Below are 72,089 nucleotides of genomic sequence, written 5' to 3' on the forward strand. Positions count from 1 at the left end.
CAATTTTAGGCACAGCACAAGAACGAACCTATGGATGCTCAAATGTAAGTCGCACATCTCAGTTTTCACATGTAAGTCACGTGTATCAGTTTTCACCTCTGAGACACATTCAAATCCAGCCCACAAGAATAATCGCATAGGCAGCTTTTAAGGTTGTCAAATGTATAGAACACGGCGATGATCATGAGACCCCACATCAGTATTTTCCTTCCTTTTCAATTTCATCTAAAGGCTCAACATGTCATTAGAAATAATATATTAGTAAACAATTTCAAATTAAGCAAGATAAAGATGGAAGTAAATGTACATAGTAAGTGAACAAACCTGTTCAATAATGTTAAATGGCTTATACCATGTTGAAAAGATATGGGAACATTCTGGACGATAAGAACTATTAGCTCTAACATAACCCCTTCATCCAAGTTTTAACAAGTTGATGATGTAATAACATAACATAACCCCTTCATCCCCTTCATCCTTAGTGAAGGAATGCCAGTCGCCAATATCAATTACTTTGAGTGTTCAATAGCTTAACCCTCAACCACTTGAAATCAATAAATAAAATAAATAAAAAATGGCTTTCATAAGAAGCAAGTATTGATGACAGGCTTTGGAAGGTTTTAACTTTGAATGGTTTAAATATTAGCATCTAATTAATATTAACTTTGAATGGTTTTAACTTTGAATGGTTTAAATATTAGACTAAATTAACATTATCAGACATTATGTGTTAAAAACAAACTGTTGCACATAAAATCCTATTAACACAGTTCATTTTCAGGCTTCATAGCATCTTACATGAAAATGTTTGTTGTTTTCAAGGAACACCAGATTTACATTTTTTTTTTTTGCTTTCTAAAATTCCAAAAATTGCACAACCAAAAGTATAGAGGGATACTAAAATAAAGAAAGAGAACCACAATATTTGTTTAAAAAAAATCGAAATATTTTTTTTAATAGAGAGTGAAGAAACAAATTTTTATTTTTTAAAAATACCAAAAAATGGAACAAAATAAATAAATGGAAACATGACAAAAATAAAAAATCATGTGGTCATCTATAGTACGCAACTTCACATGAAAATCTTAGAAAAAACGTATTTCTTCATATGGTACCTGTCAGATCTTACTCCTCTCATAATCTCAACGTGTTGGTTCAATAGTCAACACATTCCTTTGGAGTTCTCAGGTGTTTTCATTTATCCTCTCTCCCTGCATAATATAGTAAAAAAAAAAGGAGGGGGATTATTATAAAAGCTATTACAAGAGAAAAAATTTGATTGAAGAGACAACAAATGTGAAGGAATAAGAGGGATTGTTCGCTACTACCATCACACTACTTAACCTCTTCATTCTTTAATTTTCCCATATGCAAAGGTATTCATCAAATTTCTGCTATACATCATTTTATGATTTTCATTTAATTATACATGAAGCTGGATTTTTTTTCACTAAATGATACAAAACTTATAGTACTGAAGTTCAAACTCAGGAAATAAAGTTTAAAGCTAGATTTTTTCTATATATCACTAAATCATACAAACTCGCGAAATTTTCATGCAAAGCTGGATTTTTTTCGCTAAATCATACAAAAAAAGTATTAAGATTTAAGACACAAATATAAACAACCAAAATTAAATTTTGCCAAGATCTGGCTTCCTAAAATGTTGTCGAATATACGCTAATTACTCCAAACTGGAACACGACGAACACACATAAAATAGTCTATGAGTATGATTGGGTTGGCCAGCACTGCAATATAATATAACTTATAGAAGAAAATAATAGAACTTTTGCAAGCAAAAAATAGAAGAAAATAATTTTCAGAGCTTTAGTATGATTGGGTCATGTAGGATCTTGAAGAAATTTATAGAACTTTTGCTAGAAAAATTCCCAACAGAATTAGAGACAAAAATAATATCGCTTTCTCAATGGTGAATTTTGAACTAAAGTGGAAAATAGGGAGGAAAACAATGTTAAGTACCCCTTTATATTGGAGTAGCAATTTCAAAGAAGAGAAAACACTGAATAAATATTAGCAAACTGATCAAACTAATCATCATTAACAGCTTTCTAAATGTAAAGGTATTTTATTAATTTTAGAGTCAACAGAGAAATTTGTTTGATATTGGTACTAAATAATGATGACAGTGTTCAAATTCAAATAAAAAACAGACAAAAGTTAGCATTTTTAAGTTACCCTATACTCAAACAAGTTTAGATCCAATCTGAAGAGAGTGTACAAAAGAAACTCTGTGTGTGTTTGTGTGGATATATATATATATACACACACACACACACACACACACATAGAGAGAGGGAGAGAGAGAGCTTACAAATCCAATCACCTTTATAGAAATTCTTACCCTTAGCTCAGGTAGTGTAGTTGAAATTTGTGTTCAAGCTCATTCTGCCACCAACCATAAACCTTGGTAACTTTAGAAGAACAACAAAACCAAGAAACAGATACACCATTGTTGGTGAAATTGTTGAAGCAAACACTCTTCTTTGTTCCTTCCATTGTTTCTTCAAAATGCACAATTCACCGTTGGATTACTCTTTGTTAACCGTTTGTCTTCTTTTTTGGATATTTGAAAGGTAGTTTCTTTGTTACTTATTAGATCTACCGTTGAATGTTTATTGAAGGCAGTCCTTATATTTTTAACGAATAGCCAATAATGGAAGTCCTTATATTAGTGTTTATTCACTCTTTTTTTAAATACTACAAGAAAAAATTGAAGATACATGTTTAGGACCTTTTTTAGACCCAAATTAGAGCATCATCATACCATTATTTCCATCAGAATTATGTAAAAATGTATTTTTTTTTTCACTGAATCATAAAAGTTAAAATTCCCAAGATATTATTAACATGCAAAGTTGGTTTTTTTTCTTTCAAATAATCACTTATCACCCGTTCATAGTTAAGTAATCCATATTCAAGAAGTTAATAAATTACCATTCAAATCAGTCAGAAATAGAGCATGTAATTCTTTAGAATTCGACAAACATTAGTGTAAAGTTTAGTTCTTTGTGACCTAAAAATAGTGAGTGGAACAAACATTAGTGTAAAGTTCAATAATTTATTCTTATATTATTATGACTTATTCGATTGTTGCAACCTATATTATGAAGTTTGATATTAAGTGAAAGGAAAATATGAGGAGGACAAAAGGTAAATGAAAGGAAAATATGAGAAGTCCGAAAGGCATTTAATTTATTTCAGGTTGGTGTATACGTGTTTGTGCACAATTTCATTCCTAGATCAATTTAGATTTGTGTTAGTCTATTTGCAAGACCTGAATATCCATACAGTTCAGGAATTTGAATACAACCATAATGTAAAATGTGATGAAAGTCATACCAATTAATGAAGGCAGTGAGCATTGAAGAATCCCTTGATGTGCATTATATGCCAATATATATATGCTGCTTCTTTAGCGATAGAGTTCAGATGATAAGTGTTGGCTGCCGTCTTCTCTTGCAAAATCCATATTTTTTTTATGACGAAAAAGGGGTCACCCCCAAAAAACAAACAACAACCAATCAAAGAGATAACATGCCAGCTCTATCAGCTAGCAAAACAGTTTTACAGAAATCAGGAACAACATCAAAATAGTGAGTCGGAGTTTCTTGATTAAGCCCCCATTTAGCTAAAGCATCTGCCACTTTATTTGCTTCTCTGTAGACATGAACAATCTTGATATCTTCCATGACTGACATCAATCTAAAAATATCAGACAATAAAGTACTAAATGCACAAGACGTTATAATTCCACGCCTGAGATAATCAACTGCTTCCTTAGAGTCTGATTCAATAATAATCTGATTATACCCATTGTCTAGAGCCAATTTAATACCTTGAAAAATAGCAAGAAGTTCAGCTGTGATAATGGTACAACCTCCCAACCTCACCGAAAATGCTGAGATAAACTCTCCGATAGAATTTCGGATAACACTCCAGCATAACTTGCACTTAACCCACCTTGATTCACAGCACCATCACAATTCAATTTCACCCAATTTAAAGGTGGGCAGACCCAAGAAATCTCGGATTCCATGACCTCAGTATTTGGAGGAGAATGAGAATTTTTCAACTTACTCACTTCCACCAATTCATGAGTTCTGCGACATACCTGATTCACTAACTCACTAATTGAATTATGTGTGTTTTCAAACACAATCATGTTCCTAGCTTTCCAAACACAATCTAATGTCACCACAAATTTGATTCTCCACTCACAAGATTTATCAAGCACGTTAGTTTCTATCCACTCAACAATGTTACCTTGGATAAAACTACTTAAATTCTTGCATCCCAACAGCTCCTGCCAAAGTTTCATATCAAAATGGCAGTCACGAAAAATGTGCAAAGAGGATTCAATATCATATGATATAAGCTACAATTGCTTTTGTGTTAAATACTTCTTTGATTGGCACTCGAGGAAGGAAGAATAGACCAGTTGAGATTGTACTTTTGGAAGCTTTTATACTCAAATGCATAGGAACCTTTGCTGCCTGAAATTAAGCACAAGTAAAAAAAATCATGACTCAAGATCATGAAAGAATAACTTTTTAACACACATAATATTCTATTTTAAATTGACCGACATTCCCAAAGAAACCAAAAGTACTATCTTCCACTTAACCAAGTAACATTGTATATAATTCAACCAATACTAATTTACTTCTATCCTCTATTCCTTATCTTTTCTGTTCCTCTAGAAAAAATTCAAATATAAATATAAAGTATTACAAGACTTTGAAAAACCGATTTACCGAGTGATCTACAATATGATTCAAAAGTCAAAACAAATTGCTAAAAACTGAAATAAGGAAAAAGTAACAGAAATTATATTCATAATTTTCAACATGAAATCAAATAAAAACAAATTTTCAACATAAAATCAAACAATTGAACCCTGAAACACCAAATAAAATAAAACGCAACATGAAATCGTCACTGTATTCATTATCATTCAACATATAAGTAAACCCATCAACTTTTTCTTCACAATAACACTTAGTAGAAAGCTTAAAATTAACTTCATAACTCTAAATAGAACAAGAATAATATGAGGAATGTCATGAAAATTCATACCCACGGAGAAGAATTCCGGTGCGGTGGTCGATGGTGACGTGCCCAGATCTGAAAATAAACCAATCAATCCCACGATTTTTAGTGATGAGGATCGGAGGTTGTCAGAACTGAAGAATGAAATAACACGACGGTATCGGTCGGAGGCCATGAAGGATCGGCAAGGGTTTGGAGGAGAGAGTTTTTGTTTTTTCTTTTCTTTTGAGGAGAGATTAGAGAAAAATTAAAACAGAAAATGGTAAGAAACGGTGACATGGGTCATTTTTTTTAACTAATAGTAAAATTCGTGAATTTTTATTAGAAAGGCCACTTACGTTTTTTTTTAATGAGGTCACTCAGGTTAGAACTTTTTTTTTTAGGGGACTCAGGTTAGAACTTAGAAGAAGTCTCTAGATTTGTTTTTTTTAGTTATTTTATTTGAACATCTATTTATTTGTCAATTTAATAGACAACTTTATTTTTAGAAAGAAATGTATGTATTGACACGAAAATCAAAGTAATAGAGAGAGAAAGTAAAAATGTAATGTGAGTATGAGAGATAAAGTTGTCACAAAAGTTGTTATAAAATGGATGTACAAATATCATATCTCTTTTTTTTTTCCATTTTTTTAAGGGATAATATAGACAAAACAATATGTAGAAAAAAAAATATTATATATATTAATCAACCTATTAACTAATATATATAATTTTTTTTCCGAGATTCAAACTCTGTACCTTTCATATATCATGCATTGTCTCTGTCAAATGTGTTAAGCTCACGAGGACATTTATTTTTAAACGTCCCCATGAGTTGTCCATGTGTCCAAAATTGTAAGGTCAAACGTTGTTATTGAAGTTAGAACTCCAATCGCTCCATTTGTGTGCGTGCGTTTCTAAGATTATTTTTCATTTCGTCTATCTATCTTAATCGGAGTTCCAACCTCTAACACATCATTTATTTAATCAATAGGTGAAATTCTAGCCCTAAACTACTTGACAAAAATCAAAATAATTTATTTTCAACAAAATTTGAGCGCCAAATAATTTTTCTAAAAAATAATTAAATAATTTTCCACAATAAACTGATCAAAGAGATGATATTTACACCCCACCGATTGTTATTCATTTCCATAAGAATCAAGAATAGAAATTATTAGAGAAGTTTATAATTTTCATATATTTAAGAGAATGTAATTGTTATTCCAAAAGAATTACTCCAGAAATTTATTGAAGAAAATTATAACTTTTATAGCTTTGGTTTTTGTTCCTGTGCTGTGGTGGTGTTGTGTCGTCTGTAATTCCACTCGTGCGTCGTCGTGTAGTCAATAACCGATTGTAATTCCACTCATCCGTATGTGGCCGACTGTAATTCTACCTGTTCATCATCGTGTAATTTGTGACTGATTGTAATTCCACCCACCATCTGTAACCAACGTTAATTCTACCCGTGCATCGCACGGGCAACACACTAGTAAGTGCACATGCTTCCTTCTAATCTAGCTTGTTTTGCCTTTTCATCTTAATTTTTTGTTTCGCTGTATTATCTTGTATTGTGGAACTAACTTTAAATCGCACATTTATAATATAATGGGAAAGTCATGTCCTTTGTTTAAGTTTTTGTAAAACTAATTTTCAGTTTTATTAGTATTTGACTACACTAGTAGTATATTTTTTTAGTTTAATTTAAAAAGGCTTAATGATGTGTTTCATCCCTGCAATTAGGCGTCATTTAAAAATCCGCCCCTGTAATCGCTAATCCCGGCAAATTACCCTTGCAAAGTTTAATCATTTAAAATTTCGTCCTTTGACCAACTTAATCAATGCCACGTCACCAGATTATCCCTCCTCATCTCATACCAATTTGAAAAGACCAATATACCCCTCCTTCATCTCTTTCAAAACCTGGAACCATTCTCTCTTCATCTCCTTCCTTTCACAGATTATGCATTCCATTCAATCCTTCTTCGTTTCTCTTCTTCTTCTTCTTCAGTTTTTGTTTGTTTTAATTAAATATAAATAATCATTTTTTTAATTGAAATTTCAAACAACATTCATCTTCATCCAACAGCTTCGTCGCCGTCAACAAATCCAACAGCTTCGTCGCCGTCGTGATGCTATTAACCACCAAATCAAACGAACGAACCCGGAAACACGTTGTGGCCGGAAAATCCAACGAACCCAGAAATGAAAACCATTGAGAACGGCAGCGTTGTTGCCGTCGCCGGTGATGGCCGTCCCCACCACACCATATCGCAAACCCATAATCAACAACCTTCTTCATGTACGCCAGAAAACGAACCGGTGAGTTTATTGAAGCTCAAATCGATTCTGTGAAGGTTTGTGAGAGAATTCAAAGAGTTTGGGAGAGAAGGTATAAGAAGGTATTCAAATCAGAGTTTGAGTGTGGTTATGGATGGAGGGATTGAACCAGAGAAGGTATTGGATCGGAGAGTTAAGGTTGAAAAGCAATGTACCTACAAAACCAACCAATACCGAATCGTGAATTGAACTTTGATTAGCTTTGATTTGTGTTCAATGTTTTGCTGTCTCACCTGAACAACGATCATGAACCCAGAATCCAAAACGGCGGTGTTAGAACGGTGGTGGTCTTGGAACTCCGGTGGTCTTGCTGCTCCGGTGGTGAAGTCGCTGGAAATGGAAATGGAGATGCGGAGAAGAGAAAGGGGAGTGAAGGTTTTGAGAAGATGACATCAGGGGTATTTTTGTCCTTTCCCATGCTATTTTGCTAATTTGATGACGTGGCATTGATTAAGTTGGTCAAAGGACGAAATTTTAAATGATTAAACTTTACAAGGGCAATTTGCCAGGATTAGCGATTACAATGACCAATTTTTAAACGACGCCTAATTGCAGGGGTGAAACACGTCATTAAGCCCTTTAACAATTGCATTATAATTTTAGAAAAAGAAAGATTAATTATGGTGATGATTTTGTTATTGAGAAATTAGAATTGGTCAAAACTCAAAATGGATAGCGGGGTGAGTACTTTGATTATTTAAGGAAAAGAATGGTTGGAGAGTAAACACGGACGCAAACTTTTTATCTGTTTATCCTTTCAACAAACATATATATATGGCAAAAGTGCTTTTGATTTTCTTCTCTCATGCTAATATCTACTACTTTCCAAATCTATTTTGGATTCTTTTTTTGTTTTTGTTGACCAATTATTTGAATTTTTATTGTTGAATAATATAATATTCGTTTGCGCAATTATTGGGGATAGATGGTGGTGTTTGTAGTGTACTTTGGTGAAGTGATTTGGATGTGTTACGATTAAATTGGAACTAGAAATCTAGAAATGGCCAATGAATGTAGTTACGGAACAGTATTAATAGGTCACGTGGAGTGACTAGTGGCTCCACCTGCTTTACGTGGATATAAAGCTATTACATGCACATTACTTTATCTATTTACCTAATCCAAAAGGAATATTTTCTTTTTTACTAGTTACAGACTTTCCTTGCCTACTTTTTTTTTTTACCAAGCTATTTTCTTTAAGAGGTTCTACCAAGCTAATATATACTTCCTCCGTCCCTTAATGTAACCACCCATTTGATTTTATTTTTGTCCCTAAATGTAACCCCCTTTTCAAATTACTAGATGCATTTATTATTTTTTTCCTAAACATACCCCTAATTAATACTTCTAACTTGTCTTGAAATATGAATAGTCAAATTTAATACACATACAAACAAAGGACAATTTGGTAATATTAATACACATAACAGACACATTAATTACACTGACAACTTTTCTTAAGAAATGTGAAAAATGCAAAGGGGGGTTACATTAAGGGACGGAGGGAGTACAACTAATTAATCTTTGCTCTTAACTTTTCATAAAGGTTGTTTTGTGATTGAGAGTGTACGATAACTTTTCATCTATGAAGATAATTTTGAATTTGAAGGTGAATATTGAGAGGTACACTTGCGAAATGAGAAAAATTTCAACAGCCGTGAGTCTCAAATTAGTTTCACTAATATGGACATAAGGGAAAATGGTCACCTATTAGTAATATATCTCATTTTAATTTCTTCAAAAAAAAATGATTATAAAGATAATCATCCTCTAACTATTTGTCATACCAAAGAAAAACCTCTCCTCTTCCGATTCTATTTTAGACAGATTTCAAAACTTCAATGTCTTAGTAATAACCTTCCAAACACAAGAAGAACCCTTGTAAACTTAGATTTGCAACTATTTCAACTAGTATTTGCAAATTAATATTCTCTATATTTTTATAAGACTTATCAAATATTTTGTTAATTAATTTTAAAGTTGTGTTTTTTTTTTTTGTTATAACTTTTATTAATCGTATATATAGCTAATTAAAATTCAAGGTTGTCAAAGCTTTATAAGCTACTTCATATATATAAATAGGTTAAATTCACTTTTATCGCTTATGTTATTTTTAAGTTTCGCTTTGGTCCCTAAATTTGTTTTGTTTCATTTTGCTCCTTTTAAGTTACAAATGTTATATAATTTGATCCTTGAAATTGTTATTGTTTTATTTTAGTCCCTTAAGTTATAAACGTTGGACACTTTACTTCTTTTAGTTAAAATATTAAGACATTTTGATCCATAATAGAAAGGATGAAAGTGTCTAAAGTTTGCAACTTAAAGAATTTTATTTTCAGTATTTATATGTTACGTGAAAAAGTGAAATGAAAAAACCTATGAGACCAAAATTGTCTCAGATGTAAAAAATCAAGGCACAAAGTGAAACCTAAAATTAATTTAATAGACTAAAATTATTATTTAGCTTATATAAATAAGTACTTCTATCATAAAAAAGGTTAGTTTAAAACATTAATAAAGTTCAAACAATTAAGTCCCGTAAGTGTAGCTCAATTGGTAGCTACCAGGGATAATTTGTGCAGGGGCCGGGGTTCGAACCCCGGATTCCCCACTTCTCCACACATTATGTGTGTGAATCTAGCCACTAGGCTACTTGACCAAAAAAAAAAAAAAGTTCAAACAATTAAACTCATTGTAGCTCGAGAAACTAGTATATGTATCTGCACGCATATAATACTCGATTTACATCCAAAAAAGGCTTAAATATGGAAATGGTCCTTGCAAATATCTGGCGTTTTGGTTTTAGTCCCTATAAAAATATTTTTTTGGTTTTAGTCCCTGCAAATATAGAATATTTGGTTTTGGTCGTTGATATTTTGTTTTAATCCTTATAAAACAAAAATACCAAGGACTAAAACAAAATACCAAGGACCAAAACCAAATTTTTTATATTTGCAGGGACTAAAACTAAAAAAAAAAAAATTACAGGGACTAAAACCAAAATGTCAGATATTTACAGGGACTATTTTCATATTTAAGCCTCCAAATAGTCCCTGTAAATGTTTCAACAGCCGTGAGTCTCAAATTAGTTTCACTAATATGGACATAAGGGAAAATGGTCACCTATTAGTAATATATCTCATTTTAATTTCTTCAAAAAAAAAAATGATTATAAAGATAATCATCCTCTAACTATTTGTCATACCAAAGAAAAACCTCTCCTCTTCCGATTCTATTTTAGACAGATTTCAAAACTTCAATGTCTTAGTAATAACCTTCCAAACACAAGAAGAACCCCTTGTAAACTTAGATTTGCAACTATTTCAACTAGTATTTGCAAATTAATATTCTCTATATTTTTATAAGACTTATCAAATATTTTGTTAATTAATTTTAAAGTTGTGTTTTTTTTTTTTTGTTATAACTTTTATTAATCGTATATATAGCTAATTAAAATTCAAGGTTGTCAAAGCTTTATAAGCTACTTCATATATATAAATAGGTTAAATTCACTTTTATCGCTTATGTTATTTTTAAGTTTCGCTTTGGTCCCTAAATTTGTTTTGTTTCATTTTGCTCCTTTTAAGTTACAAATGTTATATAATTTGATCCTTGAAATTGTTATTGTTTTATTTTAGTCCCTTAAGTTATAAACGTTGGACACTTTACTTCTTTTAGTTAAAATATTAAGACATTTTGATCCATAATAGAAAGGATGAAAGTGTCTAAAGTTTGCAACTTAAAGAATTTTATTTTCAGTATTTATATGTTACGTGAAAAAGTGAAATGAAAAAACCTATGAGACCAAAATTGTCTCAGATGTAAAAAATCAAGGCACAAAGTGAAACCTAAAATTAATTTAATAGACTAAAATTATTATTTAGCTTATATAAATAAGTACTTCTATCATAAAAAAGGTTAGTTTAAAACATTAATAAAGTTCAAACAATTAAGTCCCGTAAGTGTAGCTCAATTGGTAGCTACCAGGGATAATTTGTGCAGGGGCCGGGGTTCGAACCCCGGATTCCCCACTTCTCCACACATTATGTGTGTGAATCTAGCCACTAGGCTACTTGACCAAAAAAAAAAAAAAGTTCAAACAATTAAACTCATTGTAGCTCGAGAAACTAGTATATGTATCTGCACGCATATAATACTCGATTTACATCCAAAAAAGGCTTAAATATGGAAATGGTCCTTGCAAATATCTGGCGTTTTGGTTTTAGTCCCTATAAAAATATTTTTTTGGTTTTAGTCCCTGCAAATATAGAATATTTGGTTTTGGTCGTTGATATTTTGTTTTAATCCTTATAAAACAAAAATACCAAGGACTAAAACAAAATACCAAGGACCAAAACCAAATTTTTTATATTTGCAGGGACTAAAACTAAAAAAAAAAAAATTACAGGGACTAAAACCAAAATGTCAGATATTTACAGGGACTATTTTCATATTTAAGCCTCCAAATAGTCCCTGTAAATGTTTCAACAGCCGTGAGTCTCAAATTAGTTTCACTAATATGGACATAAGGGAAAATGGTCACCTATTAGTAATATATCTCATTTTAATTTCTTCAAAAAAAAAATGATTATAAAGATAATCATCCTCTAACTATTTGTCATACCAAAGAAAAACCTCTCCTCTTCCGATTCTATTTTAGACAGATTTCAAAACTTCAATGTCTTAGTAATAACCTTCCAAACACAAGAAGAACCCCTTGTAAACTTAGATTTGCAACTATTTCAACTAGTATTTGCAAATTAATATTCTCTATATTTTTATAAGACTTATCAAATATTTTGTTAATTAATTTTAAAGTTGTGTTTTTTTTTTTTGTTATAACTTTTATTAATCGTATATATAGCTAATTAAAATTCAAGGTTGTCAAAGCTTTATAAGCTACTTCATATATATAAATAGGTTAAATTCACTTTTATCGCTTATGTTATTTTTAAGTTTCGCTTTGGTCCCTAAATTTGTTTTGTTTCATTTTGCTCCTTTTAAGTTACAAATGTTATATAATTTGATCCTTGAAATTGTTATTGTTTTATTTTAGTCCCTTAAGTTATAAACGTTGGACACTTTACTTCTTTTAGTTAAAATATTAAGACATTTTGATCCATAATAGAAAGGATGAAAGTGTCTAAAGTTTGCAACTTAAAGAATTTTATTTTCAGTATTTATATGTTACGTGAAAAAGTGAAATGAAAAAACCTATGAGACCAAAATTGTCTCAGATGTAAAAAATCAAGGCACAAAGTGAAACCTAAAATTAATTTAATAGACTAAAATTATTATTTAGCTTATATAAATAAGTACTTCTATCATAAAAAAGGTTAGTTTAAAACATTAATAAAGTTCAAACACAATTATTTGGAGGCTTAAATATGAAACCCAATCCTCTCCCTATAAAAACATTTCATCTTATCCTTAGCTCTTATTTTTTTAACGTAAAACCTATCCTTAGCTAATTCCTTTTCTTTTTGGTCCCATCCTTTCTAATTATATTATCTCGTCCTATAACATGCTTTACTTTATAAATTTTAGAAGAGAATAAAAAAAATAGCTAGTGTAGATATCCTCAAGCTGGTTCAGCATAGTACAGGTCAGATTCATTGACTCGACAAAATCTGGGGCTTCTAGCCATTTTCATTGGCCGTCCTAAATATTAAAATTTCCAGTCTTAAGTAAACAAAATTATCTCCGATGATAAAGATCTATCTAGTAATATGATTTGTACGGACACGTTGTAGCATGGATTACGGCAAATTGATTATACATTTTCCAAATGCCTTAGACCATAGGGATCAAGATAGGGTGAATGAGGCAAAGTCAAGCTTTTGCATACTTTAGTTGTGGAGACTTATTCTAATATGTAGACTATAATTCAAGGGGAGCCCCTAATATGGACCTCAATTTAAAAGGACCATTGGTGAACCTTTGCTAGTTACTTACTATAGCCGGTTACTATCTTTTATGTTTTGTTTTGAGGCTTAATTACTGGATTACAAAAAGGCAAAATCAATCTGCAATTTCATTTCATCTTTACCCTCTTTACAGCTCTTCTCTCTTGTTCATCTCAAAGTCTATGTTGGTGAATAAACCTCAACCATCCACCTTAGTGAATGGGTCAATCCTCTATCTCTTCCATTGTAAATTTGTTTCCTAATTCACTAGGAACACCGTCCCATTTTGCCCATTCCTGTATACATCTCACTCTTAGTGAATGGGTCAATCCTCTATCTCTCCATTTATGTAATCAACGTGCTTTCATTTGTGTGAGTGTTTCTAATTTGATTTGTCTCTAGGAGAATACTAGTAATATGCTGGGCTATTTTGTCATCAACAACAACAGACCACAATGGCACACTTGTTCATTTAACTCCCTTCATCGCTTCAAATTTCAACCACAACTACAAAAACTACAATCACCACAGATCTCCCCTCTTTTTCTATATTAAGGTCCATATTAGGGGCTCCCTAATTCAAGATATGTTATAGTAACATATACCGTATCTTGTGCCATTTTTATGTACCCGTGATAAAATAAAGTATGTTATCCGATCAAGCAACATGATTCGAATGGTTAATAAACTCTATTAAGACGAATTGTTCTTGAAAACTTGAATTCAATTTTTTGGTGGAATAGCTTTTTTTTATCAAGTTTCACTTATTTTCAGGTCGAATTCTAAATTATCAGATGTTTTTTCCTTTAAGAATTTGAAGGTTAATTAATACCAACAAAATAAAATATGTTATCCTAGTAAATAACATATATCTAACTTCCAAGAAACTAGCTTTATCAAAGGAATTAAAAAATTTAAAGGTAAAATAAAGTAATTAGCAAATTGAAGTATAACTAATCTGATTAAGGAAATTCTACGGTGCAGTCACCCAAATGACTTTTCCAATAAAGTCAAATATTTTAAATCAGTTTATTCAAAAACCGACTTAAAAAGCCTAAAAATAAAATAATGGAATTTATTAAAGGACCAACAGGGAAGTGTATTTTACAACCCTTTATTTTATGTCCAAACTATCAAGATATTACACTAGTTAAAGCACAAATTAGATGGTGTGATACAACGGCTGAATATTTTTTAGATAAATATTTATATGAAAGCCATGAAAATGAAGATCATTTTTTGTATAATGAATATAAAGGATTAGCTCAAGATTTAAGGGATAAACTTAAAAAATTAGCTAGATGAGTGAAGAAAACAATACACTCACAACCAGAGTCAAGGCTTTGCTTGACGAAACCAAGAAATTAAATGAGAGATTTGAACGACAAATTTCTTTTCTTGAAACCTTACCTCAAATCTATAAGCAAAATGGTTTGTTTACAAAGGATTATGAGCAAGGATTAGAAAGACCCCATGAAACTTGGGTAAATATGGAAAAAGATTTTCCGTGTTACAATAAAAATGAGAACCATAAATATCCTCATATATACCATTCTTTTAATCCTCAGTTAAACAATATCACTGATATGATTAATTATCTAATAAAAAATTGTTGTAAACAACATCTTTCTCTTCAAGAAGGGGGGAAGAATAAAGAAAAAATCGAAGAAAAAACCTTATTTGCTAACTATAAAAGATGAGTATAACATAGAGTATCAACTCGAAAAATTAGACCAACTTATGGCTACTTTAGACATAAGTGAAAAAGATTCAATTAAGGAAGAACCTGAACCTAAAGATCTAGAAGATTTTGTCTACGACTTTAGTTCTGATGATGATTCAAAAGACGATGGAAATTTCGTTAAAATAGAACAATTAGAAATGAGCGAAAGCTCAGGAACAAAAAGAGGACCCTCTTATAATTGGAATACAGAGTTCCATAGAGAATTTTCCCAAGCTAAATACCAAAGAATTCCTATGAATTATATTCCTAAACATAGTGTAAATGATGGAAGTGGAATTCTAAATATTGATTGTGTTGACAATCTTGTTCAAGCCATAAGAAGCTGGTATAATAAAAATACTATCCAAATACAGTTAGATAATGATTTAAAAGGTCTAAGCCCAAAACAGATTTTTAATTATCTTTTGTGTAGAACAGAAGGTAATGCATATAAATTTCTGGCTGAAAAACCTGAAGAAGAACAAACTGCAGAAAGCAGTATGGGAATGATCAATAAAATCTTTGAATGGCTTTTAAATGAATTCAAAGGATGGCAAGATACGGTAGATTCAAATATCGCATTTGATACTGAAAAATTATGGAGAATAATGAATTTATCCATATGTAATCCTTGTTATATAGAAAATTATATTTGTGAGTTTTCACAATTATATTATGACTTAAATAAGGATACCAGAGAAAACCAAAAAGTTGTTGAATTATTTTACCAAAAATTACCTATGGCAATGTCCCAAATAATTCAAACCGAATTTAATAGTGCAGTTTCCTCAGGAAAGGTTAAAGATACTTTAGGAGCTAGAATTTCGATTCTTAGAAATTGGATGCAAGAACAGTGCCTAAAGAAACAATCAAAACGAGATGCACAAATAGGAATGTGCTGCGATAAAATCCAAGGAAAAATTGGAGCATATGGTTGTGAAAAAACTAGGAGAAAAAGAAAATATCCTAGAAGAAAGAAATTTAAAAGATTTTCTTATGATAAAAAGAAACATAGGAAGAAAAGATTCTATAGAAGAAAAAGGGAGTACCCTAGAAAAAATAAAACCTGTCCTAAAGGTAAAAAAATCATGTACATGTTGGCTATGCCATGAAACAGGACAGTATGCTAATGAATGTCCAAAGAAAGTTTCTAAAGAAAAGAAACAAGTTTTAAACATGATCTATAGAATAGGTTATGAACCAGTAGAATCAGATTCAGATTCTGATTGGGAGCAACAAAGTTTCTATGAACTTTGTACAGATTCCGAAGATGTGCAAAACCAAGATTTTGAGTAAAGGAAACCCTAGTGCTACCTTTATCAAAATAAAACTTCGCAAGAAGGAAATTTTAGCCTATTTAGATACAGGCGCAACATTATGTTTCGGAAAACGAAGCATATCAAGAGATTGGAAAAGGTTAGAAAAACCCAAAGAAATAATTGTTGCAGATAGATCAAAACATCAAATATGGTTTGTTTTGAGAGACATTTCAATTACCATAGAAGGTTATGAATTTTTCATACCAACAATTTATCTCCATGATTCAGGATTAGATTTAATCATTGGAAATAACTTTTTAAAGTTATATGCACCGTTTGTGCAAAATGTCAAAACTATTTCTTTGCTTTGGAAAAATTTAGCAAACCCCAAAGAAAAGACAAAAGTTATAACAACAAAAATTATAACTAGAAATGAGATTATTCAGTTAATTTCTGAAAATTTTATAAACCTAAAGAGTATTTGGGAGGAAGGAAAATTCTTTTTAAATCTTGAAGAAATAGAACAAAAACTTGATACTGTATGTTCAGAAGATCCTTTAGATAATCTGAAAAATACAAATCATGAACTTGTTACCATTAAATTACGAGATCCTAATAAGGAGATTAATGTAAAATACAAAATGCCTTATTCAGTACAAGATAAATTAGAATTTCAAAAGGATATAAAAGAACTTCAAGAAAAGAAGTTAATTATTCCATCTGCAAGTCCACATTCGGCACCCGCTTTTTATGTGACAAATCACAATGAAATAAAAAGAGGAAAGACTAGAATGGTGATAAATTATAAGAAACTCAATGATGCTACAATCGGAGACTCTTATAAATTACCACGAAAGGATTACATTTTGCAGAAAATAAAAGGATGTGATTGGTTTTCATCCTTTGATGCAAAATCAGGATACTATCAAATTAGACTTTCAGAAGGAACTAAGCCTTTAACAGCTTTTTCATGTCCACAAGGACACTACCAATGGAATATTCTTCCATTTGGACTAAAACAAGCACCATCTATATACCAAAGAACATATATGTTCAGGAACTAAAGGAACTAAAACAAGCACCATCTTAGAGGATTAGAACATATATGTTTGGCATATATTGATGACATTTTAGTTTTTACAAAAGGAACTAAAGAACAACATCTTAAAGATGTAGAAATTGTTTTAAACAGAATTTCAGAAAAGGGAATTGTTATTTCAAAAAAGAAATCACAATTAGCCAAAAAAGAAATCGAGTATTTGGGCCTTATTTTTAAAGAAAATGGCACCCTCGATTTATCTCCACATGTTCAGGAAAAGATTCAAGCTTTCCCTGATGAATTGAAAGACCGAAAACAAATTCAAAGATTTTTAGGATGTTTGAATTATATTGCCAATGAAGGATTTTTCAAAAATTTGGCAACTGAAAGAAAGATTTTACAGAAAAAGATATCTGAGAAAGTTCCATGGTCATGGACTGAACAAGATACTCTAACTGTAAAAACTATTAAAAGAAAAATTAAAGTTTTACCCAGCTTATACAATCCAACAGAAAATGATTTTTTAATAGTTGAGATTGATGCTGATAAAACAACCTGGGCAGGTTGTATGAGAGCTCTACCTAATGGTAAAGCGATACTGAATCTTGATGATTCGGGAAATTATGTTGGTGATGTAACCCATTAACAAGGAATGAAAGATACTGGAGCAACCCAGTACGCTAAGTCTAGTAGCTCGAAAGAGAAATTGGACAAACTATCTGATTTATCAGAAAAATTAGTATCAAAAGATACTAAGATTGATTATTCTTATGAAAATATTAAAAATAAGATAAAAGATGAAGATCTTTTACTTTGTAAATATGTTTCAGGATCATTCACAGATACTGAGACGAGGTACCCAATTCATGAATTAGAAACATTAAGTTGTGTTAAAGTTTTAACAAAATGGCAAATGGAATTAATTCCAACCAGATTTTTATTAAGAACAGATTCCAAATATGTAACCGGATTTTGGAAATATGACCTTCGAGTCAATTATAAATATGGAAGACTTGTGAGATGGCAGATGAAACTCCAGCCGTTTCACCCATATATTGAATATATAAAATCTGAAAAGAATTGCTTTGCAGATGCATTAACAAGAGAATGGAAGCAGCTATAAAGACATTACAGAATTCTCTCAGGCAAAAACAGGAGCAAATTGCCTCTGCAAAAAATCGTCTAGAAACTCTTCTTTCTGAAGAGGGGGAGATGATATTAACAATTCAAAACCTATGCAAAAAAGAAACATCAACAGTTTCAGAATCCAAAAATACTGAAAACTGGGATCTACTAGGACAAGATTCTGGAAAATATAACTACTATGTAAAATACTCAGCTCCAAAAGAGTCAAAAATCCCAATTGAGTCAATAGAACCAAATGGATGGAATCCAACAAAAGAATCCTCAACAAACCCAACAACTGTCCTTGCAGAATTACCTAAAACATCTTGGGCTGACAAAGTCGAAGAAGATGAAAGAAAAAATGGAAAAGAAAAAGAATCCATTGATCAACAAACAAGCCAGAAGATTGATAGTCAACTTGGCAAAAAGCAAGCATATGTAATTTTTGATGGACCCATGAAAGGTATCTACCAAAACTGGGAAACCACAAAACTTTATACACAAGGCAAAAATGTCAGATACAAGGGTTATGAAACTCTTGAGAAAGCAAAAGCAGCCTACAACGCTGTTTACAAGGAAGTTGCAATAGCAGGTAGTATAGTCCAACCATCAAAAATGGAGACTAAAAAGAAAATATCTGTAGATAGAATTATCTATGGAGAAAGACAGTTCGTCAAAGAAGTCACCATTGGAGACTACTACAAAAACTGGAGATGGTTAACCAACTATTCAGAAGAATTAAAAGCAGAATGTTTTTATCCTAGCAACAATGGGATAAAAGTTAAAGTTGTAACAGTTCCAGGCATAGGCAAGGAATTGGTAAGATCATTTTATGATTGTGGAATGATTAAAACAATGTATCTTCAAGAAAATACAGGAAAGAAGATCCATGAATTAGAACTTCTTCCAAAAGATATAGGCGATATCACTTATAAATTCAACAATAACTTTGCAAAAGGTAAAGAGTTCTTTTTATCTTTTACTTCAACTTATCCATGGTTTGAAGACGATGAAGTTATTAAAGCCAGACACTTAATCAAGATTGGCATTTCAAATCATTCATATCCAGCAAATGATGGAAGAGATGTGGATCCAAGACCAGAATGTTTTTTGCATCAAATGGAAAAATTCTATGATACTCTCATCAGATTTGGAGTAAAATTACCAAACTTCAGGGTAATTACTGCAAAGGAAATTTTTCTAGTCTATAGTGATTCAAGAAAACAAGCAAGGGAAGAGCATCTTCAGCAAATCCTAAAGTTTGAAGAAAACTTTAGTGGGCTTGAAGCAGATTTGGGCCGTTTACCCGACCCAATCCAACAAGAGTGTTGCCGACACTTTCAAAAATACAAAGGACACCAATGCAAGTGGTGCGCAAAGGACATGAAAAACGTGGCCGACAAAGAATCGTTGTATGACAGTGACATATCACCAAATAACGAAGAAAATGTAGAAAGTTAGTGGGCATGGGACCCATTTAGAGATAAGCCTTATCTCTAAGGCAATTATGTAACATATTTTTCTACGTTTTCTTTTTCTTTTTGTCTTGTCATTTCTTTTGTGTGCTGTAAAGGAAAGGGACGTTGTGCCAATTATGAAGGCCAACTTGTGAGTCTCTCATCCTATAAATAAGGGCCGCGAAGCTCATTTGTATTCACCATGAATTGAAGCAATATAAGTTATATCAGTTTGATATGAGCTTGCCTCTTAGTTTTAAGAACTAGTGGTCCTATAGTGGTAAAACACTATAGTTGAGAATTCTTGAGGTAATACTCTGGAGGAATTCGCCCTGAGTTGGGAAAAACTCAACACAAGCAGAAAAAACTGCTGAAGAAATCAAATTGCTGAAGCAAAAATCAACCATATTTCTGAAGAAATAATCAGGTATGACTTTATTGCATATTAAACATGACTGAAATTTCATATTTTGAAGGAACATCTAGTTATTATGCTGATAGCATAATAGATAATAAAATAGAAGAAGCAGATTTATCTTTAACTGCTGAAGAAAATTTTAAAAGAAAATTTAGTAAATTGAGAGAATTTCTTTCAAGAAAAAATATTCTGAAATTTGGAATAGTAACAGGAGAAGAAGCAATTCCTATTGAAACAACTAATGGGAAAATAGCTATATCTACTATAAACAAAGAACAAATCATAAAGAGACTTGAAACGTTTTCCGAAAACGAAAGAAGAAAAATTGGTTATATTCATATATCAACCATTCAATTCTTAATCAAAAGTACCTTCATGAAAGGTATTAATTCACCTTTAGAAATAGCCCTAGAAGACTCTAGGATTTTAGATAAAAACCATGCAATGATTGCAAAAGGAAAATGTAATCTTAAAGATGGAAAAATAAAATTTGACATAAATTTACAAATAGGATTATCCCTAAAAGATATAGATCTAGATAGATCCATAGTTTTTCATCATAAAATGGAAAATCCAAAATTCATGAAAGAAGGTAATCATCCTTTTACAATTTATTATAGAATTAATTATGCTCTGAGTAATTCACATCATAGCATAGAATTCTTAGGAAAAGATACAATTCATATTGATGAGTTGTTTAAACCATTAGTTTCTCTAGAATCACCAATCTATAAAAATTTCGCAAGAAATAGCTTTTCCTTAATAAAAGCAGAAAAGAATCTGTTTGAAGAAACAGAAAAACCATTGTTTAAATGCCAAAGTCTTCGAATGACAGATTTTAATAAACCATTAAGTTCTCAAAATATATTTGAAGATGATGCCTCATCCTTAAATAACACTTCATTCGAACCTCCTAGGAAGGATTTCGAAATAAGCAGAGAAAAAGAGCTTAAGGATCTGCATGATTCTATAAAAACTTTATCGATACAGGTTAATAAAATTAATCAAAGACTATAAAAAGTCAAAATGTCTGGATTAAATCTAAAAACAGAGTTACAACTCTATAAGAAAAAATTAGAAGAAATAATTTCTGAAATAAATTATCAAAATACAAGAATTATGTTAAAACAAATTCTTTTTGCTGCACAGGATTTAATAATCTACCATGTAGATTCTATTTCTAAGTTATTAGAAGAAATAGAAGATTTGAATACTCTTACAAGTATTCAGCAAGAAAAAGCAAAAATGCTTTTAGAACCCTTTCAAGGTTTAGCAAAAATCGAAAAAATGTTAAAACAAATAAAAACTGAACAAATGTTAGAACAAGAAAACCTCCGCTGGAGAATCAACAATTAAATATGCCTGGTTTAACATTAAAAGAAGAATTAAGGTTATTTAAAACTAGGTTGCAACATCTAGTAAGTGATATAGAATGGTATTATGATCTAATAACATTCAAACAAATAATGTATAAAGCTCAATCTTTAATCAAAACGCATATAGATCTAATTGAAGATCTAGAAATTGAAATTGAAGAAAAATCCGTTAACAACTTTATCCAAAAGATAGAAATTCAAAGAAAAAGAGCAAAAATACTTCTACAACCTTTTCAAGGTTTAGAAAACATCGAGAAACTTCTAAAAGAAGCTCGAGAAAAATCCGCAAAAAACCCCACTTCAAATCTGGTATCACAGCCAGGAACACAATCCTAAGGGATAAAAATGAAAACAATAATAAAAAAGAAATAAAAAATATCTTTTTTCTTAAAACAAAAGCTTTTTAAAGTCGTTTTTCCAAATAACCGATTTAAAAAGACATCCACGTGGCACTCTCCAATTAAACCACATAAGCGACTTTTCCAAAAAAGTCACAAAAGTAACTTCACCATAGAAGCCCCCATCTGATTAAAGTTAAGAGATATCATTGTCTTCGTGATGGTTTTATTTACACTCTGTTTGGTTGAAGAGAAATAAGAAAGAGAGAAAGAGAGAAGAGAGAAAGAGAGAAGAGATGGTACCTTTCTTCTGTTTGGAATGCAGAGAAAGAGAGAAGAGAGACTAAAAATTGGTGGGGCCCACTGCTTTTTGTTTTCTCCTCAGAACAGCGGAGAAACGGGAGAGAAAGTGTGTCTTAATTTTGTTGTTCCATTTTTACCCTTCTATTCAAATTTCATTTATGATTTATTATATTTATGTAAATTGCAACAATGATTATCCAATATGAAGGATAAAACAAAGGAAAGCTGGAAGAGACAAGCTGAAGGTAATAATTTGCGGTGGTAGACAAACAATGAGGAAGCAAAATAGACTCTCTCCCACACGTGAAATGGTGAATGCAGTATATGGAGGAGAAGCCTGGGTGGAAGACGAGGGATGTAGATAATTAAGCTTATTTATTTATTCCTGCATTCTTTTACCTTTTTGTTCTTTTTTTTTTTTTGTTATGAAAGGCTTACCTTTTTGTTCTTATGAAAGAGATGATTTCCGATAAGAATAATAATAATAATAAATGAGTTTTAATTTATTTGGATGAAGTTACAAATTAATGAAATAATTAATTTTTAATAATAATCTTCATTTTTAAAAAAAATATCGTCGTCAACGATTTAGATTAAAAATTGGATTAAGTTTTTTTTTTTGAAGGAAAGTTATTTAATAAATTAATTTTGATTGAAGGTTTATTAGTTATGGGCATTTTGGTACTTCTAAAAATAATCAACACTTCTTTCTTCTCTATTTCTTCTATATCTCTCTTCTACCAAACAATACATCAAATCTACTCTATTTCTCATCTTTTTCTCTCTTCTTAATCTCTCTCTCACCTATTTCTCTCTTCACAAATTCTCTTCTACACCAAACACACCCTTAGAGTCATCCTCACGTGCCCCCAAGCAGGTAATTGTAAATTAACATAGACATTATTTTCTACAAATTAATAAAATAAATAACCCAAGCAGGTAATTGTAAATTAACATAGACATTATTTTCTACAAATTAATAAAATAAATAATGTTGTCTTTTTAAACCAGTTCCCAGGGAGAAAAGGGAAATAATGGTGTCATCCACCATCCCAACCAAATGGACTACTTGTGAACCATATACACCTCAAAGCTAATTCTTGTGTTGATGATATAGCTTTGATATTTTGGACTACCATGCAGTGTTTTCGGTGGATATTTTGTTGGGAGAATATTAATGTTAGATTTTTTTTTAAAAGGATTAATTTTAGATATGATTACGGTATTTTGTGTTTTTTTTTTTAAAGAAGTATTTTGTGTTTTTGAAAATATAAGAATATGAAACATTTTTATATAAAAATTTATATTTTTTAAGCTTAAGATGATTGTCTTGCTGGCTTTATCGTTGGATTGACTTTGCTTGGTGAGACATAATTAGATGTAAATACACGCACACAACTCTCTTATATTGTTGATTCCTTAAAAAAAAAAAAAAACTCATAATTGTTTGTTCCGTTCAATTTTTTTACAGAAATTAAGAAAATAGAAATAGAAAATGTTTTATGTTAATTAAAATATTATTATATCAAAATTGTAACAAAGGATTGTGTGTGTATGAAAGATAATAAAAAATTGAGGGGTAAAAAGAAAAATATTGTTACGCGCAAAAGATTATGCGTGTATGAAAAGAAAAGGAAAAATTGGCAGGATAAAAAAAAACTTCTACACCATATGTTGATATTTGATCCAAAGCAAATTTGGTTTTGGATGATGTGAGATGAAACTTGAAAGTGAGGTTGAATTTGAGGAATAAATTACCCTATGTTTTATAGGAAAAAGAAGAAGAAGAAATTGACAAATGAATTGAATAATTTCTTTTCTCATTCTATCATCCCCTGACGCCTCCTCTATAATCCTCATTTTACCTCATTCGAATTATATAATCTGAAGCATTTCTACAATATTTCAAATTATATAATTTGAAACCTTAAAAAACTTAGAAAACACCTTCAAATTACCTTACTTCCTCCAATTGTTGTTTCAACTTTCAAAACAATTCGGAAAACATAATTTGAAAATCATACAATAGATTGAATTATATAATTTGAACCGTGTCAAACCCCTCATCATACCAGTTTTTAAGAGCACTTATAGTTCATAACCCTCATCATACCAGTTTTTAAGAGCACTTGTAGCTCATAGTAGGGATGGGCAACGTTTGGTTCATAACCAAAAATGTATTCAAACTGAACTGAACTATAATGGATCAATTCGAACCGAATTGAATTGGTCTTAAAACTGGTAAACTGTTTTGTTTTTAAAAAAAACTGAACTGTTCCCACATAAAGTAAACATCTCAAAATAAGAACCAAACAAAAGAAATCATAAACTGAGGGAAGTTCTTTATGTAACAGTATTCAAAACTAAAATATGCATTATCGAAGCAGTGGATTTCAATCAGTTATGAACTAATAAAACAGGTTAATAGTGGATGAATGATTGAAGTCGGTCAGTAACAATAAAACAGTGAATGAATGATTTTACTGTTAATTTTAAGCTTAATAGTGGATGAATGATTGAAGCAATTTGTTGAAGAAAGTATGAATGATTGAAATCCATTGTTTTGGTTTTTTATTAGTTCATAATAGACTTCCATGAAATTATGCATTATCGAAGCGGTGAGTTTCAATCTCTTCCGTTACAGATAGGGTTGGGAATAGGCCAGGCCAGACCAGGCTTTGATAGGCCTGAGCCTGTCCTACAAAATTTTTAGCAATCCTGGCCTATGGCCTTTCACAGGCCTATTTTTTTAGCCTGGCCTGGCCTGTTTAAAAGCCTGGACTGGCCTGAAAGCCTATTTAGAGGCCTATTTTATATTAAAGTCATTAAACACTCAATTTTATTTATTTTTAAATAGGCTAAATCGGCCTCAAACCTATTTAACTATAAGGCTTGTCTATCACTATAAGGCTTTAAAAGCCTATTTCACTATAAGACCTTAAAGCATAATTAAAAAGTTTATTATTTAAGTCGTTTCTCTATTTTTATGTTTAATATAAATTAATTTTAATATAAATAAAAAATAAGTTTTATTAATTTGAATAAATAGGTCGGCCTATTAGGCTTCATAGGCTTTTTTTGATAGCCTAAGCCTGGCCAGTTTACTTAAATAGGCTTTTTCAAAAGCCTAAGCCTGACCTTTTTAATAAACAGGTCAGGCTTAAACAGGCCATACCATAGGCCCCTGTAGGCCGGCCTGGCCTATTCCCAACCCTAGTTACAGAGCTTGAAGCGGTTATCAAAGTTGTTACGATTAATTTTAAGCTTAATATTGGATGAAGGATTGAAGCAATTTGTTGAAGAAAGTATGAATGATTGAATTCCACTGTTCTGATTTTTTTATCACAAAGGTTCAGTTAATAACTGCTCCTTTAAGTATAGATCAGTTCATAACTTTTATATAGCAGTTCGGTTCAACAGTAGTTTGGTTCAATTTTTGTTTTTTTTTTTTGTCCACCTCTAGCTCATAGTTTATATGCTGTCATTATTATAATCGAGTTACCCTTTGTTTCCCATTCCTCATTGCTTGTTAAATCATATCTAGCTATTGATACATTGTAAAAACAAAAAAGAATGTAAGTGAATGAGGATGCAGATGCCTGGGAGTGAGTTAGAAATTAAGACCACATTTAAAGTAAGTTTAAATTGTACAGCAGCAAATGCCTCTGTATAATCTTTGGTCGATGACTTCATAGATTCTCAAAAAATCTTGTGGGTCCAGGAATAAGAGTAAGAGAATATAGATGAAAATTTATAGGGGGCTTCTATGGTGTAGTCAAGAAAATGACTTTTTTGAAGAAGTCATTTTGTTTATCCAATAGCATAGTTGTTGATGTCATGTTAGCTAGTGTCTTTGTGATGGACTACTGTAACACTAAATTTTACTTTATTACAAATCAGTTCTCGTACAAAATATCAATTACTTTTAATTTATTAACTTATTTTATTTAAAATAAAATCAATTTTTGTTCTTCATCTGTTCATTTTGTTCGTCCTTTCTTCTTCATCTGCAAATTATTCATTTTTCTTCATCTTCTTCTCAAAATCGAAAACATGTTCATCACTAATAAAAATCGTTCGAAACCCTTCCAAAATCGAAACGCAAAGATTTAGATGAGGTTCAGTTGAACCAGTTCCTTGGTCACTCGAAATCCAATTCAAAATCAAAATCAAAATCCATTCAAAATAAAATCGAAATCCAATTCCGCTTTCCTCCTTCGTTCCCAAATCGGTAGGCTATATCTATGAACAGATCAGTAGAGACAAAAACATATATTAAAATTTTAGCACTCACAGAATTCTAGCAAATCACCTAATTTCATTATCAAAGCAATAACCTGTAAAGAGAAAGGGATTCAAATTTGATAGTAGTTATCATAGAGTCCAAACGAGAAACTATGTAGAAAACACATTAAACTGTTTCAATAAAACATAAGAAATTTGAAGCACGAACTTTATATGAAAAAACTACAAGCTAATCGTAAAAATCATGACAATTATTGAGAAAGAAAATCTGAAGTATCCAATTTTTGTTGTTGTTCTGTCGTATCCAATTTAGATGCATAAATTTTAAGATTAAAAAAATAAAATAATAATAAAAATGTTTAATTTTAATTTAATCAAGGACACAATTGCAATAAGTAAAAATACAATGGCACACCGTATGAGCAAATGTGCGATACACCATATAATTTGACATAGCATGCATTTAATAGGCTAATGTTCAATGATTGGTCATTCTAATGACTTCACCAAAAAAGTCATTCTAATGACTTCACCATAGAATTTTCCAAATTTATATTGTATTCCTTAAAAAATACGAAGAGTAAATCAATTAGTTTACGCATCTCCGCTCATGTGAAACTTATGTTCTCTTTGTAAATTTCCATCAGTAAAACATCTTAATAAATGTCTAAAATTCATATTTCTCATAATTCTGCTTTCTAATTAGTGCTCTAGGTAAACTTGAGGTGCTAGCCAATGTTAATATGGGCCTTGCAATAAAATGGCAAGGGAATTTTTAGTTCCGTCTGTCACAAGACTTTTAATTCCGTCACTAAACATTGACAAAGATCAAACATAAAGTTTACAATCAAGTTCTCAAAACAACATATATATCAAGTAGGTGAAGGCGGATGTGGATCCGAACGTGGAGGTGGAGGTGCAGGTGGATGACCTAGAGAAAATCTCTCTAAAAATTGCTGGAATTGCTCTCTAGGCAAACGTGACTCTTCTTGCGATGCACGAGTCAACTCCTCGTGAGTCTTAACTGCTCTCTGAGTGTCATGTTTTCAGCTGACAGAATAGAAATTGCAGCCCTCATATGCTGCGAGATGTCATCAAATGATGTGGAAGATACAGAAGGCTTGTGTTTTCCTGCCTCTGGACCCAAACCATATATGTGTCCCTTCTTGTCCACTCCTTCAACTACATCTAAAGTGATGTCGTGTGACTCATGACCAGACAAATCATCCCCTGGTGTTTCCTGTGAGTCTCTATCAAGAATATGTCTTTCATACTCATTCTGAAAAATTACCAAAAAACGAAATGAAATTAATCACAAATATTATATTACCTTATCTACATTCAGAATAAAAGGTAAATCTAATATCATGTTGCTTGATTTATGTTGGTCAACAACAAATAAAAGATAACCATTTATGTGACGACATGGACAAATTACAGGTGACATTACCGGATTCAAGATGTGCAGTGAAGACAAACAATACCACAATACCTTTAAAGTTGGGTGTTATCAACAAAGCAAAGCTAGATAACTAGTCACCTATAATTTCTCATTTGAAATTGTTTATGAACAAATAAAATTCCACCAATCCCTTGGGACACTAAATTCATGACAACACTAACAGGAGGCACGGGAAACCCTTAATACCAGACCTAAAAGAAAACCCCTTCCGAAATCCTATATTCATTCTACTTGCTCCTTCCTTTTCCCGAAGCCCTCATCTTTTAAACTCCCAAAAATGCCCAAGTGTGATGAAAATTGTCAGAAATGTCAAGAGGTCTTATGGCTATGTAATGGGAAAGTTTTGCACAATTTTGAGAAGATTTTGGAAGCTTCAGCTATTGGAAAAATCGTGCCACGATGGACCTGTTTTGTGGCACGTCTGAAGGAGCGTCAGATTTTAGTTGTTTCAATTCTGGAAAAATCGTGGCACGTTGGAACAGTAACGTGTATTCAGTTTTATTTATGGTTAATGTTTTTTATATGATTATGTATGACTACTAGCCCTAGCTTCTTAATTATATGAATTGATCTTGAGTTTTCAAAAAAAAATTATATGAATTGATCTTAGAATTTAATTGACTACTAGCCATAGCTGTTAAATCTAACCTAATATTTCTGTTTAACTTTACATATGAAACTAGAGATATGAAGTTGTGAGTTATGACATTAGGGTTAACGAACTAGTAATACTTCCAACGATTATGAATCAACTTAAGAGATTAAGGGATTATAATTTAGGAAAGGGTTTTGACTCAAGAGATTGATCAAAACTATTGTGTTAATTCGTCGTAAAACTAGGTGAACATTGAGAGGGAAGAGAGGCAAGTTATTTTACATTGAGCAATAGAGGATTCGAAGGCTTGATCACTCGTAACCCTAATTTTCAAAATCAACTTTAATTGCACTTTTTCTTATTTTTATACAACCAAACCAACTGCCTAGGGTAAACCATAAATTTAACACATCCTTATTGATAATGAGATTGTTGAGTAGAAATTAACAACGGTCCTCGTGGATATGAATTTAATTATTACTTCGCTAGTTTTGGTACACTTTCCAAATACCTATCAACCACCATTGGAGACTTTCAAGACTTGGTCAAACTCATGGTCTTGATTCCGAGATTTCATTTTTTGTTCTTGCATATAAGTAAGCCATTTTGCAATTCATCAATGCAGAGTGCAGTTACATCATTTCATTATGCAATTGAGCACACAACATAGTTAAACTTACTTGTCATGGATCTTAGAATCTTGTTAACTACCAAGACTTGTTCCATCTTTTCACAATGTGCAATTAAGCGACTAGCAATTGCAAGAGTTCTTGCAAAATATTCATCAACTGTCTCACCCTCCTTCATTGCAAGAACTTCAAACTCTATGAAGTGCATGTAGTAATGCACGCTCACCTTTGTGGAGCCTTGATATTTCTTGCGCATTGATTCCTCCTTTGTTGTATCACAAATCAAGGTTGTTTCCAATATTGTTCACCGTCCATTAAATATATTAAATTTAAATTAATTATCAAATTAAAACTAAATAATTTATAGTTCTTACAAATAATGAATAATAAAAGGTCCGTTTCAAGTATCGGTTTGGTCTCATAAGTAATAAAAGGTCCGTTTAGGTCCCTTAACTCTATTTAAAGTATCGTTTTGGTCATTTCTGTTAATTTAATTCAAAAAAACGTTAAGTTTAGGGACCAAACTAATACTAATTAAATAAGTTAAGGGACCAAAATTTAACGTTTTTTTATAAATTAACAGAAGGGACCAAACCGTTACTTTAAATAAAGTTAAGGGACCTAAACAGACCTTTTATTACTTATGTGACCAAACCGATACTTGAAATCAAGTTAAGAAACTAATTAAGCATTTAAGCCTAAAAAAATTATAACTTAAAAGTTATAAGTCAAGTTCTTCGCGCTGAACTCCTCTAAAAAAAATTACTCCACATCCCCACCGTTCATTTTAATTTGGATATAGCATCCACATCCTTTATTATATCCTTTTTTTCTCAAAAAAAACTATAAAATTGAAACGTGTGGTACATAAAACCTAACACAACCGACAATGTTGATATTGTTAGATTGAACATTTTCATCTGGATTCGAACTCAGAGTCCGCAGTTGTAGTTGTATATGTAAATTTTAGATTATTATTGTCACTTCGTCTACAAACAAAAAGAACATAAAATATATATTTTATAAATTTTGCTGACAAAAACAGTCTGTAATTATTAATTTAAATTTAACATCAAGCCTAAAATTTAAATTTAAATTGGTCTCTGTTTTTTTTTAGGAAATTTAAATAGTTCTTTTAAAATTTAAATTTAACATGTTAATTGACCTTTCGAAAAAAAAAAAACCTAAACCCATGTCTTCCACCACCACCGCCATGATTCGTTTCTCAAGATCCTTTGTGCCGCGCCTCCTCAACTACAATACAGTATGCTCCTCCACCGTTGTTCCTTCTCCGATCTCCTACCTCCTTCCCGCCGCTTTCCACATCCGTCACTTCTCAAAGGACAACCTTATGTGCGCCAATGATTCGAATAAGTCAGTTGAGCGGCTGCGCAACATCTGGATATCGGGGCTCATGGACCCTACTGAGATGACGCTCAAGGCAAGACTCCTGTTACATGAAGGTCGGGTCAAAGAGTGTGACGAGGATAGAGATTACAGGTTTTCAATGGATATTTATCACTTACTGGGATTTAATGGGTATTTATCCAGCTAGTGTCGACATTTGAGTTTGTCGATTTTGCTATCACTTACTGCTCTTGGAAAGACTATCAAATTAACATAATTGACACAAACAACTATTACTATCATGATTTCATCGATGACGTTCAGAAGGCTGTGCATGTCGTTGATGGTGGGGTTCTTGTTCTTTCTAGTGTTCTTTGTTATGGGGTTGGAAGGGAGTACAAAACTATTGATGAACATATGAAAGCATATGAAATTCCAAGACTTGTATTTACTGATAACCTTGATGCGAAGAGAGCAAATCCGTGGGAAGTTTTAAATCAGACAAGATCTATGCTAGGGCATCATAGTGCTGCAATCCAAGTTCCAATAGGCTTGGAATATGATTTTAAGGGACTTGTTGATCTCGTGCAGTTAAAGGCCTACTTTTTTTCATGGTGAAAATGTTGTTGTTGTTGAAGAAGTTCCAGCAGATATGGAAGCCTTGGTGTTAGATAAAAGGCGTGAACTCATAAAAATTGTCTCAGAGGTTGACGGTAAACTTGCCGAGGCTTTTCTCAGTGACAAGCCCATATCATCTGCCGAACTTGAGGAGGCAGTTCGGAGGGCCACCATAGCACGGAAATTTATACCAGTATTCATGGGTAGTCCTTTCCACAAGTCACAACAGCTACTGGATAGTGTACTTAGTTATTTGCCATGTCCAGTTGAAGTTAGTAAGTATGCTCTCGACGTAGATAAGAATGGAGAGAAGGTTGAGTTGTCTGGAAGTCCTGATGGACCACTTGTGGCATTGGCTTTCGATTGGGTGGGCCAGAATGATTGGGATTCTGGATTTACATTTACATTTACATTTCTAAGAATCTACCAGGGTGTCCTTCGGAAGGGTGATATTGTTTTAAATAGCACTGGTAAGAAGATCAAGGTTAGTAGTTTGTTTTTACCTGATGGTAAGGATTTGTTGAATTCTAAATTTTTGCTATATACTAGTAATAAATATGAAATTCAAGAGGCTCATGCTGGTCAACTAGTTGCTATACTTTATGACAATTGTGAATCAGGTTCAGATTTTTGTATATCCGGAGAGACACTTACTAATGGGTCAGTTAGATATATAATGCCTCCTCCTCAGGGGCGGATCCAGACTTCAAGTATACGTGGAGCTAAAATTTCAAACAAACAATAATGCAAACTATAATAAAAATAAGAATTAACATTATTTTTTGTTGAAACGAAAAATTTTATTCATCGACAAGTTAGGTGTAAGACACACCACCAACTCGCGGGAAAACAGGAAAAAACAACAAAAAGCGCACCGTATATAGGCGGCACGCCAAAATCCCAAACCCTCTACCTATGATGCCGAAGTATAATACAAGAGGCCAATTCTTATAAAAGTAAAACACACAATCATTGTTACAAGTAACAAGAATATCACTAGTAATCATAAACAATTCTTAGTATAGTTTTCTACCTTATGTTCATTCAAATATAAGTATGCAAAATGTGTACGGGAGAAGCTATATTTTAATGTAATTTCAAATTGACAACCTTATCATTATATGATAAACCTCTTTATGATGAAATGATTATATAATTGATTGAAAATGAATTTTTGGATACGAAACAGAGGCGCCAGCCTATGTTCTGCTTGAAGGATGCCAACAACAGTGTTCTTGCGATACCACTTAGTAATTAGAAATTAACATTGCATACAACACGAATTCATTTCGAAAGGTAATAACATGAATCTGTAACAATTAATTAGTCGAATACCTACTCAAAATCAATATAAAACATTCTTAGTAAATGATTGATGTCACTAAGGAAACCCTAACAATTTTAAAACCCCAATTTTAAAAACCTAAAACAATCAATTGAAGAATGAGGGGGAAATTGCTTACCTTAGAGTGAGAAGTGAGAGTTGAGAAGTAGGAGAAATTTGAAATTAAGAGAGATGGAGAGCTGAGATTGAAAGAGATGGAGAGCTGAGAGAGAAAGGGGCGTGTTTGTTTAGTTACGGTACAGCCTACAGGAAGGAAATTGGAATAGAAAATGAAAGAGAGTGAGAGTGAGACACACAGCTGTCTTTTGTTTAATATACCCTCCGGTCACTATTATAAACAAATGTTTGCATTTTAGATTTATTCATTGAATGATGTATGTGACCTACAACAAAGACCATATATATCATTAATTGTTGAATGAACCTAAAGTGTAAACATTTGCTTATAATAGTGACCGGAGGGTGTATATAAAAAAAAAAAAAAAAAAAAAAGGGGGAAAAGCATGTGGAGCTATAGTCCCACAATGCTCCTACATGCATCCGCCCCTGCTCCTCCTCCTCCTTTAACCGCTCCTGCCGACAAATATTTCCTATAACTGTTCTTGATCCTGTCAGCAAATATTCGAAGAGGATGAAATAAGGAATTCTATGAAAACATTCACTACTAAGAGTATAGCAGCATAATCAGGTTTTGTCTAGACGATGGATATGAAGCCTTTGGCTGCTCTTGGCCTCTTGCTGTAACCTTCTGCAGCCTTTTGTTTTCTTTGGGAGTGGTCTCTCTTGTTTTTTGTTTGACCATAGTGCTGGCTTTTTATGTATAACTCTTCTTTTAGCCTTTAGCACAGCTTATGCTAAAGAGCTTATTAATAAAATTTGCATTATTAAAAAAAGCATGTTAATTTTTTTTATGAAAATATATATTTCATTGGTTAATTTACTTATTATCCCTTTTAGCACCTAAAATTTATTAGCATGTTAATTTTTTTTATGAAAATATATATTTCATTGGTTAATTTACTTATTATCCCTTTTAGCACCTAAAATTTATTAATAGCTTGTAGAATATACTTTTCATTTCGCTTCAACCAAACACTGTGTAAAAAAATAAAAGGAGAAAGGTGTTAGGTTAGGTACCTCTGTTAGCTTGTAGAAATTGTGTAGTCATCAAGATTCCCGATATTCATCTGCTGCCAAATCCCTGTCAACAGCATGATCCTCAGGCTCAATCAAGACTCTGCGAACTTTTTGTATGAAAAAGCATTACAATTTAGAAAACCAGCAAGAGAATTCAGGTTTAGGATGTGTATGTTTGGATACGATGTTAGTTTGGCAGAACCATTGTAATTTAGTCAAAAGCATAATTTTGGACCTTCAATAAAATCACTTAGTAACACTGTCACCGTGATTTTGTCAAATTCACAACCAATTTAGACATGCACGAAGGCTTTAAAATCAAACCCATCAATCACTATGTATGTTGTGAATATAATTGAACCACCTTGCGTTTTGGTAGGAGGTGGTGAATTTAGAATCTGGTTGAATTTGCAATGACAATAGACGCCGTCTTGCATGAGTAAAAGCTCATGATTCTCCTAATCTTCACGGTTGAGACTGTCAGTTTGACAAACAAGAGAAAACGAATACGCGTGCCTTAAAACACTCATTTTTGTTATCCCTTATTTTTTGTCGAACCGACACAAATCAAATCGTACTCCCAACCGTTGAGAGTTTCAGGTAAATTTTTGACTTTTGAGTAATGTAAACCGTAAAATAAAAGAACACAAAAAATGTCATGTTAGAGGTACTTTACTTGATTCCTTAGTGCAAATTCTTGATTATAATTAGCTGGGACTTTTAATTCTGGTTCAAGGTTCTGCAAATTAAGAGGGACAATCATTTCAAACCTGATTCATACATAGAAGTTCTGCAAGCAAGAAAACTACAAGAAACTTGAAAATGAAAAGAAAAATTCAGAACCTTTTGATGATTCTTGAAATCTGATTCCGATCAAGATTACCAATATTGCGAAGAACTTCACGGATGCTTCTTTTTGCCTTCTGCTTCTCCGTGTCTTTGCCTGCAAGAAACATGATATCATACACCATATTATAAGCATGGAAGATAAATGAAAATCCAAATGTTAAGAAAAAATCAAGCGAAAAGAAATATATGCATGTTTAGCGTAATTGATTCTAACAAATAAATTCATTTTCTGTACTACAAATAAACTCGCATGTGAATCATACAACAAATAAAAATGATTATTAATTCCCAAAATCCAAAGAAATGAAAACATAACAAATAAATAAAACGGCAGTGCATTCAAGAAATCTGGAAAAAGCTTTCAAGACCTTTTGCTCTGCTATCCATTGTCAAAAGCACTACTTACTCTTGATCCTCGCCTTAAATTTATTTTTCATTTTTTTTAGTTTAGAGCTTAAACTAATTTATAGTTTTTTGAGAGACTGATTTTTTGGTTGTTTGAGGGTTTTAAAATCTTTTTATATTAATAATAATTTCCGGATCCTCCCCAAAGTGATCAACGGACCAGGAATGCCGGAAAGAAGGTTGGTAGCGGACTTGGACTAATCTGTCATTCTCTTGCTCAGCCAAATCTCCTTCAGCGGAAAGAGGCTCGTGCGTGCAAAATGCTGCTTCGGGAATTGTCACCAACGGCCTCACTACGACATAATGTTATTTCAATCTCAAAAACCTCTACGGTTGAGGGAGGGAGATCAAAGCTAGCCTTTTGTTCTGTTATGTCTCCAGTTTTTTTGTTTGACCATAGTGCTGGCTTTTTATCAATAACACTTATTTCAGCCTTTAGCACAACTTATGCTAAAGAGCTTATTAATAAAATTTGCATTATTAAAAAAAACATGTTAATTTTTTTGTGTAAAAGTATATATTTCATAAAGAATAAAATTTGAATTTTATGGAATAAGAAATGAATTCCATAATCATAAGTGGTGTAGCATTGATTTTCCCTGTTTCTTTGAATTCAGAAGTGCCTAATTTTCTCTGGGCTATGGCCTAATACAATGAAGGAAGAAAGTTACTTTTCTCACGGGAATAATTGTTAAAAAACGGATTCAGCTGTAGTTAACTACCGCTCGACTTTTTCACCTGTATTTAACTATCGTTAAATACTTTTTAAAACGGTTTAATTACTTTTTAAGTTGGTTAGATTGAACCATCGAAATGTAGTTAACTAAAGTTGGATGCGTTTTTAAAAAGACTCTTAGTCTTAAGAGGAAAATAGTTCACCGTCCAATTAGATATACGTTTTAAAATCTAAATTGATTGTTAAGGTATTAATTAAAATAATTAATATTTCTTTTTTTAAAATTTAGGATGCGTTTTTAAAAAGACTCTTAGCCTTAAGAGGAAAATAGTTCACCGTCCAATTAGATATACTTTTTAAAATCTAAATTGATTGTCAAGGTATTAATTAAAATAATTAATATTTCTTTTTATAAAATTTATAATCAATAGCTCTTACAAACCCGTACCTTGTGAAGTTGTAAAGCAAATTCATACCATTAAGGCTGTGTTTGGTAACACAAATAAGCTAGCTTATAGCTTGTTGGACTAGCTTATAAGCTTGTTTTAATAAAATGTCATGTGTTTGGTAAAAAGCTTTTCTCACTAGCTTATAGCGTTTTTTAAGAAGCTAATTCAAATAGCTTTTTAGCTTATAGCTGATAGCTTTTTATATTTTCTTCCAATTTTAACCTTTTATTTATTTTATTTTATTGTTTTTAATTAAAAAAAACTAACCGCTTTCTAATATAACCACCCACGTTCCTCTTCAAAACAAAAAACAAGATGACCTTGTTCAAGCATTCCGTTTTAGTACTGTACTGCTTTTTTAACTTTTCTTGTTCAAGTTTTCTTTTTGACCTTGCCCTTAATTCATATGATAAATAATTTTATATAAAATTTACCATAAATATTGAAGCAAGTTTAGTTTAATAAAATTTATAAAAAAAGTTTTGTTAAATAAAAAATGTCAAATGCATAAATATATTTATCATTTTAATGATTAAAATAATTTGAAATAAATTTAAATATTTAAATAGAAATACATTAAGTAATAAGAATTGTAAATATGATATTAAAAAAATTAAACAAACATGTCCTTTTATGTCATTTTATATTTATCAGTCACTTCAACAGCTAATTTTACCAAACACTTTTAATTTTAATAAGCTAGCTTTTCAGCTATAAGCTATCAGCTATCAGCCATCAGCTAGCTTTTCAGCTATCAGCTAGCTTATAGCTTATTTTTACCAAACACACCCTAAACCACCCGAGTTACTCGACAACCCCAAGATCCCTTTTTTTTGTTGTTGTGTGGATGTAACATCTCCTCCCTTCATTTTATATTAGATCCTTCATTTTATCTTAATCTAATAGATTTCATGTTAATTGTTAATCAGACGTCAAGTTTTTTAGTCCATCCTCCTTTTTTTGTTGTTGTTGTGTGGATTGTTTTTTTCTTTTTCCACCAATAATTTATTGTGTTTATGAAACGTAAATGTTGATTGGGTCAAAATAAGAAAAACTATAAATATTTTATTCTTAGAATGGTCAAGAAAGATGAGGTCACATTATTATAAACAATACTCATCCATCAAGGCCATTAGATTAAGATAAAATGAAACAAACACGTTTATCTCCTCTCCAATCCAAAAAGATAAAATATTGAGACAGTCCATTTTCAATTCAAACATATACTGTGTAATATGACATATGCAAGTGATTGTTTAAAATGCTTCCATTTCTAAATTTGAATACCGTCACACAGAGAAAATAATATTTTTTAGCATAACTTTTCAAGCTAACCCTTAGTAGTCCAACTACCACTACACCTTCCTAATTTCCTTACTAACCCACCCAATACAATTATGACTTGTAAAAATAAAACATGAAAAAGAAAATAAAAAATAAATAAATTGCCAGTAAAATTATTTCAAGAAAAAAGAAGATAAGAAAATGGGGGTATTATTGTCTCGTTGTATCACCGGTAGCTTCTGTAGGCTGGGGTATACATACAGCTCTCGGCAAACTTCACCAAATCTTTCGGCTGTGGAAGGCGAGTGGCCAAGCCTGACAGAAATGCAAACAAGAACGCATATGAGAACAACTTATCACAGTTTATATGAAAACAATCCGACTTTATTTTATCTTTTGTTATAGAAATAACTTATTATACATAGACTTGTATGATTTGTATGATTAGAGCCTATGCTATAAGCGCTTAATTAAGTTGTTTATCCAAGTAGGGTGTTCGTCATTTTTCCAAAATGCCTTCAAAGATGCAAAACATGTACTGGAGTTGAGAAAAGGAAAGGAAAAAGTAAAAGCTCACCAAGTTCATAAGCTTTAGCAGCAACTTTGGCAGCTATGTGAGCTGAAATCTTTCTGATGTTGGTGAATGGTGGGAATATCAAACCCTTCTCAAAGTTCTCTTCTGATACTTGTTCAGCCAATGCCTCAGCTGTTCCATTCAATAAGAAAGATTAAAGACCATGCCATTTCAACCATACCTTATTACATTTACATCAATTTATTTGAAATTATTGTTCAAATCAGTTGTGAACTTACAGGCAGCAAGAAGCAGGTCGTCATGTACACGAATGGTCCCAGACATTATTAAACCTAGGCCGAAACCAGGGAATATGTATGCATTATTTGCCTGATGAACAAAACATCCAAATTAGACCTTATTTGACATGAAAATACTATGCCAAAAAAAATAAAAAATCTTGGGCTTAGACCTGGCCAGGCACAAACACTTTCCCCTTATATTCAACCGGCGAAAATGGGCTCCCACTTGCAAAGATCGCACGTCCCTGAGAAAAATGAAACAGAATAGTCAGCGTTGATCCAAAAATACGCTCAAATTTCAATGCAAAAATACAAGTTAGTTTCTATTACCTGGGTCCACGTATAAGCTTCTTCAGCGGTACATTCGGACTGTGATGTTGGGTTCGAAAGAGAGAGAATAATAGGTTTCTACAATCATTATCAAACAATACAACATTACTTGAATTATTCAGACATGAGATTGCATGGGAGATACTAGCTGGGTAAATGAGTAGATTGACTAAGTACCTCGTTAATAGAGGCCATCGCCTCAACCACCTCTTTGGTAAACGCACTTCCTTGTCCCGATGTTCCAATAAGCACTGTTGGCTTAATTTTCTGAAAATATAACATTGAAAATGTAAGAACCAAAACTTATGTTGTGTATATGCATGTATCAAGGTGTGATAAACCGAAAAATTGACCGTACATTAACAGCATCGAGAAGGTTTTTAACAGGTTCGTGTTCATGAGCCCACGGCTTCTTGAAATGTTGGAGTGATTCTTTACGGGAACTGACAATCAATCCCTTTGAGTCCACCAACCAAATATTCTTGCGCACTTCGTCCAATGGGGCATTTGTCTGCATCAAAGATGGTAGTTTCTCAATAAATCTAAATTACTCATGCAATGCTCAATCACAATACTCTCACCACCCTAAAAGTAGCTACCAACCTGTTTAGATGTTTCAAGTGCAATGAGCTCTGCAATTCCAGTGCCCGCCTGCAACCACCAAACAATACACTTAAGCCACAAAGAGTAAATGGATGTAACAGAAGCCAGTTGTTACTCCAAGATTTTAAAAAACCTACATCTAACAAGTTTCAAAATGCTATGTCAAGGAATAAGACATACCTCGCCGGCACCAAGGAATAAGAATTTGTGGTCAGCTAAGTTTCCCCCAACCAATTTCAAAGCTGCAACTAGTCCAGCAAGAACAACCGATGCCGTTCCCTGGAACAAAGTAGATAAAGTGTCGAGACGGTTATGATATGAGTACACAAGTCAACAAAATACATGAAATCAATATTTAAGATAGCAATTTATTACCTGAATATCGTCGTTGAAAACCAGATGTGTTGATCTATATTTTTCAAGCAGATCAAAAGCATTGTGGTTCGCGAAGTCTTCAAACTAATTATACAGAGACAGAAAACAGAAAAATGGAATTAGTACAGATTACAGTCCGGTAAGCCAGGAAATAAATTGTGCCTTTTGATACCGATTGATACCTGAATTAAGACTTTTTCACCGTAAGTTTGCTTGACTGCAGTCATAAATTCGTGCATAAGTTCAGAATATTCCTGCCCAGTTGCTCGTCTTTGCTTTAGCCCGATATATAATTCATCATTGAGCAGCCTCTCGTTGTTTGTCCCAACGTCAATAGTAATAGGCAGGCACTGTAATGATTTTAACGGATAACATTAAAGATTTAATAGGAAATGAAGATTACACTATGCATAACCAATAATAGGAAATGAAGTATCAGATCATTGTAAGTTTACAGTAGGCATTATTTACGGGTTAACAAGTTGCAATGTAGCTGAAATATACTTACAGCTGAAGGACGAACTCCTCCTAGTGCAGTATATAAAGAAAGTTTTCCCACCGGTATTCCCATTCCCTAAGAATACAAAATAGGTTGTCAAAGGAGAGATTACAACATCAGATCTAATGATTCAATTTAACTATCACAGATCAACAACAACGTGAACAAGCATGATATAAATTACCTGACAACCTAGATCCCCAAGACCCAAGATCCGTTCTCCGTCAGTTACGACTATGACTTGAATGTTCTTCTCAGGCCAATTTCTCAGTACTTCTTGAATCCTCCCCCTATAATTTAAACACCCCCCAAGAGAAAAAGAAACAATAAAATTGATACAAACAATAGAATAGAGACTCGATCAAAGGTAAATTGCAACAAAAAATTCTACGAGGATAAACAGGCGGGCACAGTTAAACTTACTTCTCTTTCAAACTTATATAAAGACCCTGTGGACGCATAAAAATGTCCCCGTATTTCTGGCAAGCCTCGCCAACAGTTGGAGTATACACGATTGGGAGCAATTCTTCAACGTGATCAATGAGAAGTTTGTAAAACAGACGTTCATTTCTTTCCTGCAACCAATAATATATCAAAGTGAAAGCATTAGAATTCAATTCAAAATATTGCCAATCAGGCCATGTGAATTAACTTCCACCAACATATGGTTTTTACATTAAAGACGAGTTTCAAATTTATAAATAAAAGCATGAACAAAAAACCAAAGAAGGTGGGAGTTTTGACAATGTTAAAAAAGGGACGACATAAAATGTTGACAAGGACACACCTGAAGATCCATCATTGCCATGTATCTCTGCAGCGGAACTTGATATTGGCGTATGTGCTGGATCATTTTCCTCACCTGAGTTTCTTGAGGAATAGTTGTTGGGGGAAGAAGACCACGCAAGTAGTGTGCATCCCTCTCTTTTTCAGTAAAGGCCAACCCTTTGTTGAAGTGTGGATCTCGCAACAATGTATAACCACTAAAAACAAAGAATCAACCAACATGTAAGAACATGGATCACCAACATACATACAGAACTCTTAATATTTAAAGAAGCTGCTCGAATAAAAAATAAATGATTCAATCTGTTGAAAAATATATCAAAAAAAGTAACGTGAATTATTACAAGCATATATAAAACAGAAACAAAACATATGACGATATAAATTAGGTGAACAAAAAAACTACACTCATGACATCTAACAAGCATATTCAAGATCCTCCCTTATTAAATTAAATTAAATAAAATCTTCATGATTCATTCATAACAACAAAACTTTTTCAATCAAATTTCAAATTTTCAGGAACACCAATTGAGGGGATGGCATAGACAACACAGCAAACAAGGATCAAATATGAATCTAGCAAAGGGTTAAAACATAAAAAAATAATGGTATGATCAAAATCAAGGACTAACAAGTAAGAACACAAGATCATGAGTGTCACACTCACCTAGCAACAGAAACACTCCAAGGAGTCACAAAGTGATCCTCAGTGGCCTTATCCTCGCCGTAAACATCACGAGGACCGCCACCAGAGATCGGATTATCATCTACATCTTCCACCACGGCCTCCTTTTTAATTTCTTTCAAAGGTGTCTCCATCACATTAACAACACTGCCATTTCTATCATTGATTGGTGACATACACGTCACCCTCCAAGGTCCATAACCCCTTCTCTGTCCACCACAGATGTTACCACTCCCACCTAATCCTGAGCAACCCTGCTCGTAATAATTTCCATCAAAATGAAAAAAATTAATAATAAACAAAACACATTAACAATACCCAGATAAATAAATCAACTAATCTAATCAAAATTCACAAAAAAAAAAATAATAATAATAATAATAATAATTTTTATTTATTTTTAGCTGAAAAACAAATAGCCCAGAAAATTGTGAACGTTAATAACAATACCCAGATGAATAAATCAGCTAATCTGATCAAAATTCACAAGAAAAATACAATTTTTATTTTTTTTTAGCTGAAGAACAAATAGCCCAGAAACTTGTTGAATATTTAAAAAAGCCATATTTATTTTGTGATTTAGAGAAAATGGATTACCAGGAAGGTGCATCTGGTTGCGGAGATCATGATGATGGGTATGGAAGTGCGAGAAAGAGTCCTGCTTTGCTGTATCAGAAATGAGAGAGAACGTTATATATATAATATAGAGAGAGAGATTGTTAAGGTTTTTTTCACTTCTTTCTCTGTCACTCTCTCTCTTCTCTATACCTGATGATGCTGAGTTGAGTTTCTGTGTAACACAAGAACACAACACAAAAGAGAGAGAAAGAGAGATCAGAAGAAGAGAAATGAATGTGTTGTTGGAATGAATTATGGAAGTGAAACACGTTTTGTGAGGTCACCTTAAAAAGGTTGGAACTCGCAACTTGTTTCAACAAGTGCCAGGATTGAACACCATTTCCCATCCTCGGTCTTACCAAACTACCCTCAACTTCTTCCAAAACTATTTCTATACTTTTTTTAATGGAAAATGTTACTTCTTAAGAAAAATAGTTTCAAGAATTTTTCAAGACACAGTTGGCAAATTTTAATTGGATGATTTATTTGTCCACTTCCTATTTTTCAGCCACACCTCCTTGAATTGTGGCAAATAGTGCATTGTGATTGGCTACTCTTTATTCTTGAAGAATTCTTGATGTTATTTTTCTAAAGATATAGCATTGCTCTTTTTTAATATAATAAAAACAAAACAACAAATCAAGTGCCCAAAATCAGTGGGGTATAACTGGGGTTTTTTCTTTCAAAAACTATTTTTATATGTTTTTTATTTTTCAAGTAGTCTAGTGGCTAGATTCACACACATTATATGTGGAGAAGTGAAGAATCTGGAGTTTGAACTCCGACTCCTGCACATAATGTCTCTGATAGCTATTAACTGAGCTACACTTACAAAACATTTTTAAAATATAAGTTTAGTTTAGCGTGTAAGAGTCAAATCAATAATATGATAAATCAAAAAGTCTAATATAAAGTAATTAAATTGATTTGGTTTTTGCCTAGTCCAAAACAAACCGATCAAACTTGATCTTTTTAAATTGAGTATTGCTTCACGTTATTTTAGGCGTGTAAGAATCAAATCAATAATATGATAAATCGGAAAGTCTGATATAAAGTAATTAAAATGATTTGGTTTTTGTCAGATCCAAAACAAACCGATCAAACTTGATCCTTTTTTAAATAGGATATTGCTTTCACGTTATTTAAAATTGATCGCTCAAGATCCTAAATCAATTGTTATATTTTATTTCAAACTATGCCAACAAGATATTTATTTATCATAAAAACAGCGATATTTAACTTCAAGGGTTTTTTTTCGGGCTGGGGTAAAAGCTCATTTCTTCGCTGGTCTGGGTTCTCCCAAGTCATTTACTGATATACGAAATATCACACGAACTTGCCCTAAATGCATTGAAGCATGACCGTTGATTTTGGATCCAAGGTTAACATCGTCTAATCTACTCATGAGTGTCTTTCTATGACAATTGTTTGAATTAGGGTTGAGGGCGCCAAAACCCTAATTCACCGCTATAAATGTCAGCTCATAGCCTCCATTCATATGCATGCACTTTCTATCATAAAAACTTCACATATTCAACGCACTCTTACTTGTCGACAGAGTATTTGCACGTACACCCCTCATCCACCGGAGAAGGAAGGTGCTAATGTTCAAGTCCGGCATCCACAGACATCCTCGTGTCTTAGATCTCAAGTTCTGTTAGATCAGGTTTAGTTTAATAGTAAAAGAGACAGTCATTAATCTTAGAGATTTTAGTTTCAAGTTAGATCAGGTTTAGTTTAATAGTAAAAAAAACAGTCATTAATCTTAGAGATTTTAATTTCAAGTCACTCGATTGTGTCACAATCTTCTAACCTTGGATTTTTTTCTATAAAAAAAGTAAATAAATAGTATTATTTGAAAAATATTTTGCATTCATATCTTTTTAACTATTGTATATTATTTTTCTCATAAAATTATTTTGATGTGTAAAAATTCTACAACATCTAAAAAAATAGTTTCCTTTAGATATTTTATAATAAGTTTCTTAAAGTTTTAAAAATGTAAATTTGACTGAATCCAATCAACTTGTTATTCATCAATTTGGTTAGATTTGAATTTTATGAAAAAGTTGACAAAACTTAACAAAAATGAGCCGATTATATTTTATTGATTCAATTTTTTCATTCATAAAACTCAATTCTTCGACCAAACCGTAGGACTGATACCCTAGTACTCTTTCTGCGTATTTCATAGTATCATTTTTGAGAAATTTATTTATATTTATTTATTCTGCGTTTGTTTTGAGGCTAGTCAATGTAGTATGTATGGTCTGTGGATTATGTTGCCACTATGGAATGAGACTTCAATTGCTGTGGTGGTGGACGGAGTACCAGCATCCAATGTTTGTGGTTGTGTTGTTGGTGCCATCTCATTAACACGTGGAATGGAGAGATACGTTACTTTCTTCTTTCCTTTTTTTTATTTTATTTTTAATAATGGATGGAAACAATTGATAAAAAAAAAAAAGGATGGAAACATTCATTAGTTTGTGGATTCAAAGGATGTGATAGGTTATTTTGAGTTGATATCCTCTTCTCTTTTAAAAATAAATGGACATTTCTATTGTTATAGTTTTATTGTATAAATATTTAATTAAAAATTATGTGTATTTATTATATAATTTATTTATTATTTTTATGCGACATATTTTTTTGTCTTGTAGTCTAATATTGATTGAGAATTCACTTTATTTTGAAGTGAATAAGTTGGGAGCTTAAGTTTTGAACCCCGACCCTATATATTATATACAATGATTATACCAACTGAGTTAAGTTAACGAAGAAGTGTAACACTTCTTTTATATAGTTACAATACAAATTGGTGATCATTTAAAAAAAATACAAATTGACAATCACTTCAACAAAAAATACAAATTGGTAATATAATATTAAAAAGATATGGATTTTTATTGAACGTCATAAAACTATATTATGTTAATAATTTATATTCCACTAAAAAAAATTAATAATTTATATACTAATAACTATAGTTTTTTTTTTTGAAAGGACTAACAACTATAGTTAGATTCCTTAAAAAAAAAAAAAACTACAGTTGGATTTGACAGAAGGAGTCCGTCTTTTAAAACACAACAATCAATGTCCAGATTTCAATTGAAAAGTGCTCAAATTTAACACTCGACAATATATCGAATATAATTAACTTAAGTGAAGAGAATATGTGGTATAAAAATATCATACTAATAAATATATATTGATATTGCGATAATTTGAAAGGAAAATGAATTTTGAACAGTATATAAATAGATTATTTTTTAGAAATTGTGAAATCTAGAAGAATTAAACATATCTGGTCAATAAAAAGTATAAAGTGATATAATTTTTAATTCCAATTAAGAAATCCTTATAAATTTTACATTCAAAATGTTATTTCTGAAAATAATTAGTTATTAACATTAATAATTTTAAATAAAACCTTTCAAAATCATTAATTCTTTTGTCACTTTTGCATAAGAGTATTTTCCTTTCTTAAGAAAAAATTCACATAAGATTCAATCAATACACAGCATCAGGTGTTTGTTTGGACGACCTTCTACGTAAAAACAAAATGTTTTTTTTTTTGAGGTGACGTAAAAACCAAATGTTTTTTTTGGTGAAACGTAACAACAAAATGTTATTCTATTTTCTTTCCCTTTTTTTTATAGAGAGAACAAAATGTTATTCTCTTTATATACGTACTAACGGAAAGATGACACTCACGTGCTCGTCTTTCTGCTCTTTTTATTACGCTTACGCGTGTAGACTATAAACGATATTTTATATAAATTTTGATATAGATTAAAATTATAAATAAATATTTGTTACTTTCAAATGTAACAAACTTAACAAATCATATTTATCTTTTCGTAATAGTACCATATAAAAAATCTTTCAATATATTTTAAACTTGTGAAAATAGTACATGCACTAATTTGTTATTATTCTAACCTAATATCTTTCAAAAACAATATTCTAACCTTCCTTCAAAAAATATTCTAACCTAATGAGCTTGATTAATACAAATATTATTATTTACTCCACTTATTTACAACATATGATTAGGTGGAGATATCAAGACAGGAACCATCTTCATTTCTAAAAGAAAATTAGAGAACTTCGTCACTATACTTTTGTGTTTACATATAAGGACGTATACTTTTAGTATATATCTACGACATGATTAAACATTTAGTATAATTTGGCTTTGTTAGGTAAATGGTGTTGGAGGATGTTGGTGGATAGAGGTGGTTTGTGGTATAGGGTTTTAGCCGCCAGGTATGGCGAATTAGGTGGCAGGTTGGAGGTAGGGGGCCGGAGTGTGTCTTGTTGGTGGCAGGAGGTGTGTCGGATTAGGGGAAGGGGCGATGATGGTGGTAGTGGTTGGTTTAGTGGCTATGTGATGAGGAGGGTGGGTGATGGGGCTGAGACGTCTTTCTGGTTTGATAGGTGGTTAGGAGATGTGCCTTTTTGTGAGCGTTTTCGACGACTGTTTGATCTATCGGAGAATAAGGCTATGACGGTGGCGGATTTGTTATCTGTTGATTCGGAGCAGTGGGGGGACTTGTGGAGGTGGAGGAGGAGGTTGTGGCAGTGGGAGGAGGAGTTGTTAGAGGAGTGTAGGAATTTATTGCTTGATGTTTCTTTGTTTCCTACTGTTTCAGATAGATGGGTGTGGCTTCCTGATCCATCAGGTGGGTACACGGTGTATGGTGCATATAATTTATTAACTTCTCAAGATCTTTCTGAACCGGAGCCTACGGTAGACTTGTGTTGGCATCCTCAGGTTCCCATCAAGGTGTCGATTTTTGCTTGGAGGCTAATCCGTAATCGATTACCGACGAAATCAAATCTTGTTGAGAAGGGTATTTTGGCGCATGATTTGTCCTTGTGTGTGGCAGGTTGTGGGGTTTCGGAATCAGCCCAACATCTCTTTTTATTGTGCAACACCTTTGGATCGCTTTGGCAAATGGTGCGGAATTGGGTTGGTTGCTTCGGTGTCGACAGTGATATTATTTCTGATCATTTTTTACAGTTTACACATCTCACAGGTGGTGGTAAAGCTAGGCAATCTTTTATGCAGCTCTTATGGCTTTTGTGTGCTTGGGTGATTTGGATTGAGCGTAATAATCGCGTGTTTAAAAATGTTGTTACTCCCATTCCCCGTTTATTAGACAGGATTAAGATGTTGTCACTAGGATGGTTGAAAGCTAAAAATGCTGTCTTTGTTTTTGGCACACAGCAGTGGTGGTCACACCCGTTTGTTTGTTTGGGAATTGGCTAAGGCTGTTTTGTTGTGCCCGTTTGTAATATTGTAACACTTGGTTTCGGTAGTAGTCTCTAAGGCACGCCTTGTGCTTTTGGGATTGCTCTTTTGTGGTTATAAAATTCCATTTTGGCTTGTTCAAAAAAATGATTAAACATTTATATAAGCTAAAGTGATACTTTTTTATTTTTTATTTTATGGTATCTCTAATAACAAAATCAAGGACCAATTTAGAGTTTAACTAACTGGTAAATCATATAATCATTCTCTTATTTAATTTGGGGTAGATGTGGGGAAGGAAAACGACCTACAATACAATGGTACTTCTTGAGGGGAAGGACAAACCAAACTGCATATTCGTTTTTATGGCGTACTTGGAATTGGAAATATACTAAACACGTTGGTTCTCTGTTTTCTATGATGTTTTGCTCGTACCATGACATCGCGTGGTAAAACTCTTGACATTGGCAAAGTGAAATATTCCTTTGTTTTCACCGTGAAACATCTTTAATAGTATAATTTTAACAAATTATAACATTCACCCAAAATATTTTTTATTTGTCGTCTTACTAAATTTGGAGTTGATTCACAAATTGTTGTTAATTGTGTTACTTTGCTGTGGTCATTCGAGAATCAACTTCAAATTTTAGAATCAACTTTATACACACATTTGTCGTCTTACTAAATTTCATTCCATACACTAATCATTCTCTTTAGAATCAACGATGCATATATAATTATAGTGAAGACTCCATTATCCTTGAGTTTTGTTAAGTAGGGAGGTACTCAATCATTTAGTCATCGTAAACTTAACTCAGTTAATAGAGACAATGCATAATATATGCAAGGTTCGGGGTTCAAACCTCGACCACAAAAAAAAAAAATTCAATCATTTAATATCATGTTAATTTTTCCATTTTTTTTAATTTAAATTAATTTTATTTACATTTTTTTTACATGGTACCGGTATCTATATAAATATGTTTTTCCCATAATTATTTTCATTTTTGTCTTCTATAACGCCAATTTAGAAAGACGACAAAAATAAAACAGAAAACTGTTTTTGATTCCATTCAAAAAAATATATCGTCCATTGTTATATACTCCTATCTCATGTATTTTCATCTTTTACGTACCGTAAATCCAAGACTACAAATTGCAAATTAATTAAGCAAAGTTGCAATTCCTAGCAAATCAAGTTGAACGGCTGAGAAATAGAGGCGCAGTTATACAAAATTAAGGAGTGGCAATGGGTAGGTGGGAGATTGCCATGAGCTAGCATGTGGATAATAACAATGGAGTAGTTGAAAGTAGGCCACCTTGTTTAAAGAGTACATTCCTAAATGTGCCATGTCTTAATTCCAATGGGCGATGCAACATATATTGAACTATTAACTTCTATCTTTCATTCATGATGATAGTGCATAGTCAATTGAATTCATTCATTACATTGAACTTTATTTTTTATTTTATCAATTTATAACTTGTATATTCTATAATACCAATTATGATGAATTGGTTCAAATGGTAAGAGATTTGAATCGTTTAAGTAAATAGTCAGGGTCTGGATCTTTGCCTCCTTTATATGTAGAAAATTTGATTGATATAGAAGAATCTACATTGAATGTCTCACATGATTTTCGACGGATTAGTCATCGTTCATTGATGCGGTGAAAACTTCTTACTTATAAGATGGTAAAAAAAAAACAAAAAAACTGTAAATAGTAAAATTATAACAAGTGGACATGGACAATTTGGTTTTCCCAACTTGTAAATGAAGTGCAATATATAAAGTAGTAGTCTATATATAAAGTAGTAGTTTATTTTTTTTTTGAGAGAAATAAAGTAGTAGTCTATTGAATACTCTGATTTATTACTTTATCATTTTATGAACATGGACAATTTGGCCTTCCCTTGTCAAAAAAAGTACAATTTTCATCCTAACATCCGATGCATATTGATAATCAGATAGTCCTGTAAACGTAGTGGGGGAGACAGAGATGACAACCATAAGACGGACATAAAGCTAATTTAAGCTTTTTTGTTGCTCAATTCATTTTTTTTTTTTTGAGAGATTGTTACTCAATTCATAGTTAATTTAAATGAGTTAAAATTGTTAATTTACTAGCAATTACCGGTATATTGTTAGTAAAAGAAAGTATATTGTTGTTGCACAATACTATTAGGTTTTAAATACCAAGAGGTAAAATATTTATAATTATGTTCATGCAAAAATTATTATAAAATTACAAAATAAAATGTGTGAGTTGAGACATTTAATAAATCAAGTACTTTGAAGCAGTCAAAATAAAGCTAATTTAAGCTTTTTTGTTGCTCAATTCATTTTTTTTTTTGAGAGATTGTTACTCAATTCATAGTTAATTTAAATGAGTTAAAATTGTTAATTTACTAGCAATTACCGGTATATTGTTAGTAAAAGAAAGTATATTGTTGTTGCACAATACTATTAGGTTTTAAATACCAAGAGGTAAAATATTTATAATTATGTTCATGCAAAAATTATAAAATTACAAAATAAAATGTGTGAGTTGAGACATTTAATAAATCAAGTACTTTGAAGCAGTCAAAATCACCAAAAGGGTTCCATTTTAATAATGGCAAATGTTAACTTGTGCCCTCAAAGGCACATGTTAAGGAGCTCTTTATAAAAATATACGCCTCAAAAGTCCTGTAGTCAATTTCTAAAAAGTTAAAACATCATGTTTTCCAATGCAAAGTTGCTTTTTTTAGGTTCTTTAACATGTGCCCTAAGGGCATAAGTTAACATGACCCTTTAATAATTCCACAATACTTTGTCAAAAAAAATTCCACAACTCTTTTTTATTTTTTAAGAAATAATTCCACTACTTGATTAATTTGGGTGGAAAATGTGGTATGGTGACGCTAGCAACAGTTTGAGTGATGTGCATATTTTCGGCAAACCTTAAAAGGCTTAGAGGCTATTTAATTGAAGCAACCATTATCAATTAATTCTTAGTTAAGACGTGTCTGATTTCATACCTCAACGAAAATCTCATGCTATTAACAAGCTGTGAAAGCAACCAAACCCACGTGTGCATCATCGTGGTATACCGCAAACCCCGTATACACCTTAAGGTGAATGTTGCTAAAACACTCCTTCTAAAAAATAAGTGGGTGTACGTTAGCAACTCCTATATGCATAACACACCCACTTATTTTTTAGAAGGTGTGTTTTAGCAAGTTATAACTAAAAAGTAGTTAAATACACCCTAAGGTGTAGCTTGCTAAAACACTCCCACATAAAAATTAGTGGGTGTGTTCTAGTGAATGTTGCTAAAACACACATTCTAAAAAATAAATGGGTGTACGTTAGCAACTCCTATAGGCATTTGCTAGGATACACCCACTTATTTTTTAGAAGGTGTGTTTTAGCAAGTTATAACTAAAAAGTAATTAAATACACCCTAAGGCGTAGCTTACTAAAACACTCCCACATAAAAACTAGTGGGTGTGTTCTAGCAAATCCCTATATATATATATAAAGTAAGGTTTTTTATGCCACGTGTCACTTCCACATTCATTCTCAATATTTTTATTATTTTTTCTATTTTTAAAAACCAATATTTTATTTAACATAAATATCTCAACAAACTTTTGATCTTATGCACTCAGTATTTTTTATCTCAACAAACTACACATCAATCAATCAATCAATAGTATATATATAAAGTAAGGTTTTTTATGTCACGTGTCACTTCCACATTCATTCTCAATATTTTTATTATTTTTTCTATTTTTAAAAACCAATATTTTATTTAACATAAATATCTCAACAAACTTTTGATCTTATGCACTCAGTATTTTTTATCTCAACAAACTACACATCAATCAATCAATCAATAGTATCTATATAAAGTAAGGTTTTTTATGCCACGTGTCACTTCCACATTCATTCTCAATATTTTTATTATTTTTTCTATTTTAAAAAACCAATATTTTATTTAACATAAATATCTCAACAAACTTTTGATCTTATGCACTCAGTATTTTTTATCTCAACAAACTACACATCAATCAATCAATCAATCAATAGTATATATATAAAGTAAGGTTTTTTATGTCACTTTCACATTCATTCTCAATATTTTTATTATTTTTTCTATTTTTAAAAACAAATATTTTATTTAACATAAATATCTCAACAAACTTTTGATTTTATGCACTCATTATTTTTTATCTCAACAAACTACACATCAATCAATCAATCAATAGTATATATATAAAGTAAGGTTTTTTATGCCACGTGTCACTTCCACATTCATTCTCAATATTTTTATTATTTTTTCTATTTTTAAAAACCAATATTTTATTTAACATAAATATCTCATCAAACTTTTGATCTTATGCACTCAGTATTTTTTATCTCAACATACTACACATCAATCAATCAATCAATAGTATATATATAAAGTAAGGTTTTTTATGTCACGTGTCACTTCCACATTCATTCTCAATATTTTTATTATTTTTTCTATTTTTAAAAACCAATATTTTATTTAACATAAATATCTCAACAAACTTTTGATCTTATGCACTCATTATTTTTTATCTCAACAAACTACACATCAATCAATCAATCAATAGTATATATATAAAGTAAGGTTTTTTATGCCACGTGTCACTTCCACATTCATTCTCAATATTTTTATTATTTTTTCTATTTTTAAAAACCAATATTTTATTTAACATAAATATCTCAACAAACTTTTGATCTTATGCACTCAGTATTTTTTATCTCAACAAACTACACATCAATCAATCAATCAATCAATAGTATATATATAAAGTAAGGTTTTTTATGTCACTTTCACATTCATTCTCAATATTTTTATTATTTTTTCTATTTTTAAAAACAAATATTTTATTTAACATAAATATCTCAACAAACTTTTGATTTTATGCACTCATTATTTTTTATCTCAACAAACTACACATCAATCAATCAATAGTATATATATAAAGTAAGGTTTTTTATGCCACGTGTCACTTCCACATTCATTCTCAATATTTTTATTATTTTTTCTATTTTTAAAAACCAATATTTTATTTAACATAAATATCTCATCAAACTTTTGATCTTATGCACTCAGTATTTTTTATCTCAACATACTACACATCAATCAATCAATCAATAGTATATATATAAAGTAAGGTTTTTTATGTCACGTGTCACTTCCACATTCATTCTCAATATTTTTATTATTTTTTCTATTTTTAAAAACCAATATTTTATTTAACATAAATATCTCAACAAACTTTTGATCTTATGCACTCATTATTTTTTATCTCAACAAACTACACATCAATCAATAGTATATATATAAAGTAAGGTTTTTTATGCCACGTGTCACTTCCACATTCATTCTCAATATTTTTATTATTTTTTCTATTTTTAAAAACCAATATTTTATTTAACATAAATATCTCAACAAACTTTTGATCTTATGCACTCAGTATTTTTTATCTCAACAAACTACACATCAATCAATCAATCAATCAATAGTATATATATAAAGTAAGGTTTTTTATGCCACGTGTCACTTCCACATTCATTCTCAATATATATAATCCGAACTGTATCAGCACAAATTCTAAACATGTTTGTAACATGGATAGTCATTTTAGGTACAATATTAATCTTCCTAACTCTCATCCTTCTGTTTTCGGGTCATTGTTACCTGTTCTTAATCAAAAATCGGGTTTTCGGGCTACTTGATCGGATTGCTCCGAAACTTCCCCAGAAAATCAGAAAAACTTCAAGGACCATGACTCCCTTAGAAGGGACTTCTTACGGGACTCCGCCCCTCAAAATCCAAAATTCCATCGTTTAGACCCATTTTTCATTTTTATTAATTTTTCATATTCTCAGAAAAATCTGAAAAAATTTACATTAGTTTTATTTGATTTTTAGAATTTTTTGGTACTATTTTTATATTTTTATGATTTTATTTGACAGGTTTTTAGCATTTTTTACTTAGTTTTTTTGTTGTTTTTAAAAGCAAAACTCAAAACTGTTGAAATGTGAGAGAGTCTGATGGCTGATTATACATAAGAATTTTCCGGATTATAAAATCTGAAATAGTAAACATGAATCCGAATTTTAAAATCTGGAATGCACAAGGGCATTTTTGAAAATTTTACAGGGCGCAGGAGAAGGCAATAGGGTGGGAAAGTAATAGTCCATGTTTAAAGGGACCCAAAACTATTACCACTTGGACTAATTCATTATTGATTTTGCTACACTTTTTATTATTGCATTGGACATTCATCTCATCATTTATAATTATTTTTAATTTTTTTTGAAATATTTATATTTATTTTTATGATATTATTATAATTGTAAATTTAAATAAATTCAATCTAATATACTGACACGTGTATTCGTGCACACAAACTTATAAAACTTATTTAATATCTAACCCGGGCAACGCCGGGTCTCTAAACTAGTGTGTGTGTGTGTGTGTATATATATATATATATATATATATATATATATATATATATATATATATATATATATATTTTCGAAAAGGAAAAATAAATATAATATAAATCAAACCCATGCACGAGAGGTGCACGGAAGAAAGATACAAAAAGAGTTTTTATTTTTCGTCAAAAAAAAATAGTTTTATTTATAGACTTGATTTTGCTAGGTTTAGATGTTTTTGAGTTGAGCTGCTTCACAAGTATTACATTGAAGGTATACTTTGAACTTTTGTCTCAACAAGTCTCGATTTTTCTTGTGAAGTAAATCAAAATATAAAATATTTTATATAAAAATATTTAAATATAAATCACTTTAAAATTATTTACCTTTTAGCGGGAATCAATCAGGCTGGCCAAACAGATTAAGAGGCCTAAAACAAAAAATTTAAGCCTTTAAAAATATTTTTTTAACAGAATATTTATATAAAATCAATTTTATGGAAACTAAAATTTGAATTCATGACCAAGAGTAATTGAAACATTTTTTGTAATCAGATAAGCTATGAAAACATCTTTAATTTATTTGTCGTATAATATACTTATAAGCAAATTAATTTTTTAGAGACTTTTTTTACCCAAAATTTTGAGGCCTAAAGCCCTTGCTTGGGTTGCTTGGCCCTTAGGCCGGCCCTAGAATCAATATTACAAATGATTAATTCATTTAAATTTATCTGGTCATGGATATATTTCAAACAATATGACGGATGTTACTGATTTGCGATGGAAAACGAATATATATACTAGCTCTCCAATGAGGGGTGATGAGCACTCAAATGACCAAGTCATTGGGAGATTAACATGCATGTGAGGTAGTGAAGATAATCTATATCTTCTCCACGGTGCATATGTATTTTTATAGTAGGACTCTTAATAAGGAGAATTGGAGGAAACCATGTCGACGTTGGAGATTGATTTGTGCTATGATTGGCGGATCATTATATGATGTTCATCATAAAATGATAGTCCTTGGTGTTACAATACACATTCGTGATCAATGGATCTTTGGGGTGAAGTACAGTTTGGATGACCTTGACGCAGTCGAACAGTTTCTCCCAAATTATCAATTTATGTGTATTAGTTGGTTAACTTGTGAAATGAAGTCGTATTGTTATAGAGTGATAGCATCTGAAGTCACTTGTTGAAGATGGTGGTACCCATTCAACTCAAAATTCCTTTGGGAGATCGTTTCAGAGTGTCATGGGGAAAAGGTTGTGACACAATTTGCCCAAACTACAAAATTAATGATTTTTTTTTAAGAAACTTAAAACTTTATAAGTAAATTTCAATTTGAATTACTAACACATTTACAAAATTACCAAAGTCAAAAGTCAGATGGTTTGGAGGGTGGGCTTAAAGTGTCGGTATGGTGGAAAGATATTATTAGAGTCTGAATAGGTGTTGGGATGGAGGTTGAGAATTTGTTCGATGATAACTTGGTCAGAGTGGTGGGTGATGAATCTAATATTTATTTTTTGGCTAGACCCATGGTTGGGGGACTTTATGTTTACGATAAATTAGTAGGTTGTTTAAGTTGGCTGAAAATCATTTTGTGTCTGTTGCGGAGATGTGTAATTTAAGGGAGGGGTTTTGGGTGAAGGTGGTGTAAGAGGCTTTATGCATGAAAGCAAAATAGATGTTTGGGATTGTCATCTTGATCCTCGTGAAGGTTATTCAGCTAAAGATGTCTACAACATGTTAGCTCATGTGGAATTGGAGGTCCCCTCTTCGCTTAATGATATCATTGGAAAAGCCCTGTGGAAGGCGACAATGTTTATTTGGCGTTTTTTTCACATTAGAATTTCAATAAGGACAACTTGTTTCGTCTTGGAATTTTACTTGATAATTCTCGTCTTTGCTTGGGAGGTTATGGATTAGATGAATTTGTTGACCATTGTTTTTTTTATTGTCATTGACGTGGTCCAATTTGGGTTCTAATTTTAAATTGACTTGATATTAATAGTGTTCTTTCTAATTCTACTTCTAATCAAGCCACTTAGTTTGGTGGTTTGATTTTATGCTCTAGAAAGATACATTCAAAAGTTCATCTTATTTGGTTTGCTTCTATTCGAAGTATTTAGAAAGAGACAAATGATTGTGTATTAATATGAAATAAGGAACTTTCAATTCAAGAAATGTTTGATAAGGTGAAAATGTTAGTCTTTTGGTAATTTATCCCTATTTGCATGATTTGTGGGTTAATCCTTTAGTTTGTCTTTGGATGCTCACTTAACGATCTACTCACGTGTATCTTAAGGTTATTTGGCTTGCTTGTGTTTGGGCAATATGGAAGGAGCTAAACAACCGAGTTTTCAATGATACGGTTATTGATCCTTTTCATATTGTGGAAAAAGTAAAGTTAAATTCTTTCCTTTGGCTATCTTCGAACTCTGAGCCTATTGCTTTTGGTTTTCACGATTGGTGGAGGCATCCACTTTTTTGTATGGGTGTCATGTAATTTGTTTGGTGCTTTATTTTTAGGTGGTGGCATCTTCATTAGGTGTTGTGGTGTTGTAACAGATTTTAGGTGATTCATCACTTTAGCACACCTTGTGCGGGGTGAATCACTTTGCTTTTGAGCAATATATTCCATTTTGATTTGTTCAAAAAAAAAACGTGTCAATTTTTTTTGGGTAGGTCACTTGCTTTTTTGTTACATTTGTATTACTTTCCTTGGGTATGACATACTCACCTTTTGCGGTGATGGTAACCGATTATTTTAAGGGTCATGCTAACTTATGTTTTAAGGAAACATGTTAAAAACCTCAAAAGTTGAAGCATTCTCTTAAATTTTATGCATTTAATTAGTTAAAAGTTAAAAATTAAATTCAAATGCATTGATTTCAACAAAATACTTTTACTCTTAACTCTCTAACTTGTGCCTTAAAGGCACAAGTTAACATTTTTCTTATTTTAATTCCACTTTGACTTTTCAAACAAAAAAAATTAGTCGCCTAAACACTCCTAAAATCTTACAATAGATTTTTTGGCAGGAAAAACTCTCACAATGTTTGAGGTTTTTATCACCATAATAACGACAAACTTATATTTAGAAAAATTATATTTGAACATTATTTTTTCAACAACTATTTTGACAACTCTACGTATATAGGGGTGTTTTTGTAAAAGTAAAAGAAAAAAAAGATTCAAATCACCATGCCAATATATCATAAGGGTATGTATTTTTAGGTTATTGGAAAAGTTGTCACAAAATAGATGTAAATTTATCATATCTCTTAAATTTATTATTTGCGAAGACTTTCTATATCAGTAATATGTGAGGGTATTTAGCATCCATTAATTTTTTTTTCTTTTTAAGTTTGTCACAAATAAGTATTTTTCTCGTAGTGCACTAAACCAATTCTAAATAATTTTGATTATTGATTTAGATCATAGCCATAGGTTCAGCCACAGATGTAGGTAGAGTGGTTTGGGGGCAACTGTCCCCACTGTTTTTCGGGTTTTTTTGGGATATCTTTCGATTATCTTTGTTAAATCTTTGATAATTTAATGATTGATCCCTTTTAAAATAATTGATTGTTCCCATTAAATAGAAATTTATACCACAACAAAGAGTTTCGCTCATGAATTTTATAAAATCAAATGTGTAAATGTATTTAAGATGAAATTTTGAATAATTTCTACCATATTTTTTTAAATATAAAGACATGTAAAGAACAATTTTAATTTGTGTTGACGAGTAGGGATGGGAATAGGCCAGGCCGGCCTACAGGGGCCTACGGCCTAACCTACGATAGGCCAGGCCAGGCCAGGCTTTTTTCTTAAATAGAGAAGGCCTAGGCTTTTTTTTAAGCCTATTTAGCTTAAAAGGCCAGGCCACAGGCCTCTCAAAAAGTCTCTTAAGTCTATTAGGCCGGCCTATTTAAGTAATATGAATAATATTATTATTATATTATATTATGTACTTGATGTAGTTTTTCTACATGTCATATAACTATGTACACGTGAGTATATATAGGATCGTTTTCCGCAGGGAGTTGCGTTAATCATAAGCATTTTCACAATCTTTCACATTAAGGTATCGTGTATAAAATGTTTGTTTGTAACACTATATCCAAAGATGACGTAAAAGTAAAAACAAGAGGAGATCGAACTATTTCGCTTGCGGTATAAGATAACGAGCAAGCATAACAGCAGCAATCTCTCGATCGATTAACAGACTCTAGCTTTATAACCAATATTATCACAATCATTTCTACAACACCCTTCGTGTCCAAAGCGACATCGTTATTTCTAGGTTATCGTTTAAACATTCGTGTCCAAATCCCTTAAACGATAACAAAGTCGATCGGATAATTTAATCGACCGTGTCCAGTCTGATTAAGTATCCAAAAGCAATAAGTTCTTGATTAAAAGTAATTATCAAAGGTTTACAAACTTGTCAAGAGCGATATAACATAAGATAGATTGTTATTCTAGTTCTAGATTCAAGAGTTTGTGTCCAAATCATCTTGAATCTCATTGAAAACATTAAACATAAGAATAACAACAATATTGAATCATTAAGCTAGAACCTTATATATTAAAAGATCAAAAGATTACATAATAGCTTGTTTGTTACCTCAATACTACAAAGAAGATGATAGCTACACATAGACATGTATACTATGCAAAAGATGAAGGAAAGATGAAGATTCTATGTCAAGATCCTTCGTATCCAAAGTGATCTTGAGTTGAATCTACTCCTAAACCACTTGCTTTGTGTTTCTCTCTTGGAAATAGCTCTGACCTCTCTCTTAGAATATATGAAAATATCAATGGAATAGTGAATGACCTAAAAGAGAGGTAAAAATGCTATTTAAAGGGCCTGTGTTTTTGTACCTACGCCAATAGCGCAAATTACGCCAATAGCGTGGTATGTCGGCCTATAATCTGGCCAATGGGCTTGTGCCACGTTGGCCTTGACCTGCTTCTACGCTCCAGCTACGCTAATGGCGTATCCTTCTGGAGCTTTTACGCTAATAACGTAACCCACGCTAATAGCGTGTTTCTTCATGACCAGCTTCGCTCCAGGTGCGCTAATGGCGTAGCTCCCTGGAGCCTGTACGCTAATAGCTCAGTATACGCTAATAGCGTACTCTTCAAGAGTGCTCCAGATCCACGCCCCAGGTGCGCCATTGGCGTATCTCTCTGACCTTGGGCATTTCTTCATCACGCTATCAGCATAGGACACGCTAATGGCGTAGGACTTTGAACTTTGACGTTTCTTGCTCCTTGCTTGTATTTTCCTGCACAAAAAGGGTAGAATAAGGCTCAAAAGCATAAATGACATATTTGCATAATATTTGGAGTTTTCCATGGAGAATCTTGCAAAACAAGTCACTAAAATGCCTAAACTCCTATATGAAATATATCACTTTTAAACACTTATCAGTACTTTGAATTAAAATATAAATATGTAAAAAATTTCAATAATTTAAGCTTTATTAGTATACATTAATTTGTTGCATATATAAATGTATTATTATAAACTAGAATAGAAATATGATACAATATATAGTCAAATTCCCTAAAACCTCGTGTTGATTATCAAAAGAGAGTTTAATCTAATTGAACTATTAGTTCGCTAGTCCATTTAAACTTAGATCTCATTGCTTATTTAAAGATGTTCATAAGATATAGGCTTTTAAACAGGCTAGCAGGCCGTATCAGGCTTTCAGAAGGCCAGACTCAGGCCTAAAAAGTAGGCCTATGACAGGCAACAGGCCAGGCTTAGGCTTTAAAAAAATATGGCAGGCCAGGCTTAGGCCTTGCAAAGCCTAGCTCGACCTAGCCTATTCCCATCCCTATTGACGAGTCTTTGATTTTTCTACTCCCTCCGTTTCAAAATGAGTGTCGTTTTAGGTGTTTACACACATATTAAGAAATGCAATGATTAAGAGAAAGAGAATGGTTATTTTACTAAATTATCCTTATGAACTATTGGTTAGTTTTAAAAGTAATACTTTGGAAGTAGTGTGCAAAGTATTAATTGGAGGGTACAATTGAAAAGAAAAAGTTATTATTGCATTGGAAACTGAAAGCGACACTCATTTTGAAACAATTTTTTTTGGCTAAAGCGACACTCATTTTGAAACGGAGGGAGTAATATATAATAAGAGTGTTTATAATATTGAGTATTTTGCTCAATGATAATGATGTTATTATTATATCACAATGTCCCTCTCAATGAATTCGGTGATCTATTAACCGAAATTAAGAGCTTATTAAGTAGTAATCCCGACTATGTAGTGTCGTTTGTTAGGAGGCAAGCAAATAGGGTAGGTCATAGTATTGCTAGAGCCGCCTTATCCCACCCTAGCCCCCATATTTTTCATGAGGTACCTCATACTTTGTACCCCTTGATTGTTAATGATATGCAATAAATTTGCTTTGGTTCAAAAATAAAATAAAATTATTATATCACTTTTGTATTGTTAAAAAATTTCTATAAATATTTATCATATAAAATCTTACATCCGCAAGTCAATATTTCTGGATTCGTCACAACATAGGGTCATGGTTTATAATTGGGTAATACACTTATTGCTTCTAGGGCCGGACCTTGGGGAGTGCAAGAAGCACTACTGAACCGAGCCTCTAAAAAATATGGGCCTAAAAAAAATTATAACACCCACCCCCATTGAAAGAATCACAACAATTATTTCTTTTTCGCATAAACCATTTGTTTTCCCCTTTCCTACGACGTATGAGTGACATTCCAAATGACACTGTTAGGTAAATTTCACCTCTCTTTCACTTAATTTTATTTTGTTTTGTTTCGTGTTTAAAAGTTCTTCTGATTCTGATTTTTTAATGAAGCTTAGCTACACAAAAAGAATTGCGTTTTGATTTTACTGGACCTATTTTAAAAATAGAGCCGAGCCTCCTATTTCATAGGAACGGCCCTCATTGCTTCAACAAAGGAAGGTGCAGGAGAAGGAACATATCCGAACTTTTTTTTTAAAAAAATTCTTCTTAAGATCAAAATATCAAATGAGATTTGCAAACGTTCCTGTTCAAAAATGCATGCATGCGGTGTCGTTTGTCCGATTCCTCTAAACAATAAGGAAGTTTCCTTTCACGTGTCGCTTAAAAATAGAAAATTTTGAAGTATTTGAATGTGTGCCCTACCAAACAGTTTGCCCAAAGGAAAAAGACATTGCTGGAATACTGGTCAGATCTAAACGATACTATTTTTTTTGAATCGGCAAATATTATTAAACGTCATCTCCGCAAGACGTAAGGTATGGACGCGATAAAAATACAAATGGTGCCGCATATAGACGGTACACCATAACCACCTAAAAACACCCCTGAAGATAAACCCACCAAAACAAATCACCACCTAAAAAACAGACTTCAAAAAACAAGCACTGAAACACAGTATCCACTAACCCATCGTCACTACTCACCCACAAAGAACACCCTCAAAATAAAAACTTCTAAACCCCAACACCGAAGTTGAGCCACATTTCGAAGAGCACTTAACCGAAATATGCAGCTATTACAAACCTCGCGACCTCCGATCCACCGAAAGAGCACAAAAACAAAGCCCAAAATACCAACTTGAGTTAAAGAACTGACTCCCGATCTCGAATCAAAAGTGATCGGCCCACCAGACTTAAACCAAATTAGCAGGGCACCCCTCGCCCCCGATAGACCAGAAAAGAACCAAATCAAGTCAAACAAAGATTGCAGCTAGACCCCGACTCCCGGTCTCGAAGCCAAATGAACCGGCCCACTGAAAACTAGCACACAAAATGAAAGACGAAGGACATGGCATGCGAAGTCTAAACAACAAACAAATCAAAAGGAAAAGGCTCAACACAACGTGACACACACCTCCCAAACTCCATAAACACATAAACCACCCAAAAGAGCTAGTGACGACAAACATGGATCTGTGTAACAGAAGTTGCATCCAAAGGAAAAACACCCTAACAAAGCAATCGCCTCCTCACTTAAACACCAACCACCACCACCACAAATCATCACCCCCACCACACATCACCACAACCACACTTCACCATCCCACCACATTGAATAACATCCTCCACCCCTGCATCACCACCGTGCATCACCATCACCGTCGCTGCTTCACTACACCGCCAAAACATCCTCACCAAGACACAAGCAACAACACAAACATAAATCTAGAGGAAGACTTGATCCAACAAAAAAACACGGGCAGCGACGCCGGTTTGAAGCGGAACCACAACCCATATCATTAAATGCGGCCACCTGTAACAAAGAGAATGTGTTCGTCGCCGTAGTAAAAGAGAACTACGGTGGAGCATAAACGGCGGATCTGAACAGTCCTGTCGGGATCCCGAAACCCGTGACCTCCTCACATCACATCACCACCACCACCACACAACCTAAAACTGCCACCCAAAAGCACACCCCAAAGCACCGCAATCCAGCCCAAATCCTCCACCACGCCCAAAACCACCACCACGTATGGACAGACCGCCGTCGCTGTTAAAACCACCTTCGATGAACAACCCATGCTAACACCACCACCACAAACACTACGGAAACAACCTCACCACCACAAAACCACCATAACTCGAAACCTCTTCACCACCACAAAACCACCATAACCCAAAACTTCCACAAAACATAAAAACATCACGTCCTCCTCACCCTCTTCCTCTAATCACCACCAAAAGACGGTAGCAACACCAAGATGAGGTTGTCGGTGAGCAGCCAGCTGCTGTAACGCCCTCCTTTTTCTTTAATTATTTTAATTAGTTTTAGAATATATTTATATATTTATATGATGTATATGAGGGATATATGATTTGTTGAGATTAGATGTCTTTTTATAATTTAATTAATATATTTTGTTGAGTGATATTTTGTTATGTTATATGTTTGTATTTACTAGCATAATATATTTGTTAATTGTTATAGATATATATTTGTTATTTGGTGTATTATTATATATTTAGTAGAGAAATATTATTCATTAGAATATGAGGATTATTAGTGTAAGTAAAATTGGAGGTTAGAATAGAAAGAAGAATAAGTTGTTGGGCCTAAATAGATTTGGAAAGAATATTTTAGTATTATAAATAGAGAAGCTTAGGTTGGAAAGAGTTTACCTTAAACCGCTTTTTGGAAAAGAGGCGAACAAGAAAGAAGAGAAGAGAAGAGAAAAGTCAAGAGAAGAGGAGAATACCTTATGAAAGAAGAACGCTGCTGTTGATTCAGGAATTAATCTAAGGTGATGGTGAGACTATCTTGCATTAATATTAAGTTGTTAAATCATTAGATTACATCTAACAAGTTGGGGAGAGTTTGTGAGAATTTGAGAATTAGGGTTTTGAGAGAGATTTGATGATTTAGATGATGAAAACTTGTTGAATTGATGTAGAAATTGTGTACAGACCTTAGATAATCCATATGATGATTATTGGAAGTAGTTTTGAGGTTAGCACCATGAGATTAGGTGAAACTTGAAGAAAATCTGCATTCTACCCGAATTTTGATATTAAAACTGGTATTGATCTGTGCGGAATTGGTCTTAGGTGTAAACACGAAAATTGTAGGTATGGATGTTAGCTTTCTAATGCCGTTGGTCTCACGTCAAAACGATTTATAGAACTTGAGTTATGGTCAAATTACTGCACGTAGGTCACAGTGAATTTTTATGGACTTTCAGCACAACTTTTCCGAATTTAAAATGAAAACTGGTATTGATCGGTACAGAATTGGTCTTAGGCGTAAACATGAAAGTTTTAAATAATTTTGTTAGCTTTCTAGTGGCTTTGGTTTGATGTGAAAATGATGTTTGGTCTTTGAGTTATGATGAAAATACTACATGGAGGTCTTAGCAAAATTGTACGGTGACAGCATTCTCTGTTTCATGTTTTTGCGTTTTGTTCATATGTTTCTGTTTTGAATTGATCTTTGTTGTAAACATGAAAGTTGTTGATATTTGTGATATCTTTCCAGTAGCTTTGGTTTGACATGAAAATATGTTGTGGATAATTTATTATGTTTTTACAAAGATACATAGTGAATTATTGTTGATGTTTAAATACGATGTTATATGATGTTGTCTATGATTGATGAATTATTGTATGATTGTTTATGATTGACGAATATGATGTTATATGATGTTGTTGATGATTGATGAATAATGATATTATCATGCGAAGATGTTGTTGTCGTCAATGAAGTCGAAGTTGTTTAAGTTGAAAGTTGTCATGAAGCCGAAGTTGTTAAGTTGTAAGTTGTTACGAAGTTGGAGTTGTTAAGTTGTTGAGTCCATTGCATACTCATATAAGTTGGTTGGGGGCTTGATGCCCTGGAATGCTTAGTCATTCACACGATGGGTGAGGGCTTGATGCCCTGGAGCTTTTGCTCACTATGTTGGGGCTTGATGCCCCGAAGAGCCTATTTACGCTCATATAAGTTGGTTGGGAGCTTGATGCTCTGTATTGGTACCAAATGCATTTGCATATCAAGAGGTTTTTAAGATGATTTAAGATGTGAAGTTGTTGAGGTGTCAAGTTGTTAAGTTGTTAAGATGCTAAGATGATTTGAGATGTTAAGAGTTGCATAGTCGAGTTAAGTGAGGTTTGATTATGAAGTTTGATTGTGATTCGATGATTATGATTTAATGATGATGAATTTGATTATGAAGTTGTTTTCGATAATGCTATGTTTTGATAATGATACTTATGTGAATTACATGATGATGCTTATGATTATATTTGATGTTAGATGTTGATGCTTATGATTATTATTGATGTTAGATGTTATGTGATTTATGATAAGGTGTTTGTGACTATTATTTGATGACATGTGATGATGTTTTATGATTAATAATTGAGGTTATTAGATGAAGTATATGACTAATGTAGGAAGAATAATGACACTAGTTAAGGAAGTTTAAGTTGTTAGATATGATTAATGAATTATAAGATGTTTAAGTTGTTGAATGCACTTTATATGATTTATATGTTTAATATTATTGTTTGAGAAATCTCACCCCTCTGCTTGGAAATGTTGCTCTTCGTATGGGTAACTTGCAGGTAATCAAGATTAGAGGCGTCGTGAGTGGACTCCTCACATGTGTGTTTAGGTGCTCTGATACGTAACGGGATGGGACTTGACTTTACTTTTATTCCTTACGTATTGTTTATGAACTTTTATGAATAAATATTGAACTAAGACTTATGAGATTTTCTGATGAGGCCTGCGTGCCAAAGACTTTTTATGTTGAATGAACTAATTCCGCTGCGAAGTTTTGAATTACTTATGTTCAATGATTTTGAAGAATAAATTGTTATTTATTCAGTTTATGAATTTTTAAGAAGTGTAGCATTCCGTTTAAAGTTGAATTACTCTGATTTTTAATTATGAAATTTTTACGTTGGGAAAACGGGGTGTTACAGCTTGCCACTGCAAGGCGGAACAAGCACAAGGTACATCGGAACACACGGATTGGATAGATCGGAGCAACAACAGAACGAAAACTTGGGCTGGAAACCGTTGAAAACAAACAGGGACCGAAGAGGGTGTAGATAACACCACCTCAAGTAACCTTCACGGCGGCGTCTCCCAAACCAGCCGTGAAACCAACAGATCTACAAGAACAAGAAGTGGACATATCTGCAAACATCCAACCTGTTTGGACAGAAACAACCACAACCTTAGCTAACTGCCGGTAGCTCAAAACAACCGTCGACGGAGGAGTGTTAAAACGCGGAGGTGCACCGGACGCCGGAAGTAGCACAACCCACCTCGACGGAAAAGAAACGGTGATGCGGAGGAAGGAGGGAGAAGTTCCTCGTCGCACCACCAGGATAGCGACTACATCTTGGACGGAAAGGGTTTGGATAGTGTAGGGAGGAAGGCGGCTGAAGGATTTAGTAGAGAGAAGTTAGAGAGAAAACTTTTAGAAAGAGAAAGATGCTATTCTAAACGATACTACTGAAATAAAAAACTCAAGCATCACGTAGGAAAATTATGATTTTTGATAAATAATTTATGGGAAAATATAGATAGACACTCTTTTTCCATACCATTCTTGTATACATCTTATGTTGCATTTATGTGTGGAGGTTTAAAGGATATATGCCACCTATGTGTATCTATGTATAATCACTCATAATTTATAGAGGTACCACTCTTCTTCTTATAAGACGATAAGTAAAAAACACATCGCACAAAGACGTGAAATCAAAATAAACAAAGTCGTGCAGAGACAACGAAATCACAAAAACAAATGAAAGAAGATTGAAAATACGTTGAATCACTAATTCAATTAAAAAAGGAGGAAAAACAATTCGGATGAGTGTTTTGGGTCAAAATTAACCCTAAATCACCCACTTTTTGATAGACAATAAAAAGAAAACGGTGACGGTTAGAGTTTAAAAAAAAATTATAATATTATTTTTCATTTTAAGTTAAAATGTGATTTTTCTATTGAATAATTTGTAATGAATGAATCGATCAATGTCATTCTTAATAACCTTTATATTTAAGGATTTGTTTAACCTTTAAGGATTTGTTTAACCTTAATAATCATGGAAATGCACATTATCTATCCATATACATAATACCATACCTACACTTTCCCGTAAAAAACAAACAAGACCATGAGTCCTACACTTACACTTGAAAGAAACCACTCTTTATTGCCACACAAAAAATGACTTAAAAAAGTGGAATTTATCTTTAATAAAGCATTCTGGCCCACAATGGAGAAAATGGTTAAAAATTGAAGTAGAGGGTATAGAGATAAACCACGTCAAGTCGCAGCGTCCTTGAAAATAACGTCACTTTTGGTGGGCCATCATCCTACAAGTGCGTACCACACGCTTTCACTAATTCAATGCACGCCCTCTCTTTTAAGTTAATATCCTCTCACTTTAGAGTTTAGACTCTTCTCCATTTTTTTCATTTAAAGAGATAAGAACATAAAAAATCTTGAAAATAATTAATAGTTGATCCTTAAATAATTTAAAAAAGCCTAGACCTTATCTATTATTTAAGAAAAAAATTTGACCTGCCATGACATGTCGTAGGGTAGATCGTAGACTCTTGTAGGTTGACCTGACCTATTCCCATCCCTATTTCTAACAAAACAACCTAAATTACTATGATTATAACTTGTTCATGCTACATAAAATTCTTCCAAAACCGGATCTTTTGTAGAATCCCAACTCAAGTTCAAACTCAGTTTCTTCAAGTGAAGCAGTGGATGGTTTATAAATCACTGGAATGCTCAATGAACATTATGAAAAGAGCCTCGAGACTCTACGATGCCTTGGAGAACAAGTTTCCAATTCCACAACATAAAAAAATCATTCAACAAATTGCAAGTATTGTCCTTTTTTGTAGACCAGGAATGAAAAAAAGAAGGAACCACTTGATCAAAAGAGAAGATCATAAACAAGAAACTTGGATTTTTTTTTTTTGTGATGATTGTCAAGCTAAAGAGAATATCTCCAGTAGAAGACCCTTTATTCTCACATACTAACTCTAATTCTAGATTGTTAGGTTGAATTTCTTAAACCATGCTTTAAAAAAAAATTTGTTTTTATAAGCACACTACTTGGTGCTTATCATAGAGAAGACAACTTCATTTTTCATTGTCTAAACGGACAACAAACAAAATATGCCAAACACTATTTTTAGCTGCACATGTTTGAATTGACAGTGAATTTGTTAAAATCATGATGATAATGTTATTTTATTGAAATTTCGGAGTACTAGTATAGTTTTTGACAAAATCACGACCGAGAACTATAGAAATACAAAGATCTCTCTATTTAAGATGCTAACATCTTTTAACAAATATTCTTCCTATAGGCATAAGTTTAAAATTGAATATCTAAATCTCTCCCCAAATGACCACAAAAATAAGTGTTGACAATGGTTTTGTTACAAAAGATGACATAATATAAAGTGAAACATTTCTTCTGTGAAGGGAAGCAAACAAATATAAAAATTACATGATCAACATAACTTGCATGTACCAAACGACCCTCAAAACTTAATCTTTAGCAAAGTTTGCTATGATATTTGCCTATAATCGATATGTATACACACATACATAGGGCACTTTCATTGGTAAAACTCTCAAGAATTTGACTTTTTCTTTTCATCTGGTTTGGAAGTTCAATGCCTTGATGCAGAAGGCAAATATAAAGGCAAAAAATATAGCAAAAGAAACCAAAACCGCAGCAACTGGTCCCATGAAATCAGGATTGAATCCATAATAGTCTTCAATATACTTATTGATTGCAGTTTTATTAGTCTCCCCAGGCACACTTATGCCTACTGTCACATCTCTATATTGTGACACAATTAATCCATAAACCGTCCATGCTACTGGACAAATCCAATAATACCAAACCCACCATTTAGGAATTTTCTGAAATGCCAAATTTTGTAGAGGAATTTTGTCAGAAAAAATAACAAGAGTAATTATTAAAATAAAATAAAAAAACAAAAAGTATTTTGGTACTTACTGGTCTTGGGATAAAGAAACCAGAAAAGAGATTGAAGAGTCCATAGAATGCTGCTCCAAAGATTGCTGCTACTTGGTGGTTTGGTGTAATGGAAACCGTCATCATCCCATAATATGTGAAGTACAAGAAAGAGAAGAAGCTCACAAAGAAGAACCAACACACCTTCTCCACTTTCCATTCAAAGCTTACCATAGGATACACTATGACCGAGAAAAATATAGTTTGACCAAAAACATATGGTATTTCGCAAATAACCTGCATATGAATCCACTATATATGTCAACATAATAATAAACAACATGTGCCAAATTTTGATTAAAAGGCTTACAATCATTGAAAGTTCATTACAACTTTTATTTTTTAGTAAGTGTTTGTGCAAGCTTAGGATCCCTTTGATTTGCAAAATAACAAGGCATTCAACAAGACAAAAGATGTGTCATGTTTGATTTAAAAGGTGACCATGGTACTGTTCTATCCAGTAATTACTCTTTTGCAAATCAAACGGACCCTTAAAATCTATTTTTAAACTTCTAAATTTTTCAACGTTAACTCGTCCTCTGACCTGAGCAAGGGCGTAAGGTAAAGCAGAATACATTCCAGCAGCTCTTTCTCGATAGAATACAGTTCTTTCAACGGATACAACCGGTTGAACTGTTTGGCAATTGTTGACACCAACAAAAAATATAGAACCATATAATGCTCCTATGATCATGTTCAAGTCAGCTGTGCTACCCCTGTAGAAAAAAAAATTAAAATCAAATTAAATGGTCGAACATGAAATTATATTTCATTTATAAATAGGAAACAAGTCAAAACCTTTTCTCGCCCGCTTTCCAAAACACTGTCCCTACCATGAGAGCTGCTGTCAAGGTGAAGAAATATCTGACAAGGTTGTAATCTGGACTCCTCCAATAAGTCAACCACTGCTTCCATAGACATGATTTAAATTGTCCAAAAGTTGATTGAGAAAACTGAGTGGAGAAATATACATCTTTTGCTCCTGGTGGTGGTGTACTTAACTCACTTACAAGAGCTTTGTTTCTCCTACTCATAATAATTGTGTTATTTCAACGTGAAAAAAAAACCGACACCGTATGTATATGACATTGAAATATCATTTCTCTGCTCATAAATTTGTATGTTAGCTAAAACTAACAAATGCATGCAACTAAAATAGAAAACAAGTGTGTCCTAGTTGTTTGTGGACTTACTGATGCAATGTTGATGTTTTGTAGTATTCAGCAAAGTCCATTCCAAGCCTAGCTTCAGCTGCTATTGAGCTTACCTCTAACATCCATGTTGCTGGATTATACTTCTCCTTAATTGTAGGGACTCCTGGAATTGCCTATGACCAAGGAATTAGATGTTTAATTTATGTTACAATACTTGATCAAAAGGATATGATCAAATTGTTGTAAATTTTTAATACCTCAAAATATTCTATAATTTTGTGTGAATTCCTTCCTAATGGTCCTGAGTAGATCACTTGCCCTCCTCTCTTCATCAAAAGGAGCTGATGCACAAAACAATATTTAATTACCACAAGGCCATGAAGATAAAAGGTCTGTTAGGAGTGACTTATTTGAACTTATTTACTCACATAAACACTTCTAAGCCTGTTTGAAAGAGCTTGTGAAAACAACTTATGACATGTTCATAAACTGTTTTCAGCTTATTTCCATATGTTTTTCAAGATAGCTTACAAAAACAATTTGACTTTATATTATCTTTTGTTATAAAAAAAAGCTTATACATTAGCACTTATGCGATAAATTCTTATGCTATAGGGGCTTAATTAAGTTGTTTATCGAAAAAGGGTGAAAGTAGAAGCACATGTCACATATAGATCACAAGTTTATCAATACCTCGTCGAAGGCTTCAAAGATATCTATACTAGGCTGGTGAATTGTGCAGACAACTGTTCTTCCAGTGTCAACAGTGTTTCTCACTGTCCTCATAACAATTGCTGCAGCTCTTGCATCAAGACCTGAAGTTGGTTCATCCATGAAAATGATTGAAGGATTGGCAATAAGCTCAACCGCTATTGTTAGCCTTTTTCGCTGTTCGGTTGACAACCCTGTAACACCTGGAAGTCCAACTATGGCATCGCTAAGATTATCCAACTCCACCAAATCCATTACTTCATCCACAAATTTCTGCAAAGATAAAACAAAAACATCCAAGTTCAACTAGTTCATGTATCATAAAATAAAGGTCTGCAACTGTAATCGGGACTGTGATATCATGGTGTTTTATGTCACCACACATGCAATGCAACCACAATTAAGCCTATATTAGTTGCATTTGACTGTGGTTCTTTGCAACATAAAGGATCGCTACAGAGGCTACTTTAATTGTATTTGACGGCGATTCTTTGCAATATCAAGAATTGCGAACACAACTGCTATTTAAAATATTGATTTGGAGCATATAAAATATACTATGCCGATTGACGAATACTTACCATTTTTTCCTCATTACTGACTTCTCTAGGTAATCTAAGGAAAGCCGAGTAAATCACAGATTCTCTGACAGTAACTTGTGGTGAATGGATATCGGTTTGTTCACAGTATCCAGAAATTCTTGCAAAGGTTTCTTGATTCTTAGGGAAGCCAGAGATTCTAACGTCTCCTTCAATGTAACCACCTGTCTTCCTTCCAGCTAAAACATCCATCAAAGTTGTCTTTCCAGCTCCACTAACTCCCATTAAAGCAGTTAGAACTCCAGGCCTAAATGCACCAGTTACTTCTCTGAGTAATTGTAGCCTATTATCTGTTACTCCTTGCTCTTTCATTTCCTAAAGTTCAAATTAAAACTTCATATGTGCCATTGATGATTAATATTGAAAATTTTTATGGAAAAAGGCTATGAGGATGATGTTCTTACAGCTGGCATGTCCACATAGTAATTAACACTATCAAAAGACATTGCAAGTGGTTGAAAAGGAAGAACCATTCCTCTCTTTGGAGCAACTCCAGTGGCTGACTCAAGTGTTGGATTACCTCTACTACCCATTCTCTGCAATGCTACATCTTCTGAAATGAATCATGTAAAGATACTTCATTAGCACCATTCCACATAATTTTTTTTTTTTTTTTTTTTATAGAAGAACAATCATGATTCAAAAGTTAAAAAAAAAAAGCTTCGGAAAAACGTAAACAGAGAACACATGATATTTGACCAGAGTTTGGTCTATTGTGCATACGTCTCCGAATGCAATACAACTTGTGTTTAAATACTCGCCCTGCTTGAGCGATCTGCCTACTTATCAGTAAACTATGAGCCATGCTGAACAAATGAAATAAAAATACAATTCTAGCTAAACTTTAAACTATAACTGAAGTTGTTCAGTTTCATATTTACTTGTGTTATTCCCTTTGTTGGACTCCTGCCTTACAAGTCTAGGTGCCTCCTTGGAATCTCCTCCAGTTTCCATTTCACTTGCTTCTTCTTCTGATATAATTGCTTGTTTCTTTCCAACAGCTATTGAATCATATAAAACAAAGCAAATCAAAAGCTTTTGTTGGCACTAAACAAAAAGTTAAAATAAAGTAATGTACTTAACATATTGAACAAAATGTGAGGTCTTACGATTTAGGTACATAAGGGCAAGGGTGAATAGAACATTATAGAAAACAGTGAAACCAAGAAGAGCTGCTACACCTATCCAGTACCAATTTTCTTCAGAATAAACATCAAAGATATTTAATG

The 72,089-nt window shown here is 32.4% G+C and overlaps 4 protein-coding genes, 2 long non-coding RNA genes and 1 pseudogene across 15 annotated transcripts in view; 3 read left to right on the plus strand and 4 right to left on the minus strand.

Annotated features, from left to right (window-relative positions):
- LOC146951265 (uncharacterized) overlaps positions 1–5,337 on the minus strand; it is a 6,058-nt gene extending 721 nt beyond the window's left edge. The window contains exons 1-7 of one of the 8 annotated variants that reach the window (XR_015027853.1): positions 5,101–5,337; positions 4,425–4,517; positions 3,364–4,327; positions 2,336–2,409; positions 1,116–1,211; positions 325–544; positions 29–225 (exon numbers count right to left, since the gene is read on the minus strand). This is a non-coding gene — a long non-coding RNA (uncharacterized LOC146951265). Of the gene's footprint in view, positions 1–28; positions 226–324; positions 545–1,115; positions 1,212–2,335; positions 2,722–3,363; positions 4,518–5,100 lie in introns of those variants that run through there. The other 7 variants (XR_015027850.1, XR_015027849.1, XR_015027848.1 and 4 more) reach the window with 7 other exon arrangements.
- A 15,021-nt stretch (positions 5,338–20,358) lies between these two features.
- LOC146951266 (uncharacterized) lies at positions 20,359–21,342 on the plus strand. Its single transcript, XM_085741598.1, has 2 exons — positions 20,359–21,160; positions 21,236–21,342. The coding sequence occupies exons 1-2, from the start codon at positions 20,359–20,361 to the stop codon at positions 21,340–21,342; spliced, it is 909 nt and encodes a 302-aa protein (XP_085597724.1).
- Positions 21,343–29,426: 8,084 nt separating this feature from the next.
- Positions 29,427–31,926, plus strand: LOC146951267 (elongation factor G-2, mitochondrial pseudogene; annotated as a pseudogene). Its single transcript, XR_015028089.1, has one exon. The product of XR_015028089.1 is annotated as an elongation factor G-2, mitochondrial pseudogene (transcript).
- Positions 31,927–33,138: 1,212 nt separating this feature from the next.
- LOC146951268 (uncharacterized) lies at positions 33,139–35,325 on the minus strand. Its single transcript, XR_015027856.1, has 4 exons — positions 34,564–35,325; positions 34,397–34,459; positions 33,721–33,827; positions 33,139–33,191 (listed from the first exon to the last, which is right to left on the minus strand). It is a non-coding gene; the product is annotated as an uncharacterized LOC146951268 (long non-coding RNA).
- Positions 35,326–37,348: 2,023 nt separating this feature from the next.
- LOC146951269 (NADP-dependent malic enzyme-like) lies at positions 37,349–42,463 on the minus strand. The gene is made up of 18 exons (XM_085747232.1): positions 42,383–42,463; positions 42,078–42,146; positions 41,463–41,734; positions 40,794–40,989; positions 40,430–40,581; positions 40,191–40,296; positions 40,016–40,081; positions 39,690–39,857; positions 39,508–39,591; positions 39,313–39,411; positions 39,133–39,180; positions 38,888–39,040; positions 38,707–38,796; positions 38,530–38,607; positions 38,370–38,444; positions 38,197–38,287; positions 37,961–38,089; positions 37,349–37,698 (listed from the first exon to the last, which is right to left on the minus strand). Exons 1-18 carry the CDS (start codon positions 42,443–42,445, stop codon positions 37,610–37,612), a joined length of 2,028 nt encoding a protein of 675 aa, XP_085603358.1. The 5' UTR covers positions 42,446–42,463; the 3' UTR covers positions 37,349–37,609.
- Positions 42,464–46,323: 3,860 nt separating this feature from the next.
- On the plus strand, positions 46,324–47,376 carry LOC146951270 (uncharacterized). Its single transcript, XM_085748723.1, has one exon. The coding sequence runs from the start codon at positions 46,324–46,326 to the stop codon at positions 47,374–47,376; it is 1,053 nt and encodes a 350-aa protein (XP_085604849.1).
- A 20,347-nt stretch (positions 47,377–67,723) lies between these two features.
- ABCG29 (pleiotropic drug resistance 1) overlaps positions 67,724–72,089 on the minus strand; it is an 18,356-nt gene continuing 13,990 nt past the window's right edge. For both annotated transcript variants that reach the window (XM_085747234.1, XM_085747233.1), the window contains 11 exons: positions 71,970–72,089; positions 71,742–71,861; positions 71,265–71,413; positions 70,843–71,175; positions 70,244–70,534; positions 69,808–69,891; positions 69,590–69,723; positions 69,195–69,422; positions 68,941–69,112; positions 68,379–68,633; positions 67,724–68,281 (listed from right to left, as the gene is read on the minus strand). The exon at positions 71,970–72,089 is cut by the window's right edge and continues 34 nt beyond it. In XM_085747234.1, the coding sequence (XP_085603360.1) occupies positions 68,009–68,281; positions 68,379–68,633; positions 68,941–69,112; positions 69,195–69,422; positions 69,590–69,723; positions 69,808–69,891; positions 70,244–70,534; positions 70,843–71,175; positions 71,265–71,413; positions 71,742–71,861; positions 71,970–72,089 (2,159 nt within the window). In that variant the 3' untranslated portion in view covers positions 67,724–68,008. The remainder of the gene's footprint in view (positions 68,282–68,378; positions 68,634–68,940; positions 69,113–69,194; positions 69,423–69,589; positions 69,724–69,807; positions 69,892–70,243; positions 70,535–70,842; positions 71,176–71,264; positions 71,414–71,741; positions 71,862–71,969) is intronic.

This window comes from Medicago sativa, chromosome 2 (genome assembly GCF_051527215.1).
Source record: "Medicago sativa cultivar Bolivia chromosome 2, Bolivia_mono, whole genome shotgun sequence".
Classification (NCBI taxonomy): Eukaryota; Viridiplantae; Streptophyta; class Magnoliopsida; order Fabales; family Fabaceae; genus Medicago; species Medicago sativa.

Bases quoted from the DNA above. Each gene is read 5' to 3' on its own strand.
- LOC146951266 (XM_085741598.1), top strand. From the start codon at position 20,359: ATGACTGAAATTTCATATTTTGAAGGAACATCTAGTTATTATGCTGAT. The intron at 21,161-21,235 runs ATTTTAATAAAC...CTTCATTCGAAC, and splicing joins CCAAAGTCTTCGAATGACAG to CTCCTAGGAAGGATTTCGAA.
- LOC146951270 (XM_085748723.1), top strand. From the start codon at position 46,324: ATGTTGGTGGATAGAGGTGGTTTGTGGTATAGGGTTTTAGCCGCCAGG.
- LOC146951269 (XM_085747232.1), bottom strand. From the start codon at position 42,445: ATGGGAAATGGTGTTCAATCCTGGCACTTGTTGAAACAAGTTGCGAGT. The intron at 40,082-40,190 runs GTAATTTATATC...TTGTATTCTTAG, and splicing joins TTGGGGATCTAGGTTGTCAG to GGAATGGGAATACCGGTGGG. The intron at 39,412-39,507 runs GTAATAAATTGC...ACTTTGTTCCAG, and splicing joins TTTTCAACGACGATATTCAG to GGAACGGCATCGGTTGTTCT.